Below are 55610 nucleotides of genomic sequence, written 5' to 3' on the forward strand. Positions count from 1 at the left end.
TACGTACGACATGAATATTTTCCACAATCATCATTGTACACGTAGAGGAAGTGCTAACGTCTGATGCAGATCCCACTTAGATTGATGGTGCTTGACCCTTTATTTTTGGGTGTGTGTTCAAGGAAAAGGACTGTATGATCTCTAGCTAGCGGCTAGCCTCTTCTTCATTTCACTCCATGTGTACGTACAGCTTGTTGCCGAATGTTGTATCTGAACCACTTAATTATATATTATATGCGTAAGATTACAATTAGAATAGCTTTGGCTGTATAAATATAATTATATATATTATACATACACGTATAGTACTTTTGTATTAGATAATTCATATTTCATCTTGCATGAATTGCCTGGCCTCTCCTAATTTACCGAATTTACGTTTTTTAAATCGAAATAAATGAATATAATTGCCTCAGATTACTTTATTATAACCAAAAGAAAAAATCCTTAATTTGTAACGCTGTTATACAACGGTAAATTCTGTACAAACAATCTCTCACGGTCAGTGAGACATTTTCTCAAACATGCAGAGTACTACACTTGTCTATGTTCCCTTATGTGTTGCAACCGTTGGGTCTGGAGTTGATTCGTTCTGTGTGGAGCAGATCACATGTGTATCTTCAATAAATATATAACTTTAAGTACTGATCAAGTTTTAACCTCATGATTTTCATTATCATTTTAACAAGAAATATTTTAGATGCATGCATTATGCGCTCACGTAGATCATCCTTTTCAGAAAGCTAGCTAGCTAGCTAGCCACTTGATTTGACAAATCTTTGCCTGAGTAGCTTGGAATAATTAATTCTAAACACTTGGTCAATCCCAAATCCAATTTAAATCAGCCATATATGATCTGACCTTGCTAATTAATTTATTTCAACTTGTACTCCTACAACACCCGGCACCACGCATTTCCACCCCCTCTCTAGTCTCTTTTGAGATCAATAGGAAGAAATTCGGGAGTTTTTGATAGGTGGTTGCCCATGTTTGCAAAGGACCAATAATATGTAGCAGAACATTGGAATATATATATATATATATATATAGTAATATTAGGTATAAATCTAAAATGTATAAGACTTTTGTAAAAACGTAGATCCCATAAAAAAAAGTGAGTTCTTCACACTTTTTCATAATGGAGTCTATTTTTTATAACAAAAATTTTATGTATAATTATTTTTGTAAATTTTTTTATAATTAGTTGTATATTAAAAAAATATTAATGCAGTCAATCATATCAATAGAATGTGCAGAGAGTACACAAAAGTAATTGTATGTACGTAACATTACTCTTTTTATAACAAAAATTCTATAAAGGGCTTGTAGAAGGTTTGTGTATTTGAGACTTGTATATATTATTTCTCGTATATATGTATATATGTACGTATGTGTGTCTATTAACCGTGACTCAACACCAACTACGCATTGAGAAATGATTTGGACAGTTCTGCTTGGTCATTAACAATTTTTAGATGAAAATTTTAAGTTTTAAGATAAAATATTAAAATATTATATTTTAATATTATTATTGTTTTAGGATTTGAAAAAGTTAAGAAAAAGTTGAATTATTTATTATATTTTGTATTAAAATTTAAAAAAATTGTAATGATAAAATGAGAATTTTAAATTTGAGATAAAAATTTCAAGTGACCAAACACAACCTAATGAGTATTTTTTTGGATCGACTTCTAAAAAGGTTTCCACCATACTTTGTCCGTTCACTGTCACTAAATCCATAGAAAATATTTAAAAATAAATAATCAAGTCAAAATGCCCGACGTCAGTAGTTTTTCCGTCTATTATACTTCGTCTCTAATCATGCATTGTAATCCATGAGGAAAGTGGACAAAATTATGCCCGTAGATATACAGTATAAGTAGATTATATATAAAAATAAATTTATAAATTGACGTAATTATATGTAATATATTATATTTAATATTTTATGATAAAAATAATTTTACAATCAGATATATCACATAAATTATGTCACTTCATAAATTAACTTTTATATAATCATTTTGTAATTAAATATTTCTCGCAATATTTTGGATAGACAAATATTTGAACCGTTGAAAACACATCATGCATGCACTTATAAATTAAATTAATTATGACATGATATGCATGCCACTTGCTAGCTAGCCTGCATGAAAATCACTAAAGACTGAAGATGATTATATTATTGCTTTGCAACATCGATTCTTCGCGTAAACCTTCAATGCCCACTAATCTGCGATTGCTTTGGTTTATTTATTTCTACGCACTATTTAATTGTTTTGTCCTATTGTTAGGATCGGACACTTATGAAAGACATTATTAGGGTTGTTCAACCGGGCCGGATTTTATCCGGCCCGGCCCGGAATCACCGGATTCTGATTTTGGTTTTCGGCCCGGTTCAAATCCGGGCCGGTATCCGGATTCGAAAAACCGGTTTAAACCGGTTCGGGTACCGGATTTTAAATCCGGATCTGAGTTTAAAACCTGGTACCCGGGTGTTATAAACTAAAGAAGGAAACCCTAGCCGCGCGGCCCCCTCCCCCCATTTCAGATTTCCCCCCCTCTCTCAGAGTCTCTGCTCTCGCCATGCGACCTCCTTCACCTCCCTCCCCCAGTTTCTTCTTCTTCTTTTCTCTCTCTCTCTCTCTCTCTCTCTCTCTCTCTTCAACCTGTTACGATCGATTGCTATAGTCGGCACTTCCTCTCAATATGTAGATTTGTTCTCACGCACAACGAATTTTAGGATTAGGGTTTCACCAGTCGGCACTTCCTCTCTGCTTCCAGCTCTCGATCCCTTTGCTATAGTCGAGGAAACTGCCACTCAGCCACCATGGGGTGAGTATTTTACCTTCCTCTAACTATTTTTTTGCCGAAATTTCTCGACAATCTTCACTAATTTTTTTTTCTTATATTATTCCTGCATCTTTTAAGTTATGGTTCTTTATTGTTGGGTTGAAGGTACTCAGTAAATTGAAATAAAGCGTATAGCGCGTTATTCCGATTTGGGTCTGTGTAGTTTTGGTTCTCTGTTGCGGCTTGTGTAGCTTTTGAACAGATCTAATGTGGGTTTATTTTGAACAGATCTAATGTGTGGCTGACTTGGAAACCAGTAGCTAAGTGTACTATGATCAATGCCTTTGAACAGATCTAATGTGGGTTTATTTTGCTAGATCTGCTGTTTTTTCTCCGTCTCTCTCTCTATTTTGTTACATATGCTATTTTTTGGGTTGTGAAAGAATAGTCTTTTGCTAGATTTGATCTTTTTGTTTTTAAACGTGGGGGTTTTTTTTTTGGGGTCTGAAGTTTATTACGGTTTAACAGAGGCCCCTTGGAAAAAGGAATTTGGCATTAGGCAAATGAGAGAATTTGAAGAGGCTTATAAGGGGTGGTGAGGGAGGATTATATCTGTCGGATCCACTCAAAGTGTGGGATGTAAAATCATTCTATGCTTCGTTGTATCCAGAATATTATTGCATTGTTAGGTGTCTAGTGCTCTTGCAACTACTATTCTTGGTTTTGTTGGCTTAGATTGGTTTAGGCCTTGCAAAGTGGTGGAGCTTTTGGTATATTGGAAAGGGAGTTTTTGTTGTCCACAGAGTGCACATGGAAGATATCCTAGGTTGTTTTTTGGGGTGTATTTGGAGAGAAAGAAACAAACAGAGCTTTGAGCTGAAGGAAAAGATGGTGGCGGACTTTTAGGATTTTTTTTTTTTCCCCAAAACCCTTTATCTTTGGAGGCGTACTGATTTTGTTTTTTCTGTTCTTTTATGGGCTTGTTTACACTTCTTTCATTTTCTTGATTAGTGTTACTCGTTTATGCACTGCATACTCGTATTACTCGTTGATTAGCTTTCAGCTGGTAATAACATTAACTTTAGTGGTTGTTTCTGGATGTTTCATAGTTGAGAAGTGACTTAGTCAATGCAAAGGTCTTTTAGGGTCCAAATTAGGTAAAATCCTCAATTGGGTGAAGCTATTTGCTTTACAGAGTGGTTGGACACTTGCATGCACCTCTGTTTTGAAACCCCATGGAAACTTGAATATTGATATGGATCCCACGAGAATATCGTGACATTGTACTTCATGTTGATCACGATCCAATTCTTTCTTTCTCCTCCTTCTTCTTCTTCTTCTTTTCTGTTTACTTTTTTCTTTCATACATAAATACATACAAATCTCAATGGATATGTTGTGGAATGTTTCATTCCTTTTACATTTCTTATACTCATTTCTGTTCTATTCTTTTCTGTATTGTAAAAACTTCTCATTATTTGATTCTATGTCTTCAGTTCTTTATCTGGTAATGGGTAGAGAGAATCAATAATTACTGCAATTGACTTGCCATAGATTTTTCTTAAATAAAAACATGTTGCTCAAGATACCAGCTTCTATGTTAAACGATGGTATCTACATAACTACATCAATTATAAGATGCATGCTTAGTTAAGAAGTAGAAGTAGTTATGCTAATCATATCAAAAGTGGTGGCTTCTCTCTGTTTTTCTTTTGATGAACTGCAGGTGGATGGCACAGATCAAAATGTGGGACTATTTTCATGATGATAGCAAATCAAAGTCCTTCCTCGATGATGTAGTAAAGTAGTTCATATTTGTTGTTGTGTATTGGAGTTTAATTAGAACAATGATTGTGTTTTGTTTTGTTCTAAGAAAATTTGTTCAGACAATGTAATACATAGTGGATTTTTTTTTTTTTTTTTTACATGCATTTAGTTATAAAATTTCATTAGTTGTTTATAGCCTTTGCTATTCTTAACATAAATCTAGTTTTTCATTTTGATATTTTTTATCATTATGGATAATGAGAAATATAGAGTTTTATATAACAAAAATTTTTTACTTTTCAACATTATTTCTTGAAAAAGTTGTAATAAAATATAGGATTTTTTATAAATATATATTCCTGCAAAAATAACATATAGACTTTAAAAAAAAAAAAAAACCCGGATTTAAACCCGGAACCCGGAATCCGGGTTTTTAAAAACCCGGAATCATCCGGTTTTCGGCCCAAGTCTGATCCGGATTAAGGCGGTCCGGGTTTCGGCCTGGGTTTGGAATCCGGATTCCGGTCCGGATATACCCGGGTTCCCGGGTTGGAACCTGGATGAACAGTCCTAGACATTATATAAAGTCGATGTTAGAATCAGCCCGCACTGAGTTAATAATTCATCATTCTTTTGTGCTCATATAGTGGGACGTTGTGTCATTCTATATATATATATATATACACGTGTGTGTGTGTGTACTTAATCGGGTAGTTGGGATGTTGATATTCACTAATCTTCTAAGATCATTAACACTATCGATCATGATCTTAATATAAAGTTGAAAATCTAGACAGGAAGAAAAAAAATTGCAGGCTGCCTAATGGGTGGCCTTTCCAAAGTGAAGCTCCGAATGGACTACTACTTTCCCTCCTTAAAAATAAAAAAACAAATCTCGGATAGTTAGCCATATATATGTCAAATGAAATGTACTATTGATGTCAGTTATATCACTTGTACTTTAAAAAATCTATGTACGTACGTATTGGATTTGTAAAGTCTTGATTTTATTGGTGTGTCGGTCCGATTTGATGAACCGACTCGATAAGGATGCGTTATGATTTTTTATAGATTTTTAATGAGGCTTGGGCCGATAAATTCTTGGCATTGTTTACAGTAAAATAAAAGTGTCAAGCAAAAAGTTCGCGTGATAGATAGTTTAGTGAAGTTTGGTCAGAAAGTTCACTCGAGTCTCACTCGATAGATAGCTTCAGTGAGCATTAGATAGAGATCTCGCTCGAGATGCACTCACCACTCTTCTCTAGTAAATAACGTAGAAGAGTGAAAGTTAGAATTTTCACCTTGTGACACTATAAATATGTATTTAATGAACAATTTAATACGTCCCGAGTATTCTAAATAGTAAGATTTTGCCCCCCAAGTATATTTAATGATTCCTTAACATAATAAAATCATCTGCAACTCTGTAAATATAGTTACTTTATTGAAACACACTAATTTTGTATCGTGTGATTGATTTGCTTATATTTACTTTCACTTATTCGTCATCATTGTGCTTTCACAACAGTACGTACCTGGATGGATGCTTAAGTTTTGATTTTATATCATATATATACCAAATGCAAAATACTTTAGACATAAAGAGATTATACAAAAATAATCTCACAAATTAGCATGACTTGATATGATTTATTGAATTATAAACTTCATTTTATTGTAAAATAGATTTGATAATTCATATAAAATCATGTTAATTTATAATATTATTTTTATGTAATCTCTTTGTAACTAGACCTGTGGCTCATGCAAACTGTGGGAAGGTAGAAAGTTGACATCTTGGTTTGTTTTGCTATTCCTTCATGTAGCACCCGAACCATATATATAGATAGGCATACGAACTGGGGAAACATATTAATTAATTAATATCGATTGTATTTAGAGTACACTACACAATTAAGATCGAATACCCAGGCTTGTGCAAAATATCCGCTCGGCGGCACAACCTGATTGGGTCGAACCCGCTAAAATCGAGTTGAGTAAACTTCGATTTCGACAACCCTCAAATCCGACCAAATTTGAACCCGACTCAAAACTCATTGTAGTGAAAAAGCGAAGCCCCTCCCTCTCTCATTTCTCACTTCCGTTGCGATTAAACTCGTCTAGTCTAGTAATATAAATTTCAAATATGGGGAATTTTTTTTGTGGGCAAGTGATTTCTTCTCTGACTGCGTCTCTGCATTTTGATGGTACTCTGAACGTGGATGTCACATAGTTTCAAACTAACTCTGTTTATCATCTTGGTGATCCCAGAGTTTTAAATGTTTTTCGACATTGCATTTTTAAAGCTAGAGAGAGGGATATTAAGCTATTTTTGGGTGATAACTAGTGGCTACAATGTTGAAGATGGTGGTTGTTGCTTAGTTTATCATCTCAGTGACCCCCAGAGGGAAATCGGTCGAAGCCCAAGTGCACCATATGATCAAAGACGACCGTGGCTGGGACCTTGCTTCTGATTTATCTCCCTAGTTCTTCGGTAAAATCTTAAGGATCAGAGACAAAATCTACTGGCTTGACTTGGCTTGGCTTGGCTTCTAGGCTCCCCCATCGAGCTCATGGTTGATTGTTTAGATTTGTACTCTTGTATGTTCGGCCTTCGTTTAGATTTGAGTCTTTGACTTTTCAGCCAAGATCTTCAAAATCTGCCTTTTGATCTGGAGCAAGGGATTTTCCACTGCACAAGAATATTCCTTCAAGCTTCAAGACTCTATGGCTCTTATCTTTGAACCTTTCTATGTAACCTCTCCTTAATCACCTACCCATACTTTGCCTCCCTCTTTCCTCTTGCTCGAATGTCATTTTTCTCATTTTTTCATATCTACCGATCAAAAAAAGGTAAAAGAGTTTTTTATATGTATTTTCTTCTTGGTTTCTTGAGATTTTTTTCCTGAATAGTTTTACTTGATTAAACAGAGTCATGGGTTTCTTGGGTTTAATACTTAATTATGTTCTCATGCTACCGCTACAGGCGGAGTGGGAGGAGGAAGGGAGGCATCATGCAAGAGGTTCTAGGGAATGGGAGCGGAGCAAACAGTGAAAAAAACAAACAAACAAACAAACCCACCAATATTTTTACTGACCCGAATGGTTCGGGTTGGATCGAGTTTTTTTCCTTGGTCATAGTTGATGGCCAAGTCGGGTCGGGCAACAAAAAATGATTGGACAGGCCACAATGCCCACTAATTAGCGATAGCTTTGGTTTATTTGTTTCTACGCACTAGGGGGAGTTCTGTCTGATCCCAATGGGTTTTGTAGACCGGACCGAATCTATTCGATTCAAGATTTTTCCACCTTAGACCAAACTGAACTTCATAAGGACCAGGGTGGTTCAGTCCCAAATCCAGCCAGTCCAATTGGTCCGACTGTGTTCCAAATGGACCAATGGCCCAATCTTTTTCTTACATAATTTTTGGCCCAACATTAAAATTCACTAACAATTTATCTAGTTTTAAGCCAAAAATACCAAAAAAATACTTAGAAAGAAAAAAAAATTAAATAAAATATTTTATTGCAAAACAAAAAATTCGATATACATCCAAACAATTTAAACAAGGTTATCAATAAATCGTAATATATACTATTTAATATTTATCATATAGCAAACTAGCAACTTAATTGCAACTTACATTATCTAAAAAAAGAAAGAAAGGTCTTTAAAAAAGAGAAAAAAAAAAAAAGAAGCTGAAATCTACCTTCATATATCTTACATACATCAAATGATTCAAATCTACCTTCTAAAAGAAAGAAAGAAAAAAATCCATTTCCAAGCATAGATAATGAAAGCTGAAAATGATACAAGTTTCAAAAACTAAAATTTAAAAGGTCTTAAAAAAAACTATCGAAAACTAGAAGTCATATTTAATAATTTATATCAAAAGCACTATAACAGTAGCATAAATTACTTATAAAAAAATGACCAACAGTAACATAAAGCATTAACAAAATTACATCAATACAAATTATACAATTATCCTCCTAGCCTTTGTAGCTCCTACATCTTTTTGGTTTGGCATACTTTTCACATTTCAGTGTTTTCACAATATCCTGTAAAGTGTAAACAAAGTAATTATTAGCAAAAGTTCTCATTACCAAACACATAAGAATAGTAACCATCCACTCTTTTCTATTCTTATGTGTTTTGTAATTATTTCAGATTTGAACATATCAAGATGAGCTCAGTCAACTGCAAAAACCTCACTTTTCTCTAAGAGATTTCCCATCAAGTGAATTGTGAATATAATTTGGATGTGAGTCATGTGACATATTAAAATAACATGAAAGTGAAAGACACTTAGGATTGATAAAGAAAGTCCCGAGCCACATCAATATTATCAACAATTTGAATGCATGTCACTAGGAATTTTTTCAAATAAAATGGGCACCTATTTACTTTACCCAAAAGGAAAACAAGATGGGATCATCTAAAAGAATGTCATGACAGCACATTAAATTAAATTAAGGTGTGTACATATGAATATGATATTCTTGTTACTGTGAAGTTGAGTTAAAAGAATGTCACCTAACATTTACATTTACATTGACATTGGATTTATATATTTCCATGCACTTAAAAAATAACCCTACAACAAAGAAAAGAAAGTATTTACAAACAGGAAAAAAAAAAAAAAAAGAACAAGAGAAAGAAAGAAAAGTGGAACAAAAAAACATATTTAAATGGTGATAATTCTGTTTAAAGCTTACAAATTTGGCTCAACTCTGTTGAACCTGGTTAAAGCTCCTAAGTCCTAACATTTACATTTACATTGATATTGGATTTATATATTCCCATATACTTAAAAATAACCCTACAACAAAGAAAATAAAATATTTACAAACAGAAAAAAGACAAGAGAAAGAAAGAAAACTGAAACCAAAAAAAAAAAAAAGATTTAAATGAGCACAATAATTCTCACGGTCTCACCGTTTTGGTCTTATATCAACATTGGGTTAAGAGCCGGTAGGCATTGAATTTGATCTTTCTGCAGAATCAGCGAATTCCCCAACAAGTTCTACTTCTATCCTTAAAAATTTAAAACAAAATAAATGAAATAAAGTTAAATAATATAGAAGATAAAATAAAATATACCACAAAATAAATCAAAAGTAAATTTATTACATACTTATATCTATCTGCTTCTCAAATTTCTCTACTTCATCCATTAAAGTCCTATTATTGGAGTAGAGGAAGAACAGAGCCAATTTTGTACACATATGAGAGCCTCAACCATCATTAGATTTAAACTACTTCAGAAATGGTCAAATACACGACCCGCGGTGTTGAATGTAGATTTAGAGACCACAATAGATACTGGTAATATAAGTACATCGCATGCAACTTTTGAAAGTATGCGATATCTAAATGCAATGGGTAGAAGTCTCCCACTACCACTACCTCCCTCCACCTTCCAACCTAGATTCGTCTGTGACTTATCCGTATTCTTAAACGGACATTTCTTATATTGCTTCTCAATGTGATGCTTCATAGACTTCGTACCATTGATCTTTATATCACATGCATACAAAACACTACAATAATTACATGAAACCCTAGGTTTAGTGGGATCATCTTTTGGTATTCTTGTAAAGTGATTCTAAACCATTAACCTAACTCTACCACTTTATGACCCATCAATGTTAGATTTATCACTTACGTTGGATGTGGGTGGGGGTGGAGGCAGAGGCATATTTGGACTTTATAATGATTCTTGCATATAATTGGTTGAAGTTGAAGAATCCATCTAGAAAAATAAACAACCAACAATTATAGTAATAAGTTTCTATACAACAACAAATATTAAAATCCATTCAATCTCACTTAAAGACTATAGAACAATACTTAAAAAAAAATAAAAAAAGACGAGAGAACAATAAAATGCTACGTTCAATCTCACTTAGTGACTTTAGTATAAAAAAAATTAAAATACCATAGTCCAAGCCAATAACTTGAGTAGACTATAAAATATCATTTAAGTTATTATTTACCTACATGATAATACAGACTATAGTAATACTTGTAAAGCTGTTATTTTACCCTTAACTTAAAACATAAGTTCTAATATCATTAAACAAAGATATATGAGGAGATAATTTTATAGGCAGAACTTGAGAAAAGAAAGTAAATGGCTAGAAAATAAGATAATTTGATAGTCATATTAAAAACATTAAAATCTAAGAGATAATGCGAAATTAAATAAAAAATACAAAATCCCAACTCAGATTGGTCGTTGACCCCTTTTCTCTCTTACATAATATATGTATGGCAGCTAGTAGATTTAGAACTGGACATTAATCAAACCTTAAAATGATCATCGCAAGGAAATTAGGCAAAATCTATGTACCCATGCACTAAATTTACAGAGTAACAAGCAGCCAGCTAGCTAGCTCTTGGGATAATATATATAAAAAATTTCTACATGTATCAATGATCTAGCTAGCTAGCTTCCAATTTTTTCAACTTCAGCTCCTCTTCTACCTACTAATTTAAAGTCGTTTGTATCTCGAAATTCTTTTGCACTTTCCAATATTCCCATATACGACTAGAGAGTCTCACGAATACTCCTTGCCCCTTGGTATACCTTTCTAGTAAGTTTCCTTCCATGTCCATTGTCCAGTTACAATTTTGTTTTCACAAAGTCAAATATTTCTTACAATTTTGTTTTAAAAACTCTACTTAAATGGTGTTAATAAAAATAAAATAAAATAAAAACTCTACTTAAATGGTGATAATCACCGGATTATCGAAGCTATTGTTACTTGTCTTTGATCACCTTTCATCTAATTTGTTTTTTAAAATAACTAGATTTCTATTTATCGGAATTCGTCAAACACGTTGTATGCATTCTAGATTGAATAAAATATTGCTTCTAAAGTTCTATATACCATGTCTATTTCTAGAGAATAAGAACAAAAAAAAAAAAAAAACAAGAACAATACACGGTATATACCAAAAAAAATATGCATTTACTTACATCTAAAATCAGACGGAAGGGCTGGAGAGGAACCGACGTAGGGGTTGGTTGTTCGTCTAGGTCCTAGGATGCAAGAGAGGGGCTGGACAGAGTAAGGGTTGCAAGGGCTTAGGGTTTGGAGGGGATGGCAGGATGCAACGGTCGACGAAGGAGAACCAGAAAGAGTCGAGAGAGGTTTGAGGAGTCTGAGTTTGAGGGGCTAGCCACTAGGGTTCGAGGGGATGACCGATGAGTTGATGAGAAATAGAGATGGTACTTAAGAGAGGTTTGAGATTGAGGGAGAAATGGGAATGAGAGGGAATCAGGGGGAGGGGGGTAGGAAATAAACGATGTTTGTTGAAACGACGCCATTTGGGGTTAAAATAATCCTAAACGGCGTTGTTTTAATAGAAATTAATGTGAAAAAAATAAATGAGTTGTGTTAAATGATGCAATTTCACGCAACCGAGTTTGAAATGATTCAACTGCTAGACCTAAATGGTGTCGTTTCCTCTAATTAGTACAATTTGATTTCCAATTCTTACATTAAGTTGGCACATTAATTAATAAAAAAATTATTTTAGTTAGTAAAATTAAAATTAACTAAACTATTTAATGTGGATTATTTAATTAACTCATTAAAAAAATAACTTATTAAAATTATATCGATGAATGATGATGTTAATTGTTACTTTGTTACTAACTTAATTTTTAATGAGCATTTTTTTTTAATATTTATGTAATCATATTGTGAATTTTTTATATATTAAATAATTTAATATATTTACATATAATATTAAATATAATACTATTAGTCTATTAGTAAATGTATATAGTAATAGTTATTAACTAATTTAACTTATTTACTAAAACTAATAATACACTATTAACTTTTTTACAATAACTATTAAATAATTTAATATATATACATATTGATATAGTATACTATGTTATTAGTCTAATAGTATTAGTACAACTGTATAAATATATTGTATAGCTATATATTAGTATTAATTCTAGTGATTAGTATAACTATATAATAGTTTTAAATATTAATAGTAGATTATTAATTTATTAGTATAGCTATATATTAGACTATTAGTATTACTTATAATGATTTAATATAACTATATTAGTATAGAAACTAAGTATAACAATATTACAATAGCTTATATCAAACTATTAGACTATTAGTATTTTAGTATTATTATTTTTTTGATACCATATTAGATTATTAGTTAATAATTATATAATTAATTTATATCTACATATATAAATAATTATATATTTTATTATTATTTTATTCAATTTGGTTCGGTCTGGTCCAGGGTGAAAAATCCTGAATCGGGACCGAACCGAGCTCATTCGGTTTGTCGGTCCAAACTAGCCGAATCTCACCCCTACTATGCACTATTATCCAAACGTACAAGTACTTCCATGTTGAATAGCATAAATACATGTATGTTTGGATAATAAATACAATTATTATTAATAAAGTCAAAATCTTGATGAGCATAACTCAGTTGCCTGCATAATATTATTATTCAAAAGTACAGCTATTTAATAAATATAGACTTTTACATAAAGGAAATTATGCTATTCAACATGGATTTTTCTTGAAAATCCTATAATACAATATATGCTTTTATTTTTAAAAAAATTAGGCTTTTAAATTGAAATGTGGACTTTTATAAATATATATATAGATTTTTAATATGTTTTAATAAATATAGGCCTGGATAACCGGTGACGGGTCCAAAATTCAGATCCTAGTCGACTCAAGTCTAATGTAAAGGCCTTCAAATAACACTTCTATTTGATACTATCTTCAAGTAGCAATCTATCACCACATAAACAGTAAACACCATTTCAGCCAACTCCCCCCTCTCTCCAAGCATAAGTATTTTAATGTGTAAGTTCACCATCCTAGCTATTTTACGTGGAAAATAGTTGTAATAAAGTTCTAAATTACATAGCTATCCTTCATTTGTATGAGGGTCCTAAAATAATTGTAAAATAATAGTAAGTTTATTATTACAATGTTCTGAAACATGTTGAAAAAATAAGGTAATGTTTATTTTTATAAATTTAAATATGTAAGGTCAGCAATATTCTAAATCACAACTGGCCCAATTTCGGCCCAATCTCGGCACTTTGACTTAAGAAGCTTTAATACACGCTTTGCCAGCCCAAATAGAAAGAAATAATGCTACAGACGAGTGTTGATTTTATGCCGGAAATGGATGGGAGAAAAATGGCCCAAATTCATATCGAAAGCAATATAGAAAACAGTGACCCAAATTTAACTATTTAAATTGTATTCTATCCCATAAAAGAATAAAAATACGACCGCATGGGTTATAACATTGCTCCTTCAAAACAAATAGAAAACATTTGGGTCAGCTTGTGGAAGACTCTAGATCTGTTTTGTCAATCATGGCAGCTTGGAATGTGAGTTTTGTCGAGAGCGAAGGTAATCAGATTACTCATTATCTTGCGAAGGCAGCTATAGGTCTTAATGTTGATCCTATTCTAATTGAGGAAGTTCCTAATTTTCTTCTGTCACTTGTGGATGTTGATTTTAACTCTATGTGATTGGAAAAATGCTACTTATCATTTTCACGTCATACATCAATATGTAATTTATTATTTTATTTAAATATATATATTTACAAATTAATATGTGTATATTTAGTAAAAAAGAAAAAATGATGAATTATATATTGACATGTGGTGTAAGGAGTGATAAGTAAAATTTTTCAATTGATTAATGCTAAAAAAGAAAAAAAAAAAAAAAAAAAAACAAATAGAAAACGACTCGGTGGGCTCGGTAGATACCTCGTCCGAGTGAACCAGTGAGTCCACTATCCGAATTAAGTGCCACTCCTCCACACAGAAAAATCTTAACTGAATGCTCCAAATGGAGGGAAACCAACAACGGCTTATCTTTTTTTACTTGAAACACACACGCTCCCCCTCACACACAATTACTCGTTTCAATGGCACTCTCTTCTGCAACTTCCTCCTTGGAAGAAACTGCCATTAAAATCGAAGATTCTGGATTACCAGAGACCAAGGCAATCGGAACCCAAGGCCTGAGAAAACAGATTCTCAGGAAAGGAAACTCATGGCAGACTCCATTTCCCGGGGATGACGTGGAAGGTAGTGAAAACAGGGCACCCTTCGAGAATTCACTTTGACGTTTAGGGTCATGTCACTCTGGTATCAACAGTCAGTTAGCATTCGTTATATCTGCGTGTTTAAGACTCTCTTTCGTATTTCAGTTCTTTTCAGCGGGTGCGTTGAGGGCGGGGAATGTCTCTACCCGAGTCGTGATAAAGGAACTTCCTTTCGTTTTAAATTAGGCCAAAGTAAGTGTGGTCTGACACTCAAAGATCCATGGTGTTGAACTAGTTAGTACTTTCTCATTTTCCTATATTTATCTTAGTTTATGTAGGATGAAAATTTGAATGAACTGGAATCTAATTATGGAATCTTATTGGAAAGACAATTTTTTGTAATTGCTTTGGTTTTGTCTCCCATTTGCTCGATCAAATTCAGAGTGTCACCATGCAATAGAGGGAGTATCAAGCCAAAGAGAAACTTCACAAATAGATGTTTTTGTATCAATACTTGCTCTCGTTCTCTAGTTTTTATGTGTAGTATTGAAGAAGAAAACTAATAGATTTATCATTTCTTTTTATTTGGAGATCAGACAATAGTTGATTAGATCTCGTTTGCATTTATTAGGTGTCGCTAATATGCTTCTTTAACATTTCAATTTCAGATGAAGTTATAAAAGGATGGGATGAAGGGGTCGCGACCATGAAGAAGGGTGAGAGAGCAGTCTTCACAATACCACCAAACTTAGCCTATGGGGAACTCGGCTCTCCACCCCTGATTCCTCCCAATTCAACTCTCATTTTTGATATTGAAATGCTGTCTTGGACCACTATCAGAGACATAACTGGTGATGGAGGAATACTGAAGAAGATAACGAAGGAGGGTGAAGGATGGGCTACTCCAAGAGAAGCTGATCAAGTGCTAGGTAATATTGACAGTGTTAGGAGAGTTTTTCTTTTGTTAAACATGAAAAACAGAAACTAAAATACAGTAATGCATCATTGAAGTTGTTTTTATAAGAACAAACTACAATCTTGCTAAGCTTTGCTATTAACTTGTTAACAAACCCCAAGTTGCTGTTTTAGCTTGGAAGGATGATGGTCTATAGTTCCTATCTTCATTGTATATGTCAGTGTGAAGCTTTTGGAATTTCTTGTGTTAATTCCATAGAAGTCCAATCTTCAACTAAGTTCACATGAGAATTCTCATCGGCCCGGCCAATCTTCAATTAAGTTCATAATTAGAATTATTTTAGATATCAAACTATACGTGCCAAAAGGAGTACTAAAACTTTTTTGTCCTTGCATTGATATTCACTGACACGATGAGATTTCTGAATGTATCGAAAAGAGAGAGCTTACAAAGAATTTATTCTGACAGTACATAGTGCTAAATCTACTGGACATCCTTACAACTATTTTTTTTACCTATCGTTGAGAAGAATTAAATATCTTTTGGTTAAATTCTGATTAGACAGATTTGGTGTTGCAAACTTCAACGCTTTTAGACTGGAGCTTGGCTTGATGTGGCCCTCTTTTCATTACATTTTTAGAGTTAATGGTCTTTATTTTGTCTATGGAACTGTTTGACATGTCATTTATTTTATTTAATTTGTTTTTGTGTGTGTCTGTCTTTGGCTTGATGTGTGAGTTTCAAACCTTTTGGACATTTTATTTGACCGGTTGGATTCTATTAACTCCTTTGGAACTTGATCCAAATATGCATGGAATGTTCATGAAAAGTTGGAATTAGAATTTGCTACTGGATGATCCTGGTTGGGACTTGGATTTCTTAAGAATAACGTTAAGCTTTAAGAAATGATTATAACGTGATAATGAATAATAATCGGGTTTAGTTTGAAAAATCTGAAGTTAGCTATCAAGATCACCGTCTGTGTTGATATTTGCAAGTTATTGTCAAAATTCTGGAAGTGCTTGATTACACCAACTTCTTTCTATCTTTCCAGTGAAGTATGAGGCACGACTTGAGAATGGAACAGTTGTCTCCAAATCTGAGAAAGGCGTGGAGTTTAATGTAGGTGATGGTAAGTTGAACTTGCACTGTAATTATTCTATATTTAAATTTCTTTTCCTTAAGAAAAACGATGAGTTTTTCTGATACCGGAAGGTTTAATTTCATTCTTTTGCATTCCAGAAACGGATTGTCTTTGCCCTGCGTTAAGCAAAGCAGTAAAGACAATGAGAAGGGGTGAGAAAGCGGAACTAGCTGTGAAGTTCTCGTGTAAGTTGTTGGAGTTGCGCTTGCTTCCTTTTTAGCATTATGTCCTAAGCTAAGTGTTAGGGTTGTCCCATATCAGTTGGGGAAGGGGCTGGTGATTAGTTTTATAAATGTGAGTGAAAGCCCCACTTCTTGAGTTAGCTTTTGAAATTGAGAGAGGCTCAAGACCACTCAACACTGGTATCAAAGCTCAAGTTTACCAACAGTCTCCGGCCCAACAATTTGTAGGAGAAATGGGTTGTCACTGCTCTGACCTAGGACCCGATGTGTGAAGGGGAGATTGTTTGAGTTGTCCTACTTCGATTGTGGAAGAAGCTGGTAGTCAGTTTATAAGTGTGAGATAAATCCTCACCTCTTGAACTAGCTTTTGAGGTTGAGAAAGGCCTAAGACCACGCAACACTAAGCTGACTGTCTTTATTCACCTTGTACTGAGATCATAGTTATTCATTCCTCTCCAGATGGCTTGAGACAAAACAGAAATGAAGCTACAGAGATTGACAACGGTGTCCCTTCTGATTCTAATTTATCCATCGAACTTGAGCTTTTGTCCTGGAAAAGTGTTGTTGATGTCACTGGAGATAAGAAGGTTCTCAAAAAGATCATGAAGGCTGGTGAAGGTTTTGACCGTCCTAATGAAGGATCCTTGGTAAAAGGTAATATTGCTAACAATACATACAATGTTTTTCAATTTATCAAAGCTAGATATAATTCAATAATCCAGAAATTTCTTATACTTCAATTTTCCCAGTTATATACTTGGGAAAACTTAAGGACGGAACCATTTTCGAGAGGAAGGGGTCAAATGAAGAACCTTTTGAGTTCACAACCCTGGAAGGTGCTTTTTTTCTCGACTTCAACACTTTTCGTAATGAGCATCAACCATCTCTTGTAAGTTGTAACCTTGCTACCTGCGCTTTATGCTTACAGAACAAATCAATGAGGGTTTGGACAGAGCAATCATGACTATGAAAAGAGGAGAACAAGCGGTAGTGACTGTCAGCTCAGAACATGTGGATAGCAATGACGTTTCTGGAATTGCAAAAGAGGAGCTCTTTTATGAAGTTGAGCTGATCGACTTCATTAAGGTTCTCTGTTCTTATAGCTCCTATTCCACTTCCACTGGGAAATTGAAGTTTAAATCACTTTTGCAATTTGACTACAGATTCTTTTAATTCCTTCAAGCACAAAATTTCCCTGGTCAGTATTCTAACAATGTGTGCAGATGGCTGTTCGCTGACATGTTGGCAAGATTCCTATCACAGCCTGTGATGTAGGCCAAAGATGATGTGATTGAGTTATACTAATACTACACTCCTATATCATATTTATCCCACTAACCTTATGTGGCATTGTAATTAACCTTTAGTTTTTTTTTCTTAAAAATAAAAGAGTTGATCAAAGTGTTATGGATGGTGCCACACCAACATAGTAAGATAGAAGTAGGATGGTAGTATATACAATACAATTTTGCAACAGAAAATGAAACTTGTTTTGTAACTTCACATTATCACTGGACCACTCTCTCAGACTGTCTTTAAAAAAAAAAAAAATCATTATTAGCAATAAGCTTCATGATAGTACATTATCGTGATATATTTTACTACTCCCGTCGCGATCAAAAAATATTTTACTACTCCCGTTGTGATTTTAAATATGTCATTTCTTTTATAAATTAGGAACTATAAGAATTAGCTGGCATGACCAACTATGCTGTGTGCGCTAACTGTGAAGTGTTTTCATTTTCTGATTCATTGTTCTGTTAACAGGATAAACCATTTTGGAAGATGGAGACTGAAGAGAAAATAGAAGCATGTGAAAGGAAGAAAAATGATGGAAATGTTTTGTTTGAGGCTGGGAAGTTTTGGCGTGCCTCTAGGAAGTATGAGAAGGAAAGTAGCTCCTCTGATAGGAAAATGCATCTACTTTAAGAGATGGACAATATATCGTGTTACAATTTTTCTGCAGACTGGCATAAATTGAAGTATCTGCTTCACTTCTATTTGCAGGCTGCAAAGTATGTTGAGTTTGACCATGCTTTCACTGATGATGAGAAGTCTACTGCAAATGCCCTATGGTTGTCATGTAATTTGAATAGTGCTGCTTGTAAACTTAAGCTGGGGGAGTATCTTGAAGCTTCAAAACTGTGTACAAAGGTTCTTTCTTCCTCCACTTTCCTTTTACTCTCTCCTTCCACCCATAAACACACCAAATCTGTCTGTGATATTGCTGTGATGAGTTGATCTAGGGATAGAACACTGGTGTTAATGTTATAAATTCTCAAGATCATAATTCAAGTCAAAGCATATCTCCAGACTGGCATAATTCATGCCATATTCAATCTTCAATATCCTCACAGCTTGCTGTCAAGGATTCCACCATTACATAGCAAGATTGTATTTAATTCTTTGTTTCCTTTTATAGTTTGATCGATTGGCTGTACAGAATATATGGCATACTCAACTGCTGTAATTACTCAAGAATCTGTTTATATAAACACCTTCGACATATCAATAAGAAGTGTGCTTTTCTTGTCATTCTTTGAATCAACATCATATCAAATAAAATTGATTTGATAATTATGAAAATCAAATCAAAATTCAACAATTGGTACTGATACATGTGATGCTTGGAATGACTTCATCGGATGGAAATCGATGGAGGGCCAGAAAGGTCTTCTTATGGAGAATACTTCACTATAATTATGTCTCTTGTTGGATTCTAATTATGCATACTTATTTATTTATTTACATTGTACCAGGTCCTAGAAAGTGATCCATACAATGTCAAAGCTCTATACAGACGATCCCAAGCATTCCTTAAAATATCTGAGCTAGAGAAAGCTGAGGCTGATATTAAGAGAGTTCTAACCACTGATCCAAATAATAGGTATGAACCTTGTGATGCCCATCTTTCATCTTTCTCTCCGCTTCTTCTTCCTCTGCTAAATTGATTTTATTGACCATAAGGCAACTATTCCCCTAGATACTTACTCGGCAATTTCTTTGCTTACATACTCTTTCAAATTTTCTTTTTTATTTCATTTCTCTATAAATTTTGAATTAACAGAGACGTGAAGCTCGTATGCAAAGAGTTAAAAAATAAGCAAAGGGAGTACACTAGATATCAAGCTGAGATATTCAGCACAATGCTTTCAAGAATGGGATAGCTAGCTAAAACTATTGACATCTTGTCTAGTATTAGAAACAAACCTTCGCTGGTGATGGAGTCAGATTGGAGTACTTTCTTTCGTTCATTTGGCGCCAACTAGTTTCATGTGGTGGCTCATTGTATGTTAAGTACTAGCCTTGTATTGTTCTATTCATGATACGAAACATATTCTCAACTAGTAGATCAGATGAAGGAAATGCCAGCTTTGTCTCGATTTCCAGCCCAACGGACTAAAAATTATAGTTAGATATTAGCTATTTGGGTCAAGGTTGATTGGGTTTATTAAAATTTAAGAGTACTGTTATATATAGGACCATGGTGTTCATATTTCGTAATTCGTATAATCATTTTCCAAACTTAAGTCTTACCATCTTTTATTTATTTTTGGGTAGGCAAAGCCAAAGATTCAGGATTCAGAAGTAATCGTTACTTCCGAAGGTTCCAGAGTTGCTTAGATAAATCTTATCCAATCCAAGTTTGCTTTACTATTACAGTAGGCTGTAGCTTTTATTGCTTACACAAGTGAGTGGGGGGCTTGACTTTTCAACACAATTCAATCCATGGTGGTTGGTCACTCTTGAGCAATGTTAGGTGAACCCAAAATTGGATGGTTTCCCGCTGAATTGCCGTCGCCTCACCAACCCACCAACTCCCGTGGACCCAGGGGCTGCTCCAACTATATTAATGCCAACTTTGACCCACCAACACCACCGCCATTCTAATTACTCCGCTTCTCAAACCAATTTTACCGAACGCAGCTATAATTAAATACAAGGAGACCTATTAAAAAACAAAAAAAAAAAAAAAGCACAAACCCAATGATTTCAGGAAAATTCTGGTGTTGATGTAATGAGTAATTGTTCATAATTTATTTTGCTTTTAAAAATTAATAAGTTGGATGGAGGCTTAATTGAGATCAGGTTCTAGTTGGTATTAACTATTTAAGGCATTATTAGAATCACCGTTCTTGGATATGCTAATCAATGAACCTTAATATATATATACGTGTGTGTGTTGATCCATATATATAGGACCACAACAACCAACTTAAAGTAGTGTATAGATTTACAGAAATCAATCAATGAATCAAAAATAATTGCTATATATATAATATCTCTGCGGTTTGGAAAGTTGATTGGTCCGGTCAGGATCACTCACTCGGCCTAGTCAAAAAAAGTAAGCTTAGGTTTATAATTATCAAGTCATAATTTTATCCAGTGAAATGGGCACACATCGAGATTTTGGCATTTTTATTCAAAGAACATGAATGATATACACATAACACAGTTTCATAATATATTTCCTAATAATGTTGTAAGATGGATTACTTCGTAAAATTATGTTACTTTTCTAATGTATTTTTAAAAAATACCCTTCGTTTAAAATATAATTATGTTTAGTGTTATGAAAAATATTGTATGTAAATATTTTCGTCGTTCAAACTATCAGTGTCGCCTGAGAATGTCACCCATCATAAGAAGCTAACGCACCCATGAGATCTCACTTGCAACATGTCTCATTTAGAGGGACCTTATTCGGACTACCTATTAATATCCATTATCCAAGAGATTACTTGAACAGTACTTGTGGTTTTTTAATTAATAGCTGAATCTTTACTAATTGGCATTGGAGAAGTTGTGAGAAAAGAAGGAAGATGGAAAATAGCAGCTCAAAGTAGATACAAATTACAACCTTCGATTCCTCCACAAATTACAAGGGTCAATTACTTCACCAACCTTCGATTCCTCCACAAACTTCGTTTTCTCTCACCCACTAAAATACTATTTGACCATCTAGATTTCTCATCACAAATATAAAATTCTCATTTTATCATTATAATTTTTTCAAATCTCTTTATAAAATATAATAAATAATTCAATTTTTTCTTAATTTTTTTAAATTTTAAAATAATAATAATATTAAAATATAATATTTTAATATTTAATTTTAAAACTTAAAATTCTCGTAGAAAAAATCTCATAACCTAATTTTCACCTTACCAACCACGCCAAAGTGACACCCCCACAGGAGCAAAGCCCGCCACCATGATCGGTCCACATGTCGTACTCCCTCATCTCTATCTGTTCGAAGATCATGAGAAAAAATAAAGATAAAACATGCTATCGTGTGCCACACAACTTGGGCTGAGTCCTTTCACCAACTCCATCTCTAATATTTATCCACGTCTCTCCAACCATTTTTTTTGGCTTCGGCCTCGTCACAAAGCAATTTCTACATTTTCTTCATCCTCGATCTCCTCCAATGGCGCCTTTCCTTCTAATACCCATCGTGCTTGTCACCCTCTTCCTCGCATACAACATCTACCAGCGGCTTAGATTCAAGCTCCCCCCGGGGCCTCGCCCGTGGCCGATCGTCGGAAACCTCTACGACATAAAGCCAGTGAGGTTCCGGTGCTTTGCCGAGTGGGCTCAAGGGTACGGCCCAGTTATATCGGTGTGGTTCGGATCGACGCTAAACGTGATCGTGTCGAACTCGGAGTTGGCAAAGGAAGTGCTCAAGGAAAATGACCAGCAACTGGCGGACAGGCACAGAAGTAGGTCGGCAGCAAAGTTTAGCAGGGATGGGAAGGATCTTATCTGGGCGGACTATGGTCCTCACTATGTGAAGGTCAGGAAAGTGTGCACCCTTGAGCTTTTCTCGCCCAAGAGACTTGAGTCTCTTAGACCCATTAGGGAAGATGAGGTTACAGCCATGGTTGAATCCATTTTCAACGACTGCACCAATTCTGGTACGCCTCTTTTTGTTCTCCTTTTCGTTTAACTTTCTTCCTTTCTCGTTTTAAAGAATTACATATATACATGGGAAGAACGATATCCTATTGATGATCTCCTTTTACTACAGTAAATTATATTCGTTTGGTTAGCTGCATGAATTTTTTTTTTTGTGCTGTTTATATTATGGAAAATGTTATTACGCTGTTTTGAGTCATTACTCATATATTTAATTTTTTTTACTTAATAATTAAAAAAATAACTTTCAGTATATTGATGTATTTTTTTTTATTTTTTTTAAATATTTAACACACAAGATCTTTTATTATTATGAGTAATGCTATTCATTATTTATTTTTTTATCATCTTTCCATATCTAATTATGTAATATTAAATAATTAGAGATTATTTATTATATTTTACTTATAAATTTATTATTTAATGTTACATCATGAACATTTAATACCATATCATGAAAAGATAATAAAAGAATAATAATAAAAAATGATGATGAGTAAATCTTTGCTATTATTATTATTAATATTAAAACATTGCTAAACAAGTTTTAGTGTATATAAATTTTGCCTATTATACTAAAAAAATAGGATATATTATTAAAATAAATTATTTGAATTTTATATCTATTTACGTTTTTCACGTTAGATTTAAATATTCTAAAATTATTATTATTATTAGTATCCTCCTTAAAGTCAAGTACAATTTTGTCGATGCCACGGAACGGTGACGCAAGGCCTTTGCAAGTTGCAATATTTGACTTGGATTTTTATACGGTTGATATATAAAGGCTAAAATATATTATCGAAGCTTCCCAACTTAAAAAGTTTATGAAAATCCGATTTAGGTACTGTTTACTTATCAAGATTTTTTATATTAAATATAAAATTTTTATTTTATCATTATAATTTTTTTAAATTTTTATATAAAATATAATAAATAATTTAATATTTTTTTTAATTTTTTTAAATTTTAAAATAATAATAATATTAAAATATTATATTTTAATATGTAATCTTAAAACTCAATTTTCATCTAAAAAATCTCAATACCAATACCAAGCATAACTTTATTGTTTGCAAGTAGACGGTTGGTTTCACGCGTTAATGGATTGGCCACCTGCTTTTAAAAATAAAAATAAAATAAAAAATAGAAAAGATTGGGCGTCTTTTTCTTTTCTTGTGGTGTGCTTGAAGTACGTGCTAGCTAGAGAGTGCTCGTCGGCCATTTTTGAAAGATACGTTTGGTTTGACTGTGGCCTAGTTTGATTATACAATAAAATAAGATGAGATATACATCAAATTTTTATAAAGAGTGGCCCTGCCTTGACACAGCGACAGAACATTTATTATTTATCCATTTTCTTGGCTCTTCCCAAGCGATACTATAAAGAATTCTTTTTCCTATTTGCTGCCAGAACCCTGCTGGACGAAGTCATATTTGGTGTGCATGCTGCCAGAAACCAAAGATACCTTTGGTTTGTGCATTGGTTGTGCAAAATGCACTCCAAATGCACAAAATGGTATCTTGCAATATGCAACATGATAATGCCACAACCATGTCTGTCTATCCCAAAAAAATAAAACTTGTACATACAAAATTGTAAAATACGCAACAGAAACTTGTTTTTATGACTACTTGTTTCCTTTTTTTTTTTTTTTTTTTTTTTTTTATACAACCTATTCAGGAAAACTAGCTATAAATTGTCATGTTACTGTATGCAGATAATAAGGGTAAAAGTTTGTTGGTGAAGAAATATTTGGGAGCAGTGGCATTCAACAACATTACAAGACTGGCATTTGGTAAGCGGTTTGTGAACTCAGAAGGCGTAATGGACGAGCAAGGGTTAGAATTCAAGGCAATCGTGGCCAATGGGCTGAAGCTTGGTGCATCACTTGCCATGGCAGAGCACATTCCATGGCTTCGTTGGATGTTCCCTCTTGAGGAAGAGGCATTCGCCAAACACGGCGCAAGGAGGGATAGACTCACTAGGGCTATCATGGAAGAGCACACTCAGGCACGCCAGAAGAGTGGTGGTGCCAAGCAGCATTTCGTTGATGCTCTGCTTACACTGCCGGACAAATACGACCTCAGCGAGGACACCATCATTGGACTTCTTTGGGTAAGAGAAAAAGAATCCCATTTTCCTTCTCTTGGGTTGATATATTAGAACATACACAAGTTCTTTTGGTAGTTTGCAATGCATTTACATTTTTGCATCCTATGCGTTCTGCAGGACATGATCACTGCAGGCATGGATACCACCGCAATCTCTGTAGAATGGGGCATGGCGGAGCTCATCAAGAACCCAAGGGTACAACAGAAGGCCCAAGAGGAGCTAGACCGTGTCATCGGATTGGAACGCGTCGTGACAGAAGCTGACTTTTCGAACCTACCTTACCTGCAATGTGTAGCCAAAGAGGCACTAAGGTTGCACCCTCCAACCCCACTAATGCTCCCCCACCGAGCCAATGCCAATGTAAAAGTTGGTGGCTATGACATCCCTAAGGGATCAAATGTTCATGTCAACGTTTGGGCGATTGCACGTGATCCGGCAGTGTGGAAAAATCCACTTGAGTTCCGGCCGGAGCGGTTCCTTGAGGAGGATGTTGATATGAAGGGCCATGACTTCCGACTACTTCCATTTGGCGCCGGCCGGCGAGTGTGCCCCGGTGCTCAACTTGGTATCAATTTGGTCACGTCCATGCTTGCTCACCTACTGCACCATTTTGTTTGGACACCACCAGAGGGGATAAAGCCAGAGGAGATTGACATGTCTGAAAATCCTGGATTGGTCACTTATATGCGGAGCCCATTACAAGCCATGGCTGCTCCCAGGTTGCCATCCCACTTGTACAAACGTATGGCGGTCGACATGTAGTTTTTCATTTTGTTTGTTGCTATATATGAACTTCGTGATGAAATTGTAATTTGTTTGAGATTTTTTATATAAAAATGAAAATGTGGTTTCTTTTTATGCATAATTGTTATTGTCCATGCCTTTAACCTGTGTTGTTCTTTCGAATGAAATTTAGAAGATGTCATGATTAAATTACCTACTAAAAATGCAGGCTAGTCATTACGGACATTAATTTTAAGCGTTCAAGTAAACTACATTAAGGGAAAAATAGGAGTGGGAATTCGTGTTTGCGAGTCATGGATATTAAACTATACGGATCAATCTCAACCCAATCCATTTAGCTAAACAAATCATATCCTAAAATCCTAACACAATTTACTTAAATAATAGGTGACACGACATAATTCATTTAAATAGTCATACTAAAATTAATATTATATCACAACAACAATAGAGAAAGACATATAAAACTAAGTATTTATAAATTTTTAAAATAGAATTTATTGAATTATACAGGTAAATTCTTGTTAACCTATAATTAATATGTTTATTAATCAAGTCTTATCAGGTTAGCTCATTTTGATTCAAATTCATTTATATCATATCCAACTTTATTTATTTCCTAACAAGTTTAGGGACTCATGACTCATGCCATATATTGACAACTAGTAAAACAAAAAAAATAATGGAATTATTCAAGGAAACATGTAAGTTAGAACATTCACATTGGTTTGACCAAAGTTAAATACAAACTACAATTTGGCTAACAATATCTTAAAATGGTCTACATTGAAAGAGGCAAAAGGCAAATTATATATATTTTGCTTGCTAGACAGAATAATTCTCTATATATTTTGTATGGTAATTATCAAATCTCCATTGAATAATTTATATTAATTTCTCTCTCATTTTGTGGTACATAATAGTTACACTACTAATTATTATTTATATATACATATATATAAGTGCTTGGATTCATATAATTTACAATCAATTTGAATTACAATATATGAGAAAAATAAATTAGATTAAAAAAATTATAAAAAAAATATGAAATTAATAATGTTTTGTTGTTATTTTGATTAGTAGATGAATAATATAATGTAAGGATATCTCTTGAATGGAATATACAAAAAAATAAAATAAAACATGTGATCTTAACTTATTTGCGTTTGACTAAGCTAATAAGAAGAGTAGTGTTACAGATGATCTATTGAGAAAGGCCAAAAAATGTTTTTATTTTTTTTTAATTTTCGATTTGTTTTCAATTTTTTTTTTTGTATTCTTAAATATATATTTATATATTTTAAAAAATTCACAACACCATTAAAAAATATTTTCTTAATTATTAAGTAAAAAATAAAAATGAAAAAACACTATCGAAAAATATGCTCAAAATATATTATTGGGATCCCAAACATTTTTCTAATGTGAATGATTTTGAGTAATTCTATAGAGCAGCAACTATAGCGCTACACACAATGCATACCCTACGTGGTTGCCCCTTTATCTTTTAAAACAAAATGCACCGTTTTGTTTGCTTTCTTGTACGTCAGTTGAATTGTGTTTGGCATTTTGCTTCCCCATTAGAATTTGTCCTGCGAAAGAGCTCCTTCCTCGCCCGCCCCCATCACATCACCTTCCTCTGCCCAGCACCACCCGGGGACGTCATCTCTCTGTCCAGCGGCACCGAGCGATGTCCCTCCGTCTGCACAGAGCCACCACTCCCCGAATGCTCCTCTGACGGAGCAAAGCAGACTAACACCCCGAGTACAAAAGCCCTACGACGTTCCTCTGTCTTCCCGCTGCCCCTGCTCAACGGTATATGTTGTACCGTTTTCCTTCGATTTCCATTACGTTCTTCTTGTTTACTGAGAGAGGTACAATAAAAGGGTTTTGTGAGATGGGTTTCGAAAGACTTAAGGCATGGAGAAAAAACCAAACTTTCTGCTTTTGATGTGCTCTGTTTTCATTAAGTTTTTTACCTCATCTTTTTTCTTCTACTGGAGTGAAACTTTAGACTCTTGGTGTTAGTTTTTCTTTCAAAGAAGTTCATGGAACTGCAAAACTTACGAGATCATGGCGTTAAGAGTGTCAAATGGTTTTGTTTATAAGATACATTGTTGTCAAAGCAATATCCTATAAAATGCAGGTATGACATCAAATCACCTGTATTACGAAAGGTCTAGATGGTGCAACAAACACGTCTAATTTTGTAAATCATCCCTCTAGTCAGGATGATATGAATCTCTTTTTTTCTGCCTATTTTGGTCGAGAATCAAATCTGATTGAAAATTATTTTTATTTCTTTTTTAAAATTAGAGGGAGGGGCTATGCTCTTATTTTCAGCTTATGGGTTCACATACACAGGCTGGGCTTCAAAGGATTAACTTTATATTCTCGAATAAATAATCATGATTAATGGAACGTTAAGTGGACTCTAAGAATTGTGAGATTGTTGTTTTATGCGCATGGAGTTTATCCTTTGATAACCTCAAATGTTAAACTTTGTGGAGTATTTTGCTGTTAAGTTAAATGATCTGTCCCAACTCTGTTTTTTCCCTTTTGAAAAGTCTGGGACTAGTGTTGGTGCAATTCTAGTGTAGTTTATGGTTTCAATACATGTATACTTGTGGTTGCTTTTGCAGTCATAAACTATGTGCTTTTGTGTAGAAATTAAGGGCTTAGTGTTTTTCTATTGCTGATTCTAGGGATCCTGTATCTTCAAAGTTTTGTGAAGGGACCAAGGTGACTTCCTTCTATAGTTAGATAAATCTTATATACTTTTTTTTTTCTTTTGTAATTCATTCAATTTAAAGTCAAATTTCTTCCAATTATATAGTCTCTTTAACTTGAAAATTTGTTTGTTGAGTTGCATTTGGAGGTATGGTTATTCCCCTTCTTTCACTAGCTTTAAAGTGGATTGATTAAATTACAATTTTATTTTATTCTCTTTAATTTGCTTATAAAAAGACCAAGATGAAATAGATGCCTACGTTGTTCAACGTAGAGCCCATAACTAGTTTATTAATGTAGAGCCTATATATGAGAAAGTTGGTTGTAAGGTAGTACTCGAAGACTAGCCCCATCTACATATATAATTTTTATGAAAATAGAACATTATTATACCCGGAATCTAACCTATCTATTGCTGATAAACGTGGTGTAGCATCATTAATCCCTCAATTTTATGTAATTCCCCCCATTTTAGGTGGGAAGAGATTACTAGTTGCTTGCATTAGTGCGACGCTAGCCATTTTACGGAAGAAGTATTGCCATATTAGTATATATTCCACTTTCAATCTACCAAAACAATTACACGTTGCACCCTTATCTCAACATCAGCTAGCTTATACAGGTCTGTTGAAAGAATGTTTCTTTCTTTTTCCAATTTCTTGAACTACTCTTGTTTGTAATTATACTTTTTGCATACCTATGTGGATGACAATGACTCTCACCATACAGGTTCATTTTTGCACTGAATTTTTGAAAATTCTTTTGTCTTCACTTTATTCAATAAGAATTATAGTTCACTCCTTGCACACAAAAAATTTGAAGATATCAAGCAACAGGACAGAGTTTGCAATGAGTCATTGCTTAGTCATAAATGTTGAACTGGGTGAGATTTCGATGCCAACATGGTCTACAAATAATGTTTTGGTTGGAAAAGTTAATGGGTGTATATATGCCCCAAGTCTGTATAACTTGGATCTTTTGTAATCTAATTCTTGGGACACGTGGTTCTGAAATGGGTTTGTGTTTAATATTTTTGGGTCCACTTCTACCTCTATATTTTAAGAATCTGAGAAATGGTAAGGGAGAAGTATACAGGGTGTCAGGTCCGTTCGGAAGTTACATGCTTTGTTAATTGTATACATGCTTTGTTATTACAAGTTGATGCTGGTGATTAAGGTTAGACTTACACCATTTCACAACAATAATGGAATTTGCTTATGATAATTTTGAAATAGAGTTCGACATATTCTCGGCTAACTAATATATTACATGCACATTGTTGTAACTTGCCATTGTAATTAGTGACCCTTTGAAGTTGAGGGAATTGACATCTTCAGGTCATTTTTTCTGTACAATTCTCAATTATAATTAGAATATATTTTCAACAGAGAATGCTACTCATCTATAAGGACACTGATAGTTTTAAACGCCATAAAATATTCTGAATATTGCCACCGTTGCTGGTTTGCATTCTACTTCAGAGACTCAAGGAAGGACAAGGCAAAAGAAAATTGCATCCTTAGCAAGGAGGTAATTGGTATCATGGCTTCTAGTGAAACACGTCTTGCTGACTTTGTTGGGACTGGGTGGTTTTTGATGGATTCCCATTGGTCCCTTCATTTTCGAAAAAATTATGTCCACGATGGCCATCTCTTTGAGCTTTCGGGCAATAGAATGGTATGCATTAGTTCTGACCAATCATAATCTTATCATTCTTGATCTTTTAGGATTTTTACCAAGTTTACTTCTTGGTAGAATGGCTTTTCATATTGCCAAAACACCTTGAATGAGATTGCATTAACATTCAGATCTAGTCTTCTTCTATTTTCAGATCTAGTCTTCCACTTTGGTAGACATTCCACCCAAGCATCAGTTTGGTAACATGCGTTTTGGAGCAAATTTTGGCTTGACTAGAATTACCAAGATTGGAAGCGAAGCGAAGCAGCTGATTTGCATAATTCCATAGTTGATTATAAAGTTTATGTAACTTTAGCACCCTATGTAGTTTCTAAGCATGCTGTAATCTCTGCATATATTGAGAGAGAGAGAGAGAGAGAGAGAGAGAGAGAGAGAGAGAGAGAGACCATGATAAATTCACAAAATGTATTTGAATTAACTTACTTAGAAGTTTTATTTATGGAAGTAAAAATATCCTTAATCAGGTTTGAGAGTAAATGGTGAGAGCAAATGTGGGTCCGAACCACACAACAAATGTTGCACCAGTAATATGAGCATGATCGATCCATAATTTGCTCCCAAATCTTTTGGTAATAAATGCAACGAAAAACTTGATAGAGACAAGGACATGTAAGTGGAAAACACTGGTTATAAGTTTAAATCCAGATGAGGTCTAGCTAGTAAATGGAAACACCACATCAACGTAACAAAGTATTTGGTTTGAGGATGCAAGACGTTAATGGGTTTTTTTTTTTTTTTTTTTTGGGTGGAACGGGAAAAGAGACCCCAATTTAAATTCTATAATTTCAATTCTAGTTTTGGTTATAATTTCAATGGCTTTTGATTTTAAGAGAAAAAACCATGTGCACAGGCTATTTGGTAAACTCAGATTTTCATTACATAGGGTAATTTAAAGAACCTACAAGTACCCATTTTGTACATCATAACCAAAACATAGAGGGAGTACAATTAAATTAGAGCCATTTAGCAACTCACTACTCCATAGAATATGTCAATTTGCATTCAATTTATCCAAACCAAGCTAAAACGATTATAATTGTGATAACCTAATACAAACACAATAATATACGAGATGCCTTTTGAAGAGTTATCTCTCTCTCTCTCTCTCTCTCTCTCTCTCTCTCTCTCTCTGCCATTTTCCGAGCTTCATACTCACGTAGTAGTACGTTATCCTACATCTTCCAAACTTTATTATCTCTTGTACAAATGTTTTCATCTAGCAAATGAAATATATCCATCCAAATGAAGAATTCACACCTCTCATCTCCCTGCACACAATAAGAACTCCCAATAAACATGGGGGCAAGCAGAAAATCAATATGCAAATATGAAAAAGATAAAGTTGTTTTACTTTATCATACTTTGGACATTCTGTGTCTGAATTGCTGTAGTATCTCTCAAGTCAAAAGAATATTCCAACCAAATAATTTAATTGTGTTTGAGCCTATAAACATGTCATATTTCATATAAATATTTGCATATTATGCAAGTAGATTAAATAAAGCATATAGGGAAAAAACCCTCCACTTGAATGTTATAGGAAGAATATACCTTGACTAGTAGGAAAACTGCAAGAATCGCAACCCATGAAAGCACATAAACCATAAAGTTTTTGCTCTGTTGGGAGATGTTAAGGTGATATACCAGACCGTACTAATAAATGAAAAACCTAAGAGAGAGAAGTATTTCAATCAACCTAGAACTCAACCTTGACCGACGAAGGTGAGCAAGTTCATCATCCCAACATGATTGCCAACTTTTATCCTGTTGACTTCCTATGCCACTCTACTGCCTGATCCAATTGTTCCAATCTTTCCAGTCATCTACTATCTTGCCCCAATTGAAACCAAAAGGATTAAAAAGAAATGGTGCAAACAACCAAGTGATTGACATGAACCAAATGGCATAAGTGGTTAACATATAAGCCATGCTTGCTCTGGTATGACCAAACCGATTCTCAATTGACTTCCACAGGGACACTATTGGTAACAGGGGCAACCGGCACAAAGGATGGGCGAGACAAGAGCAACTAGGAGGGTTAACATGTATATGATTCTTTAACAATGGTGGTAACAATGAAAGCAGGTCAGCTTAAAGCAATTTTATAAAGATAAAGATGAATAAATACCTTAGTAGATGGCTGCAGATCTCTTCAGTAGAGGATGGTGGTGCAGGTTTTGAGTAAGAATTTTCCAACCGGTTAAACCAAATAAGGCAGAGGGAGGGTCGACGCTAACGAGGAAACTAGGGTAGGGGATGGGCCATTCAGGGGTGGGGGTGGGGGTGAGGATGGGCTGGGAGACTTAGGGCTGGGGTTTGGGAGGTAGGCTATGCGGGGAGAGAAAACGCGGGGGATGGGGGTGGGGGAGAGTGACACATGGAAAGGGGAAGAGGATGGGTGAAATTTGAAATGACTTGATTTTGAGAAAGGGAACTGGAACGTGGAATGAGCAGTAGGGAGAAAATAGGAAATTCACCTTATGCCACGTGAGGTGTGCTCCAACTTCAGCCAAATAGTGGCTAATGAAAAGATTTTCTCAATGATCTTAACCATGGAACTATTTCATAGACAAAACTGGGATTAGTTCAAACAATGATCTAGTAATAAATCTACATTTTTTGAAGGGTACGACGCAGAGCTCTGTCCTATCTTGTGATATATTGGGAAGACAAGGAATTTATACGCTCAGAGACAATCTTTATCGTGTGATTATTTACTCGGTCCTTCTAGAGCCACCGCTGGGAGCTAGGCTTATTTATTTATTTATTTTACATCATTTTTAATAATTCTAAATATTTTATAAAAAATTCACAATAATATTAAATAACATTTTCTTAATCACTAAGAAAAAGAAAAAAAAAACTGGGAGCGGGAGCTCCCAGCAGGATCCATTGCTTTATTCTTATTTAATGGTTTGAATTGATAAATAAAATGAGATGATTTTAGATGAAATATAAAAATTGAATAAAATATTATTAGAATATTAATTTTTTAATATTATTATTGTTTTGTGATTTGAAAAAATTAGATTGAGATTTTAAAAAGTTGAATTATTTATTATATTTTATATGAAAATTTAAGAAAGTTATAATGATAAGATAAGATGAGATTAAATGGTTTCGGAATCCAAACTAGCTTGCAATATTTAGATAATTTCATATATGTTTATAAATAATGGAGAAAAAATAGTAAAAAATAATAATAAAATATTAAATAGTAATGAATAACAATATAAAATAATAAATAAATAATAATAAAATAATAAATAATAGTATAGTATGCTGAGAAAACTTTTTATTTCTTAAAAATACTCCACCACCCAAAGAGACCCGAAAGTCCTCATTAATTTGTAAGGACAATGTGACTATTAAACGTGTATATTAGTATAAATAAGTGTTTTTTACTTTTTAAAAATGATTTTTTAAACATCCATTATTATTAAAATATATATAAATATAAATTTATTTTTCTTTATCTATTAAGAAAAAATAAAAATATATGAATATATATACTTGATAAATATATTTGATAATCATATTAGTATTTTATAATTTGTAATTATTTCAGTCGAGAAAAATTTATAGTTTTTGCTCTTTCTTTAAAAGAAAAATATTTTAATTATAAAAAAATTATATAAAAATATAGATTTAACTAATTATATAAAATAAATAAATTTATAAAATTATTTTTATATAATTCTGGAGCTACCTCTTTTCTGAATTGTATTGGACCACTTCAGAAAGTAGGTTTGGAAAGGAGTGGGAGTAAACCGGCCACGTAGATGGAATGTTGTCTTAATAACAGCGAACTACGCAGTCTGACATGAACATGAGAGACATCATTGAAATGACAAAGACAAGCTACCCAGTCAGCAGATTCCTTTCCATATATATATATATATATAGGGCTTTGCTACATACAGTCGGGAAATGCAGTCGGCGTGCAGTCGGCTGTACGGAATGAATAAAAAAAATTATAAAAAAATTATTTTATATTCAGGGAGACCTACATGAATTATAAAAAGTTATAAAAATAATTTTTTTTTTTCATGTAGGTCCTGTATTAATTTTTTTTTTACAACCGACTGCACGCCGACTGCATTTTCCGACTGCACAAATCATTTCTGATATATATATATCTGGTTCGTCCAAATGTACATTACCTAATTTGTATAGCACAAATATGAAAGATTTTCTTTTTATTATTTTTTTAAAGATTTTTTTAACATATTTAATTATTAAAAAAATACATAATTTTATTAATAATCACTTTCTTAAATATTAAATAATAAATAAATTAATTAATAAAATTAAAATACATTAACGATAAGATTAAGCAGTAAAATTAAAGCGCTCCCTGACATTTCCCATTTGTAAATTCTTTCGTTCTTGACCATCTAATTGTCTCGTTCTGTCCTCCCCTGTTTTGCACGGTCAAAACAGAATATTTTCCGTACGATGAAAGAATATATCTTGGTTTACGAAGATAAAATATTATTATAATATAATTTTTTAATATTAATTTTATTTTAAAATTAAAAAAAATTTTAAAATAAAATGTTACATATAGCTGTGGGGCCGCCCAGCGGTGGACTACCCTATTCTTTTCTGGCTATAAATATCGACTACTTTCAATCGACCATTTCACCTTCTCATCTTCTTCATCTAATGGCTCTCTTCCTAATACCCATCTCACTTATTATCATCCTCTTCCTTGCATACAAGCTCTACCGACGGCTTAGATTCAAGCTCCCACCCGGCCCTCGACCGTGGCCGATCGTCGGCAACCTCTACAACATAACGCCAGTGCGATTCCGGTGCTTTGCCGAGTGGGCAGAGGCCTACGGCCCCGTCATATCCGTATGGTTCGGGTCCACTTTGAACGTGATCGTGTCGAACTCGGAGCTGGCAAAGGAAGTGCTGAAGGTACATGACCAGCAGCTGGCTGATAGGTACAGGACTAGGTCATCGGCTAGGTTCAGCAGGGATGGCAAGGACCTCATCTGGGCGAATTATGGACCTCATTATGTGAAGGTCAGGAAGCTGTGCACCCTTGAGCTTTTCTCGCTCAAGAGGCTTGAGTCTCTTAGACCCATTAGGGAAGATGAAGTTACAGCCATGGTTGAATCCATTTTCCAGGACTGCACCCATCCTGGTACGCCTTTACATATTTCATTTAAATATTGCTGTTTGATACTTCATAATGAACAGATCAAAACATCCAAAGGAAAGAAAACTAGCAAAAATTAAAAAATCATGTACATGGACTGTGTATATTAGCTCTGTCATTTACACCGTACACAATCTCTATCTCAATTTTAAGAGTTCCTATAGTGTGCCGACAAGATCTCTTTTATAGTCTCTTTTGCATCCTGTTCAGCTAATACATCAACAACTTGGTTTACTTCTACAACCGTACGTTTCGTTGAGGTGAGTTGAGTTATTAGTAATAATAATTTACAGATTTTATTGAGATAAATTTAATTTTTTAAAATTGAGATAAATTTAATTTTTTTAATTAAATTATATAAAATAAATTTAATTTTTTAATAAAATTTTTTTTTAAAAAAAGTAAATCTTATTGTTAATCAATTAAAAATAAATTGAGACGAGCTGAAGACACCTTAACCGAACAAAATCTTTTGACAGGCATAAGATTCTCTCCCTACGTACCCTCGTAATTGTAGCCAAATTGTTTCGAGAAAGAACCATATTTGTTGAACGAGCGGTACTACTAATCCGTCCGATCAATTTGATCGCTAGTATATTTTAAAGTTTTTAATTTTGATTTTTTTTATATTTTTTAAAATATATTTAAATATTTTTTAAAATACATTAATATATTAAAAATTACTTTTGTAATCATTAAATAAAAAAATTTATGAATAATCAAATGGAATGATCACATTAGGGCGACACGATTAACGATAGCTTTATTTTTGTTGAACAAGCATAGCAACAATTCATCTTGATTGATCTACGCATGGCTAAGCCAATGTAGAGTATTTTTCAGACATTTTAACCAATTTTTGCATTGTATTGGCATTTGGTTATATCCATCAATCCTAGTTAAGAAGGTTATATCCATTTCACCAATTTATATAAAAAATTTTGTTACATACACTTACTTTTATATATTTTTTATGCATTTTATTAATGTGATTGGCTAAAATAGTTTTCTTATATTAAAAAAAATACAATCAATTACATTAATAAAGTGTATAAAAAATACGTAAAAATAATTGTACATAACATTTTTATTACAAGAATATGGGAGTCGATCTCAACCTCAACTCTACTTAGGTTCTACCTTATGCAAACAATTTGGTAAATGAGAATTCTCATCTCACACTCAAAATTTCCATTTCATCTTTATAATTTTTTTAAACTTTTACACAAAATAAAATAAATAATTTAACTTTTTTAAATCTCAAAATAATAATAACTAAAAAATAATATTTTAAATTCAAAATTCTTATCCTTACCCCCAAACTTGCCATCCATGGCAGGCAAAAAAACCTAGAATCAAATCTTCTCTTGAATTTTGGATTACCCCGCCCCCACCGCAAGCAGCTGGGTTGCCCAAACTACATCTATCTCGTATCTCTGAACTTAATGCATTAGACGGCCGGCCTCTTGTTAATTTGAGCTTGTGAGCACGTGCTTGAGAGTGGCTTTTGCATCAAAAGCATTAATTATAAATTTAGTTCTCGTGTTGTGTTGAAGTACCCAACTTATTCACAGTAGTTTAAAGGGAAGTTTGGAAATATTTTTTATATCATTTTATATTATCTGATCTCATTTTTTTTTAAATATTATTTAACTATAAATATTTTTAAACTAATCATTATAATTTTTTCAAACCAATCATTATAATTTTTCTAAATTTAAAAAAAAAATTAATTTTTTTAAATTTTAAAATAAAAATAATATTAAAAAAATAATATTATAACAATATTGTAACTTTATAATATTTTTTATTCAATTTATTCTCTCTCATTTTCCAAAATATAATAAATGTTAATCATATAAAATTATCTCATTATTATTTACAAATCATCTTACTATAATTAATAAAATGCTCATCTCATCTTACAAGACACTATGTATAGAGAAATAATAATTGTAATCGTGAGTACATAAATACCGTACAATCATTTTTAAAAAAATAAATAAATATAATATTCACATGAAAAATGTATATAGCATTACTCGTTTTATCTTTAGATTGGTTGCAAGAGTATTATGTTCTATTCAAATGGCATAATCTTATATATAACAGGTTTCGAAGAGATTAGACACAATTGCGAATCATATTTTAAAATTGAAAAAGTAAGTTAAAACTTTAATGATTTGAAGGTAGTTTGAGGGCCAGGTTAAAATAAAATATTTCTCTCCCTAATAATAGAATCAACACGTCCGTATATTAAAGAAAAAAGAAAGATCTCGTTACATGGAAAATCACGAGTAAATACGCAACACAAACTTAGCCAGCTGGCATGCATGCATGGGGTTTGGCATTGGCACAAGTAGCTTGTCTAACCCAATTTGATTTTATGAGTACACTTGTACATATGTTTCGATGATGATGATGCAGATAATTCCGGTAAAAGTTTGCTGGTGAGGAAATACTTGGAAGTAGTGTCATTCAACCACATTACAAGGCTAGCATTTGGGAAGCGGTTTGTGAACTCAGAGGGGGTAATGGACGAGCAAGGGTTGGAATTCAAGGCAATCGGCGCCAATGGACGGAAGCTTGGTGCATCACTTACCATGGCAGAGCACATTCCATGGCTTCGATGGATGTTCCCACTTGAAGAAGAGGCACTCGCCAAGCACGGTGAAAGAAGGGATAGACTTACTAGAGTTATCATGGAAGAGCACACTCAGGCACGCCAGAAGAGTGGTGGTGCCAAGCAGCATTTTGTAGATGCCTTGCTTACATTGCAGCAAGAATACGATCTTAGCGAGGACACCATCATTGGACTCCTTTGGGTTAGTAATGGAATTTAAAAAAAAAATTAAAAAAAAAAAGTTAGTTCAGTAATTTGCAATGCATTAATTACATTTAATTGCTTGAAAACAATTATATTAGGTATTTTTAATTTTACGAGTTGTATATGCAGGACATGATCACTGCAGGCATGGATACCATCGCAATCTCAGTAGAATGGGGCATGGCCGAACTCATCAAGAACCCAAGGGTGCAACAGAAGGCACAAGAGGAGTTAGACCGTGTCATTGGGTTCGAACGCATCGTGACTGAAGCTGATTTTTCTATCCTACCTTACCTACAATGTGTAGTCAAAGAGTCACTGAGATTGCACCCTCCAACCCCACTGATGCTCCCACACCGAGCTAATGCCGATGTCAAAATTGGTGGCTACGACATTCCTAAGGAATCAAATGTTCACGTAAATGTTTGGGCCATAGCACATGATCCAGCAGTGTGGAAGAATCCGTTCGAGTTCCGCCCAGAGCGGTTCCTTGAGGAGGATGTTGACATGAAGGGCCATGACTTTCGTCTACTTCCATTTGGGGCAGGCCGGCGAGTGTGCCCCGGTGCTCAACTTGGTATCAACTTGGTCACGTCCATGTTTGCTCACCTATTGCACCATTTTGTCTGGACACCACCCGGGGGGATGAAGGCAGAGGAGATTGACATGTCCGGAAACCCTGGATTGGTCACCTACATGCGGACCCCGTTACAAGCAGTGGCAACTCCCAGGTTGCCTTCACACTTGAACAAACGTGTGGCAGTCGACATATGAATCTTGTTCTGTTTGTTGTTAGGACCTCGGTTCTTTTAGTATTATCAATAAGTTTGAATGAGATTGTAGAAGGATGAATTTCATTTGCATTTATCTTTATTTCCTGTATAATTATCGTGCCAGATTTCATCTCCGTGTTGTTTTGAATTGAGTCTATTAAATGTCATGTTTGGAATAAGAAATGTCGGGCATTTTAAATGTTCAAGTGATCTAAACAGGGACAAGAAGAAAAGAGAAGAACAGCAAACCGCAAAACATGTTGGATTTACAACAGCTAAAAGGGGTCATATTGCATAAAAGATATATATGGTTCCTGTTATTTGCATTAGAACTTCCAATTCCGTTTAACATTCTGGGCCTTTGTGATACTATCACCCTTTCATCTCATGAGTAGATTAATTTTAATGACACAATAAATACATTAATCTGATTACACATACACACACACATTAATAGTAAGAAACTCTATTGTAGTGTATCATTCCTGGGTCGGAATTACAGAGCACTGTCACACAAAGGGAAGAAAAATATACCAACATGAACTAAAACTGAATAAGAAACCACAGTTGCATGTCTAAGATACTCTGTAGGTGCGATCAACACGCATATTTACACATACAAGTCAAGCCAACTTATTAAACATATTAGTATAAAAGGTCGGAAGGAATTAGTTCAAAACATATATACAATAATAGGCTGTGCCAATGCGTTTTACTTTCTTTAATCGTCACATTGTCAAAGTAGCACCATAACTCCAAAAACATATTTAACACATGTAAAGGTGAATGCGAAATTCAGGAGTTATCTTGTTCAAACTGACCCAAATAGAACTTTCCATCAGTATTCTTATTTACTTCAACCCTAAACTTCACTTCCATAATTCCCCTCCTTAGCTTCAGTAGCAGATCAAATTTGGCATGTTCTTCAATGACCTGCATTTAACCAAAGGCAAATTCCTTCAGAAATAAACCCGATTTCTGGATTTTAAAAACAGCACTTAACCAATACATGTTCCTTCAGTCAAAAACCAAACGTCTAAGTACTCTGTCCTGGCTGCATATATATGAAGAAATCAAGAGGAGACAAAATAGCAACCTTGGCCTTAGCTAGAAGAATCTCTAGAAGTTCATAGGGTGACAACGAGTTGGACCTCTGCTGGATGGACTTAACAGCATGATTTGCTGCATCTTGAACCTCGGGATCATGAGTTGGCACTGTTCGCCATCCTGGTCCATGGCCATCTAATGATTAATGGAGAGGTCTAAGTTAAACACTACTTTAGAAATCAATGACAGAAAATGACTCCAGAGGTCACCAGTACAAGCTCTTAGATAGAGATGATACAGGGGCAGGCACAACAGGGGAATATGTTTTCAAGAGGTAAGAGCGGGGAGGCCTTGGCCCTAGTGGGGAAGAAAAGAAGCTTGGATGATTACAGTGTTTTTTATGTACTCGTAATATGGTTCACAGCAAAAGTAACTTATTTATATTCTTAAAAAAATGATAGAACTTTATTTCCTACGGTTGGAACAGAAAACACGAAACACAGAATTTTAGATTGTGAATCACAAATCCCCTAGTCGAAACTAAGTCGCTATCTTTGGTTTTCCTTCAACTCTTGACAGAAATTCCACGAGTGCTTATAAAAGTGAGAACACTTCCACACTTTTCACAATCGGATTGTGCCCTATACTCAATCTATATTTGCATAATCTATTAGACTATCATAATCTTCCTCATTTGGCTAAAAATAGTTGTGGTGGTGGTGTTGGGGTTGAGAAAGAGAGAGAGAGAGTTAAGTGCAACAGCATCAACTTAGGGGAATTGGAGTTATTGGACATACCAATACCTAGGTCATGCACTGTCACTGTGCCCATTATAGATACTTTACAGATAATTACAGAGCTTAAGGGGGGAATAATAAACACCCAGTAAGAGAAACACAGGAACTTAGGAATAGGTTGAAGTAGTAATTACCACGTTTAGCACCCATGTCTGATTGGGTAAAGAAAGGGGCATCATGGGCATGCTTAAATTCCTGCAACTGCATGAAGTTCATCCATGGCTTCACCCAGACTTTAGCTTCGTATATCGTCTTCTTACCAGCATCAATCACTTCCAGAGTCAGATGGTATATCTTACCGGAAACCACCTGCTCTTTGGCCTTCAAAACCCTTGCAAACTCAAGAAGGGTATTCTGCACATTAACGTAAAGGATAGCAGAAAAATTCTTAATTAGATGAACTCTGCTATTTAAATTACAGTAAAATTAATAGATAATTTTTTTCATAAGTAAATAGATAATTTTAAGGACCTTATTCGATAAATCTCCAATTTTTTTCATGTTTTTTAGAAAGCATATTGAGCGGTTGATCACATGGGTGTATGGAAAACAGCAATAACATATGGGAAACAGAGGAAATACCCACTAAATCTGACGGCACAAACAAAACCTAGACAAGAAATTAGAGGCCCGAGAGAAAGAAATCAAATAAGAAGGGGAGAGAAGACAGACCTCTTTCTTGTTGTGCTCTAGGACGGCGAAGCGTGCGAGGCTGTCGATCTCGGCGCTGTTCTGAGAACCCTTGCAGTCGTGAACCCCTCCAAGGTTCATCTTTATGAGTTGGTCGTCTCCAAAGCAGTGCCCTAATTCACAGACCCCAGAAAGAACCAACAAAAGGCTCAGCAACACAGCCACAGAGAACCTAATAGTCGTCAGCTTCATCGTCGTAATGTTTGAATGTGATGGTAGATGATATAAATCTGATTCTGCGTCCTCCAAAGCGCTTTGCTTTCCACCCCAAAACGAGAGAAAAAAAAAATATCTAAAACATGTCGGTACCGGAGAGCATCGCGGAATACAAAGGAAGTCCTTTGAACGTTAAAACGCGTTACTTGGGTGACTCGACTTCGAGGCTTCTTGGTGGTTAAGGAAAGCATTAAAGCAAGGAAGACTGGAAAGGGCCTTTGGGCGGGTTTGAAGTTGAACCGACAATGACAATTGACAAACAACATTCGGAGTCGGGTCAGATTGTCATCATCTTAAAACTCCGGCTCACTAGAGACCCCTTGCGATCCGTTTAAGTTCAGCCCAATCTTTAATAGTTCTCCCTCTCAAACCCAAAACGGGTTTTGAATTTCTTTTCGACTAATCCCACGATTAATAGTTTGTAGATAGAACAAAGATTCCTCTAAAAATAATCTATAATCTTGATAATGACAACAGCTGGATCATGTACCTATTAAAATACGAATTTATATACTATATATATATCAACAAAAATTTTATAAACAGTCACTTTTGCATACTCTTTTATGCACTTCAGTGATATGGTTAGTTATGTATTAAAAAAAAATTAATCCACCTAATCATATGAGTGAAGTGCGCAGAGAGTACGAAAAATTGACTGTATATAATATTACTCATATATTAAACTATCGTATATTTGTCGGCCAATAAAAATGATGAATTAAACAATTTAAATTAAATTCTCTGCTGTAAAAGATAATAAAAACTCTAATATTGCTTTGTTTCAAAAACCACATTTTTTTGGTGGGGTTGAAGGAAATCATCGTATCAATAAATATATTGCCTTTCCCTGCTGAGGCTTCCGTAGGAAATAAGTAATTGCCATGATTGCAGCCTGTAGGTAATAGTTTGTCATAGAAATGATTTAGTTTTTTCCCACAAACATATATATGTATCCGTTGGAAATAATTAATTTCCATGAAATTATCCTGTACGAAATATGGATCCCGGCCTATTGCAAAACTATTAACCTGTTTTTCCTCGATCGAGCACTTCCGTTGATATGAAGTAGTTAATGTCCACGAAGGGATCTTTTAGGAAATAGCTTTCGTGGTTGAGTTTAGCTAGCATTTTTTACCTACAAACACTAGCTTATGGAGAAAATTAAAGTTATTTTTTGTCACTAATATCGTACGTAAACAATGGTTTTGATTTGTGACATTTCTCACAAATTACAAGCTAATCATGAATACTTTTTCCGCATTCTTATATCAATGCAATCAAGCTTTGCATGATTTTCACTCAAGACAACAATAATCAATGTAAACACTCACGTTCATATATATAACCGACATAATTTGATAAAATCTTATCACCTTGGTATCAAATTTTAGTGTTATATAACATATTGCAATAAACACTCATAGCCATATAACATAATAATATATCAATATGTTATAACATTCTCATATGTCCCAGTGTTCAATTAAGGTCATGGAAATACATGATTAATGGTTGCTGAGTGGGAATGACAAGAGGGTCATCAGTATGTATATGCATACTGTGTTGTTTATAAGCCATATGCAACTAAGTACTACTGCATATGTAGATACAACTTGGCTCCAAATTAAACGCATAGCTTCATTGAATTCATGATACTTCAGCTACTTTTGATCTACCTGTGACGCTCCCAAATTCTGTTTGGGATCGGACGGACATTTGAAGCGTCGAGACATGCAACACAAGGTTACATGCCCCCGTTCATGACATATAAGATGTAATGTTCCTAACATGCATCTAACATTATGCAATATTCACAGCGGATAATTTTTTTTTTTAGCAATACTATGCACCAAATTGAAAATATCTCAAATGCTTAAAACATACTTCATACATAAAGACCCATTGAACAGATCACAACACTAGTCCAAAATGGTTATGATCCAAAAAGTACTAGAGATGCAACTCCATTGTACAAGTAGTAATTTACGTTAACTACTATATTAACATTGACGTCGCACCGTCGCTTAGTAAACTGTGTCTAGTTGATCATCTCCCGATTCTCCTTCAGGTCCTGTAACAAGATCTACCATTCAGGGGGAATGGTAGTTGGGACTACCAATGTGAGATTTGATTACAAATCTCAGTAAGTTAACAAAAAACTTCCACACAAGCTAATGATGCATGGATGACAGTAAAAACATAAATGCATAATCAAATTCATAAGTAATTAAAGCATAACTTGGCGTACAACATAGCATAATTGACATAACTTAAATTGAAACATGAACTGAACTTGACTTGACATGAACTTGATCTGAAACTTGACTTAACATGAAAAATACATACTCTACAGTTGTTGTGGTCTCATGTATTCTACGTGTAAATACATACTCCACAGTTGTTGTGGCCCCATGTATTCTACACAAACTTGACTTAACATGAAAAATACATACTCCACAGTTGTTGTGGCCCCATGTACTCCACAGTTGTTGTTGTCTCATGTATTCTACACAAACTTGACTTAACATGAAAAATACATACTCCACAGTTGTTGTGGCCCCATGTATTCTACGAAAACTTATTCTTTAACTGCTTAAATACATACTCCACAGTTGTTGTGGGCCCATGTATTCTACGTGTCACAATTGTTGTGTCTTACGTAGTGTATGCGTCACAATTGATGTGACCCCATACATAAATAATCAAGATGAAACGTGACTGGAATACGAAATGACTGAAACCCTGACGTAACATAACGTAACTTGAACATAATTTGAAATACATGACCAACTTGAGATAGAAACATTTCGTAACATGGCATAACATATAATAGACAACATATTTAACATGACATATTTGCAACAGTAAATATTACATGACTTGACATACATGTAATAGATGGTATACTTAGCATGACGTACTTGTAAGGTACAATAATACATGACAGAATATATTATGTAACAGATAAAAATTGATGACAAAATAAATTCTGTATAATAGACAATTACGTGATAACTTGGCATGGCATGACATATATGATAACATACATATATACACTGTAGTTCCTTTACTTAGCACACATACACAGTAGACTGCTAGTAAGTTAAAAGCTAACTTACATCGATCTCCGTGTTTCTTATAAAACTTTAAGCCCGATCACGAGGAACTGTAATTAGTGATTCTAAAAGTTAGCACTAAATCACTAATAAATTGAAATATAGAAAATACTAACTTAAAGAATAAAATTTTCATTTTACTCTCTGCATGTAAAAAAATGACCGTTTTACCCATAACTTAAAGATTTTGCATACTAACTCCAAAAGTCACTAAAATTTACATGCATCATGTAAATTTTATCCTCAATTCAAATATCAATTTAGAAAAATTTAAAACTAATCACAACTATTAAAACTCCATAGAGCCGAAATTTCCATATGCTATTTCTATTGATTTTTGTTTCCAACTTGTTTTGATCAACCTTTTGATCTATGACTTATAAATATGTGATCTTCAAACCAAACCATCACATGGTTTAAAAAGATATTCTAAAACATATATAAACTTCTAATTCAAGATCACATGGTTAAAAATTAACCAAAACATAAATTTAGCCAAGAACATCCACACTTTGGCTTATCTGAATATCTCTTTGCATAAAATTTCATATCTTTGAAACTAATATTAAATATCTTCAAAATAATAATATAACATGTATATAAGATGTTTAGGATCCTCCAATAAAATTATCCAAGTCATTGGAATAGGTTTAGATCACCAAAGAGTTAAACTTTCTCAAAAAAGAAACTGTTTTTCCTCTTCCAGTTTCTAAGTTTCTAAATCTAAGAAACTATTTTATCAAAACCTTTAATCATGCAAAAATCCTCAACCAATAGTCATATATACATGTTAACAATACTCCATAAAAATTTCGGACCAATATCTATCCATTAGCTTGGTCAAAAACTCCAACCTATAACATATTCTCCAGTTTATCTTCCAGAATGACATTTCTATAGTTTACATAATATTTGACTGACCAAATAATTTTCAAATGGAACAAATAAGATATCCACATAAATTAGACTAAAAAAGGAACAACTTATATGAAGGAGACTTTATGATAAAATACTTACAAAAGCTTCAAAATGGGCATGCAAAATAACTCCTAAAAGCTGTCCGAGAGAGAGTGTTTGATATTCTTTTAATGGAAAGTATAAATGAAAATAATTTTGTGGGAAGAGGTGGCTGGAGATACTTATGGATGATATATGGAAGAGATGAGGCTGAAGTGAGAGTTAAGTGTAGGACTCTCTTACCTGAAGTGAGAGTTAAGTGTAGGACTCTCTTACCTGGAGTGAGAGTGGAGTGTAGGACTCTCTTACCTAATAATATCTACAAAAATCAATTCAAGATATTTTTACCCAATAATATCCACGAAATTAGCTTAAAATATTTTTATCTAATAATATCCACAAAATTAGTTTAAGATATTTTTATCCAATAATATCTACAGTTTTGAACAGACGTTTTGTCCGAAAATATGAAAAAATATTATTGCGCCATAAGACCTTAAATAACCCTCCGAATCTAATGGCACAAACCATAATACATTTTGATACTTCTAACTATCTCCAATAATCAAAAACACAATTTTGATACCATAGTATATAATAACACTAACTATGTAGTTAGACAAAAACCTATACGATTAATGGATTCGTGAAAACTTATGGGGTCTTCACGAGGTTCCTAAAGTTAATAGAAATTTCACAATTGAATTTATAGCGGGCTGTTACACTACCCAAGAGACCACTATATATCCTCTTCATCCACACATTTGCAAGTTGATAGAGACCTGAAAAGATAACACATAGATGTTAGTCCATGAAAGCAAGGTGTGCCTCAATAGTAGTAGCCTTACGATAAGAGAAATCAATTAGAACATCTGATGTCCACATATTTCTTGACATAAATCTCCAAGTTATATAACTGATCATTTACAAGAGATTAAACTCACTGTCGGAGATCAAATCTTCCAGCAAAGCTAAAATCAAAGAAAAAAAAATATTCATCAAGGTTTAAAAGCAAAGCAAGTTACTCGAAGAGTGGATAGAAACCTCTACAAGTAAAATCATTTCATAGTATGCTTGCATTCATTAAGTCAACCATGTATCTACTAGGTGTTGAAGAAAAAGCCTCCCAAGCACTTAAAGGTATTGGCTAGCTCAAGCCCTACATAAAATAATGGCTCAAAGCTTTCAACAATACAATCTACTAATTAACAAAAACCCACCTCAATATCAATATTCTCATTTGTTGAGAATCAGACCATGTTTTCAAACAATATGGTATACTACTATCAAGTCAAGGTTCTCATAAGTGATAAGTCCAACAATGTGTACCACCTTGCTTTGTTTATATCAAATATGTAGCATCAGATTGCGTAAAAACATACCATAATGCAGTCTTGCACCAACATCAATCTCTTTTATTAAGCATGAAACGGTATTGGGAGATATCAGCGAATACAAACCTATTTATATTATAAACAAACTAATTAGATAATAACAAGTTCCATATAAGCCCAACTTGATGAACTATGAACCGCAACTAAGGTATTTTTAGCTCAAAATAGCTTATCCAGTTATTTTCAATCCATCATTTTTCCAAGACCAAACATCCCTAGGGATTGGATCAAACTGGTAGCTATTGATCTGTTTCGGTCCATTCAGTCCAATCTTTTTTTTTTTTAAAATCAATTAATAAAAAAAATTAAACTACTAAATTAAAATTAAGTGACTTATTAAATAAAAATTACATAATAAATTGTACAATTATTAATATATACTGGTACTATATATTATAGTTATACATTAAAGAATATAATAATACATTGATCTAAATATATATAGTTATAGACTTAGTACCAATAATATAACTAATAACTATACTAGTAGTATTACTAATATACTATATGTTAGTAATAAATTGGTAATACTATATTAAATAGGAAAAATATGGTTGTAAACGAATCTGCACACCAATAGGCGCACTCATCCAACGTAATTGGTCAGAAAGTCAGACTTTAATGAAAATGATGCTAATTGAAATTTTGAATATAAAGGCAGCAGTATTGGTAAGCAGATAGGTACGCGAATTCGCTTGTAAGTAACAAAATTCTATTAAATAATACTCTATGTAGTTATAGTGATTTAATACTAACATATTAAGTTAACTATACTAATAATATTATAAATTTATACATATACTATAATTTATACTATAACTCTTATAATATGTTAATATATTAATATATACTAGTAATATATATTATAGTTTTATATTAAAGAATATAATATTTATATAATATTGTGATATATTAATAATTAATTATATACAATTATTTCTATAAATAATAATAAAAAATTTTATCAGATTGAATGAATTTCAGTTTGATCCAAAAATGGCCGGTCCGGTCGGTTTCTTCTGTCCAGACTGGCTAAATCTCACCCATCTGGTACGAAACAGTTGAGTTCCATCAAGCCCAATTTGTCCTTGTTGAAACCCTTGTGAATGCAGCTACCTACATGCATGCTAGGTAAAAATATTAAATAAACCCTACAAACCATCCTTATCATTATATAGGAGAAGATACTCACATCATGATCACAACCACCATTACCTGAACTAGATATACCAACACCAAACTATTTTAGCTAATTCCATGAAGATACAAAGTTATATATTTCCAACACCAAATATATGCTATACAACCACCTCCCACTTTTCCTATCATAACACCCTCAACACTTTCCACACTTCGCATCAAAAGAATTGGTATTTAACACATTGCCATCTTTTAATAGCTACCTACCTCCTTCTATAGTATTATGTACGGAAATTAATATTTAATGAGTTAAAAAAAATATTTGAAAAAATAAATAAAAGAAAAGAGAAAAATATTGTCTTTTCGCTGGGCATTTTGGCCTATGTGAGAGTAGCACTTTCCTTCTCTTTGGAAATTGCTTCTCCTACGAAAAGTGATTATCGAATATGGTTATTACCTATTGTGAGATTTTTATTTTTATTTTTTATTTTATTACTTAATAGTTTAGTAAATATTTTTTAATGAATTTAAGATTTTTATTTTTTTAAAAAAATTATTTAATGAGTTTAAAAATATATTTGAAAAAATAAACCAAGAGAGAGAGAGAGAGAGAGAGAGAGAGAAATTTCGTCTCTTTGGTGGGCTCCCTCTGTACGGGAGTAGCTAGCACCGTCCATTACCTTTTTGTTTCTCAGTTTCTGCATGCATGTGGAATTATGTAATCTGGCTTTGTTTGGTGCTGCTGCATTCATTATTCATGAAGACATATTCATGCAGATCATCATTAATTAAATGACCAAATATATTAATTGATAATGGCATCATGAGCAAGTTTAATTAATTAATTAATGCGTATAATTAAAAAGTAATGGATAATGATCGAACATGAACTTTATATGATGATCAGCATGATCATGATCAGTGTCAAATAACACGTGCAACGTCGTCCTTGTAGAGGAAGAAGCTAGCTAGATGAAACTCTGGCTCATAATAAATGACATGTCATATAAACGATTTTCTGCGTATGTAAGCACTGCCTAAGGTACGTACAGAGAAATTAATAGAGATCGAACGTGGTAGCTAGCTAGTACTGCATTGTGATCATGACATCGCAGATCCTGAGAATTATGAGACGATCGAGTATAACATATAGAGATTATTATTGGTGGACGGACAACAAGATCGAACATATATTTACTGTTCATTCCATGTGAATCTTTTAAGTAGAATTAAATATATGTCATAAATATTATAAAATTCATTTTATTTATATATCTACCTTCTGGCTGGCTAGTCCAAATCTTATAATTCAGCCAACGGTAACTTTAAAAGACCATCCCAATTAATTGTAACTCAAATACATTGTGTAAGGCTTATGTATGACCTATTGCTCAATGCATGCAGCGCAAGAATTGGGATCTGCTTAATTCCATCTATATATATCCCTCTAGCTCTCTTGCCCAGAACTCGTGACTTTTTCTTGCTGCACGCACAAATCACAATCACGATGATGTCGGGCTGTCAGCAGCAGATCTTCTCAGCCACGTTAGCGACCCCGGAGAATATTCAAGGAGTTACACCAGATCAAACTCCCTGCACTAAGCCGGAATATAATTGTGATCTGAAGCTTCCTAATATTGTTCGGGCAGATCATGGTCCTAATCCGGCACCCAATCTATTATACTGCTTGAACGCTGCACAGTCGCTAGGATCTTCGAGCGAGGCAGCACGCGTAAACGAGCCGGCGATGGAGCGGATCTTCTCTTGCAAGTATTGCAACAAAAAGTTCTCCAACCCACAAGCGCTGGGTGGCCACCAAAACACCCACAAACATGAGCGAGCTGTAACGAAGAAAAACAACGTGATATATGTTCCACTTCTTCCCGCTTTTGAACAGTACTCGAATCATCATCCTCTGTCCAACCATCCGTATTTGGCTATGGCTGCTGCAACGGTACCTTTGCATGGATCAATGATCAGCGAAACTGGCCTAGGGATTCAGCCATACTCAACCATGATTCATAAGCCGTACCACAGAATAAGTAACAGTACTTGGCCCCATGGGTGGAAAAGGCTGACCAATATCATGGGCTCTGAAGCTGCAATTATGGATGATCGATCACTGTACTACCTGCAAGCCAGTACTCAATCACTACATCATCATGACTTGGCCAGAAGCGGTGAATTCCGACAGTTGGACATGACTGTCTTCAACACTAGTAGTAGCAATGCGGCGTTTAATGGCCGCGTGGTGCCTAGAGGCCCCCATACTGTTTTTCTAACAACATCGCTGCCTTTCTATGATAGAAGTGACAGTAGCAGTTACCATGAGTACTGCAGCAGTTCTAATTCACATAATCCGCAGCGTGAAACTACTCCAGATCAGGCAGAGGCAGAGGTGCTCGACTTGTCCCTAAAGCTTTAATCGATTTATGAATGATTTCTTTCCTACCAACTTCGCTTATAGCTAGGCTAATTAATGCAGTAGTAATGATCTAAAGTTTTATGCATGATTGTATTAATTTCTTCAATAGAATATGGCGCTTTCCATTTCTAGAATTAATCCTGTTCTAATTTATAAGTTTCTAAATTCCAATAATTAGTCCCTGGCCTATGTTGCACTGCAGTCCTATAAGAATTATGAATTAGTCCCTGGCCTATGTTGTACTGCAGTCCTATACAAATTTTATTTTATTTTTTATTTTTATTTTTATTAAAGATATGGTTGGACTAGGATCTACAAACACAACATAAATAAATTTTATGAAAGTAAGGGTATTAGTAATAGCGTAGTCATTCTTGATCAAATTTTAATTAGAAAATTCTTTTTTTTTTTAAATTAGTTAACTAATTTTCAACTACATTCAATAACAAACTCTTTCAATCTATCATTATTTTATTAAAATATAGATTTTGACCTTTTAATTTATTTTAATTCTAATGGTAATTGGAATATAATAAATAAAAAAAATATTTACAAAGATTCCTATATTTTGTCGTTGCAAAGTATATAAACATTTATAGAAAATAATAATAATTTCAAAAGTGTATATATATTTATATAATATATGTCAAGTTAAGCGTACTATAATTTTTATTTTACCTTCTTTGGTACACAATTATTCTATAAAAAAGATAAACAAAATCTTTGGTTTGATTGACTTCTTCAATATGCGATTTTACTGGTCATTATATTCCATTCACAGTTCCTGGTCTGGCTGGTTTTGGGCATTTAACAACGCCTTATCAAAGGGGCGCCACATCAACAAGTCCACACTAAACAACATAAAATCAAAACAGCCGATAATTTCAAAATTTCTGCATTGTCTTTCTTCATCGCCTTTCACCCAACATTCACATCGTTCCCTCTGAGTCGACAGCCGTGAAGTTTCATTGTCGTCCACAGCAATGTGTTTGCCTTAGCAGTGTCCATCGTCACAGTCCCCTCAATAGCGTCCATCGCCGTCGTACCCAAACATGCATCATAGTAATCACAAACCCATTTCAAATAATCATTTGCTTTCAACAACAACCCAATGCTTTGGCTTCTATTGAGTTGGATTTTTACAAGAAACCAACTCAGATCACATACCCAAACATGTATCAAATAATCACAAATCTAATTTAGATCACCATTTGTTTGAACAAAAAACCAGAGCATAAAAAAATCCATTATCACAAATTCAATTAATAAGAAATAACATCACCATTGGTGATATGCACCGGCGAGAATGAAATTTACTTGAACCCACAATTAATTTGAAAACTCAGTCAAGAAAGTCAAAATCAAGCCAATAGAAAATCTAAACTCATTGAAGAACTCGTTTAAAGAATCTAGATTATATGAAAATCTAAACCCGTTGAAAAATCTGTCTCAAGAACCTAAATTATAAGGATGAAAGTCACAAAAATTGTGATTTATTTTTGATAAGTTTAAAAGTTTATTCAAGAACAAGAGGGGATAAATCCAACTCACAATGAATAAAATTCATTAAATTTCATTAATTTTTTAAAATGAGACTACAAAAAGTATTTAAACCAAATTCTAACTAAAAATTTAAGCCCAAATAAAGATTTTCATCTTTCAAAATGATACTTTCTTTTCTTAAAATATCAATTTCATTTGTTAAAGAAAAATTTTTCTTTTTCAAATCAGTATATTTGATACCCAATTTTTCAAATTCCTCATAAACCTCTTCTAAAACATTTTGCAATTCTTTATATGAACGATTTTCAATATTATCAAGATTTGTTACCTCAATGTCATCTTTAGCCATAAGACAAAGATTTGCTGATTCTCCATTACTTGCTTCACAATCTGAGCTACTTGAATCATCATCTCATGTAACTTTCATTGCTTTCTTGCCCTTGTTGCCTTGATATGACCAGGTTTATTGCATTTATAACAAATTAAAGTGTTATTTTTACCTGAATCTTTCTTGGAAAACTTTTTTAAGGATTTCTTCGGAAGAGTTTTATTTTTCTTTAAGAACCTCTGAATTCTTCTTATTATCATCGCAACTTCTTCATCTTTGTCTTCATTTTCCTCATCTTCATCACTTTCACTTTCATGAGGAACAGCTTTAAGTGTCAAGCTCTTCTTTGGTTTTCCTTATTCTTCTCCTCTTTTCAATGTGTACTCATGGGTGATAAGTGACCCGATGAGTTCATTCACTTCGAGCTTCTTGAGGTTTCTAATTTCAAGAATCGCTGTCACTTTTGATTCTCAGCATTTTGGTAGAGAGTTGAGAATTTTTCTTACTATCTCCACCTTGGAATAAATTTTGCCAAAAGTTGTCAAGCTGTTTATGATGTTAGTAAAATGAGTGTGTATACTAGAAATAGATTCATCATCATTCATCTTAAACATTTCATATTCATGAGTAAGAATATAAATTTTTGATTTCTTGACTTGCGAAGTTCCTTCATAAGTAACTTCCAAGTTATCCCAAATTTCTTTTGCCGTAGCACAAGTCATTATTCTATTAAACTCATTTCCATTGAGAGCATTAAATAATAAATTTATAGTAGTTAAATTCAAAATATAAAGTTTATCGTTTTCACGATCAAACTCTTCTTCTTCCTTTTTGACCTTTACTCCATCAACCACTTTTATTGAAATATAAGGTCCATTTACAATGCATTTCCAGATTTCTCGACCTTGAGCCTGAAGGAATATTCTCATTCTAACTTTCCAAAATGAGTAATTATTTCCACAAAAGAGTGAAGGCCGACTGCTAGATTGACCTTCACTAAATGAAACTGAAATGTTAGCCATAAAATCTTAACTCAAAAGATAGTTAATCTTATAATAGAGCTCTTAGCTCTGATACTAGTTGTTGCCCAGATGACTAACACAAGAGGGGGGGTGAATTGAATTGTATTAAAAAAATAACAATTATAGATCAAAACACCCGATAATTTCAAAATTTCTGCATTGTCTTTCTTCATCGCCTGTCACCCAACATTCACATCGTTCCCTCTGAGTCGATAGCCGTGAAGTTTCATTGTCGTCCACAGCAATGTGTTTGCCTTAGCATTGTCCATCGTCACAGTCCCCTCAATAGTGTCCATCGCCGTCGTACCCAAACATGCATCATTGTAATCACAAACCCATTTCAAATAATCATTTGCTTTCAACAAAAACCCAATGCTTTGGCTTTTATGGAGTTGGATTTTTACAGCAAACCAACTCAGATCACATACCCAAATATGTATCAAATAATCACAAATCCAATTTAAATCACCATTTGTTTTGAACAAAAAACCAGAGCATAAAAAAATCCATTATCACAAATTCAATTAATAAGAAATAACATCACCATTGGTGATATGCACCCGTAAGAATGGAATTCTTTGAACCCACAATCAATTTGAAGACTCATTCAAAAAAGTCAAAATCAAGCCAATAAAAAATCTAGACTCGTTGAGAAACTCGTTTCAAGAATCTAGATTATATGAAAATCTAAACCCGTTGAAGAATCTATTTCAAGAACCTAAATTATAAAGATGAACGTCACAAATGTTGTGATTTATTTTTGATAAGTTCAAAAGTTTATTCAAGAACAAGAGGGGATAAACTCAACTCACAATGAATAAAATTCATCAAATTTCTTAAAATGAGGCTACAAAGAGTATTTAAACCAAATTTCAACTAAAATCTTAAGCCAAAATAAAGCCCCCTTATTTCAAAAATACCTTGGCCGAATATTCACCCCAAAAGAAACCCTATGGCCAGCGCCCCCCCCCCCCTTGGTGCATATTATAAAACCCTAGTTGCTAAAATAACTTAATAACTTTTCCAATATGCCCTTGACCAAAAATACAAGGTCTTCTCAAAAAATTTAGTTCATAAAAAATAAAACATGTGGGTCAAGCATCCTCAAATCCAATTATTCTAAACTAATAAAATAAATACTTTAAATGAATCAAACAAATTTAAAGCTTTTAATAACAATAGGCCCAAACAATAACTCTAAGTCATGTCTTCCGTAACTTGTATCATGTGGATCAAAACTGGACCTCCTCTTCTCAAGCCCATCTTGAGTGTTGGGCTCTTGCTAACTTCTTTTCAAGTGAATTGCACCAATCCTTCCGTTGATTCCTTAATCTTTTTAGCTCTTGATCTTGTAATTTTTTCATATAGAGCTTGCAAATAATCTTTAAGACCAGGTTTATCTTGGTGCCCATCATAACCTTCATGACTGGTGGCTAGTCGTCAACTAAGAGAGTGAAGAGTTGAATCGCGTCTCGACTAAGAGGTTGTAGGTTTTCGTGGAGAGATTGGGTGCCTTAAGTATAAGAAATTGTGGGTTTCTGTCTAGAGAGGGTGAGGGTCAATGCCGGTGTGATCGTAGGAATCAGACAATGCCAATGGCGAAGGGAGGGCTTGGTTGCAAGAGGTGGGGGAGGAGGGTTGCAGGTAAGGAGGGTTCACCTCAGAGTGGGGGTTGGGGGGGTTGCTCTAAAGGAGGTGAGGGGTGGGCTTGACGCCAGTGCAAGGTGGTTGTGAGAGGGATTAGTCCGTGGTGCGGTCACAATATTGATAAAATGAGGCCCATACATGACATTTTCTCATTAGAGGGTTGTATTTGAAGAAGAATAGATGGACTAGTTTGAAAATTTTCTCTTCTATTAATTAAAATATTATCCAGCGACTCCCCAATCTTAAGCAGGAACGTGGCCTTTCAAGAGCACACGAGTCTCTCAAGTAGAAAGAATATTTTATGGTAAAAAAATTATTTTGTTAGCAACTTGGGCTGGTTTGACTAGATTTAGCCGGTCAAAATCATGGAAGTTAAAATTATTATAGATGTGTTGAGTTTGATGTGGGTGCATTTTAAGCAAACTAGTTAAATTTTGGCTAAATTTTGACTATTTC

General features: G+C 33.8%; 4 protein-coding genes and 1 long non-coding RNA gene across 7 annotated transcripts; 4 read left to right on the plus strand and 1 right to left on the minus strand.

Annotated features, from left to right (window-relative positions):
* Positions 1-14443: 14443 nt before the first annotated feature.
* LOC122276442 (70 kDa peptidyl-prolyl isomerase-like) lies at positions 14444-20681 on the plus strand. Of its 2 annotated transcripts, none has more exons than XM_043086163.1 (12): positions 14444-14690; positions 14813-14899; positions 15316-15576; positions 16618-16695; positions 16806-16892; positions 17349-17543; positions 17639-17725; positions 17818-17975; positions 18657-18779; positions 18897-19043; positions 19649-19776; positions 20451-20681. In XM_043086163.1, the coding sequence occupies exons 1-12, from the start codon at positions 14528-14530 to the stop codon at positions 20479-20481; spliced, it is 1545 nt and encodes a 514-aa protein (XP_042942097.1). In that variant the 5' UTR covers positions 14444-14527; the 3' UTR covers positions 20482-20681. The 2 variants fall into 2 exon arrangements, with proteins under 2 accessions (XP_042942097.1, XP_042942095.1); XM_043086161.1 differs by lacking the exon at positions 20451-20681 and adding an exon at positions 19957-20272.
* Positions 20682-22174: 1493 nt separating this feature from the next.
* Positions 22175-25789, plus strand: LOC122276443 (cytochrome P450 98A2). Its single transcript, XM_043086164.1, has 3 exons — positions 22175-22807; positions 24530-24927; positions 25042-25789. The coding sequence occupies exons 1-3, from the start codon at positions 22321-22323 to the stop codon at positions 25684-25686; spliced, it is 1530 nt and encodes a 509-aa protein (XP_042942098.1). The 5' UTR covers positions 22175-22320; the 3' UTR covers positions 25687-25789.
* Positions 25790-27192: 1403 nt separating this feature from the next.
* Positions 27193-30477, plus strand: LOC122277464. The gene is made up of 3 exons (XR_006229016.1): positions 27193-27486; positions 29790-30078; positions 30233-30477. It is a non-coding gene; the product is annotated as an uncharacterized LOC122277464 (long non-coding RNA).
* Positions 30478-34737: 4260 nt separating this feature from the next.
* On the plus strand, positions 34738-39068 carry LOC122275816 (cytochrome P450 98A2-like). Its single transcript, XM_043085089.1, has 3 exons — positions 34738-35254; positions 37697-38094; positions 38226-39068. Exons 1-3 carry the CDS (start codon positions 34768-34770, stop codon positions 38868-38870), a joined length of 1530 nt encoding a protein of 509 aa, XP_042941023.1. The 5' UTR covers positions 34738-34767; the 3' UTR covers positions 38871-39068.
* A 424-nt stretch (positions 39069-39492) lies between these two features.
* LOC122275817 (cysteine proteinase inhibitor 12-like) lies at positions 39493-41838 on the minus strand. 2 transcript variants are annotated; one of them, XM_043085090.1, is made up of 4 exons: positions 41386-41838; positions 40848-41067; positions 39966-40111; positions 39493-39802 (listed from the first exon to the last, which is right to left on the minus strand). In XM_043085090.1, the coding sequence occupies exons 1-4, from the start codon at positions 41593-41595 to the stop codon at positions 39665-39667; spliced, it is 714 nt and encodes a 237-aa protein (XP_042941024.1). In that variant the 5' UTR covers positions 41596-41838; the 3' UTR covers positions 39493-39664. The 2 variants fall into 2 exon arrangements, with proteins under 2 accessions (XP_042941024.1, XP_042941025.1); XM_043085091.1 differs by having other exon boundaries at positions 39966-40096; positions 41386-41795.
* Positions 41839-55610: the final 13772 nt, after the last annotated feature.

Source organism: Carya illinoinensis, chromosome 9 (assembly GCF_018687715.1).
Source record: "Carya illinoinensis cultivar Pawnee chromosome 9, C.illinoinensisPawnee_v1, whole genome shotgun sequence".
In the NCBI taxonomy this organism is placed as follows: Eukaryota; Viridiplantae; Streptophyta; class Magnoliopsida; order Fagales; family Juglandaceae; genus Carya; species Carya illinoinensis.

Bases quoted from the DNA above. Each gene is read 5' to 3' on its own strand.
- LOC122276443 (XM_043086164.1), top strand. From the start codon at position 22,321: ATGGCGCCTTTCCTTCTAATACCCATCGTGCTTGTCACCCTCTTCCTC. The intron at 22,808-24,529 runs GTACGCCTCTTT...TACTGTATGCAG, and splicing joins CAACGACTGCACCAATTCTG to ATAATAAGGGTAAAAGTTTG. The intron at 24,928-25,041 runs GTAAGAGAAAAA...TGCGTTCTGCAG, and splicing joins CCATCATTGGACTTCTTTGG to GACATGATCACTGCAGGCAT.
- LOC122275816 (XM_043085089.1), top strand. From the start codon at position 34,768: ATGGCTCTCTTCCTAATACCCATCTCACTTATTATCATCCTCTTCCTT. The intron at 35,255-37,696 runs GTACGCCTTTAC...ATGATGATGCAG, and splicing joins CCAGGACTGCACCCATCCTG to ATAATTCCGGTAAAAGTTTG. The intron at 38,095-38,225 runs GTTAGTAATGGA...TTGTATATGCAG, and splicing joins CCATCATTGGACTCCTTTGG to GACATGATCACTGCAGGCAT.
- LOC122276442 (XM_043086161.1), top strand. From the start codon at position 14,528: ATGGCACTCTCTTCTGCAACTTCCTCCTTGGAAGAAACTGCCATTAAA. The intron at 17,544-17,638 runs GTAATATTGCTA...CAATTTTCCCAG, and splicing joins TGAAGGATCCTTGGTAAAAG to TTATATACTTGGGAAAACTT. The intron at 17,976-18,656 runs GTTCTCTGTTCT...TTCTGTTAACAG, and splicing joins AGCTGATCGACTTCATTAAG to GATAAACCATTTTGGAAGAT.
- LOC122275817 (XM_043085090.1), bottom strand. From the start codon at position 41,595: ATGAAGCTGACGACTATTAGGTTCTCTGTGGCTGTGTTGCTGAGCCTT. The intron at 40,112-40,847 runs GTAATTACTACT...ATTAATCATTAG, and splicing joins AGACATGGGTGCTAAACGTG to ATGGCCATGGACCAGGATGG. The intron at 39,803-39,965 runs GTTGCTATTTTG...GGTTAAATGCAG, and splicing joins TTCTTCTAGCTAAGGCCAAG to GTCATTGAAGAACATGCCAA.